Source organism: Zootoca vivipara, chromosome 12 (genome assembly GCF_965207765.1).
Source record: "Zootoca vivipara chromosome 12, rZooViv2.hap1.1, whole genome shotgun sequence".
NCBI lineage: Eukaryota > Metazoa > Chordata > Lepidosauria > Squamata > Lacertidae > Zootoca > Zootoca vivipara.
Window position 1 is genome coordinate 29,770,693 of NC_142595.1, and position 70,976 is coordinate 29,841,668.

The following is a 70,976-nucleotide window of genomic DNA, read 5'->3' on the forward strand; positions in this document are numbered from 1 at the left end:
GACAAAAATGTGTGATGGCACAGGGTTATGAGCACAAATCCCACCACAAGCAAAGGTGACGGTCAAAAGGCATGATGGTATCATATGGACACGTAGAGCTCTTAACAAACAGTAACTCCCAGATCATATCAAATACAGACCTCAGATTGTCAAGTATTCAAATGCAAGAGAATGCATCTACCGTATTTTTCACTCCATAAGACAAACTTTTCCCACCTAAAAAGGTGCGTAGGCCCACTCGCAAGAGCAGGCATGGTAGCCGCCGCCACTTGCAAGAGCAGGGGTTAGCCGTGGTTGCCCCTGCGAGAGCCGGCGGTGGGATCAGAGTCCCAATAGGGCTCCTTTCGGGGCGCTGATCCTGCCGCCGCCACTCGCAAGTTGCCCCTGTGAGAGCCGGCGGCGGGATCAGCTCCTTTGGGGCGCTGATCCCACCGCCGCTTCTCGCAAGAGCAGGCTTGGTAGGTACCCTTCCCCCCCTCTCTCACCCCTTCCTTCCTTCCTTCCTTCCTTCCTTCCTTCCTTCCTTCCTTCCTTCCTTCCTTCCTGTGACTGTCCTCGAGGTCTGCTTGCTTTACAGCGAGGCGAGAGGAGGGACAGACGGGAGCCCCTCTGCCCCTCCTCCCAGCTCACTGTAAAGCAAGCAAAGGGAGAGCCGCTTGCACACTCTGCGTGGCTCTCGCTAGAAAAGAATCCCCCCCCTTGTTTTCCTCCTCTAAAAAATTAGGTGCGTCTTATGGGCAGGTGCATCTTATGGAGCGAAAAATATGGCATTTCAGATATCATAAAAGGGAGGGCATAATAGCAGAAGTAGGAGGAACACAGAAGGAGAGAGAGATACTGAGCTGGTCATATCTCACACAAGTATTTTGAATATTATATAATGAGCTGTTTTGAAACAGGATGGTTTGAAACAGGAAGATATGTAAATACATATCTTCAATATTTGTGTTAGACCCATGGGGCATTTTTTTTTAAAAAAGAAAATGCTATGGTTGTTTTGTATGGGACTCCTGAGTCGAAGAATCCAGGAAAACAATTGTTAATTTGTTTGGGGCTCTTGAGACCAAACTCCCAAGAACATAAATATAATAATAGTACTAATTTTTCACCGCATAGTAAAATCATCATTCTGCAAGTATATAAAAACATTTTCACTGTCTCAGAAGAAAAAGAGGGAGAGATTTTTCTTTAAAAAGAAAAAAAGATCCATGAGTGGCTAGAAGAATACAGAACATCTTAAAGTGATGAAGAAATCGCATTTTGAAATCTATTTTTTATTAAGAAAAAAGTAAGATATTTATATTTTTATAACATTGGTTATACCTGGATAGCTTTCAGAGAGCAAAATGCAAACAATGTTACCATAGTATATTGTGCAGAATGGGAAATCATGCTTGTTTTAAGTTTCTCCTGAAATGTGACATAGACTGCGCATAGAAAAACCAGTGACATGGTTTCCATGACAAGCTAAGGCAAATTTCTTGCTGCTATAGTCACATACATGAATAAATTTCTATACAATTAGGGTAGTTCTGCCCCTATAATTACCAGAAGAAAAAGGACTACTTAGCAGTAGTTTATTTTAGGATAATGGTGCATTATCAACATGGAGCTGAAAGCTAAGTTTTCCTTCAGATGAAGATTTATTATTACACTATGTTGTTATCTTCTTCTTTCTTATTTATAATTTTTATTGATTTTATAACAAAATAAAGAAAAGAAAACATAACAAAAAGAAAAAAAATGATCTCCATTATCCAATTCTAATTCTTAACATTATGGACTTCCCCACATCCCCCTTCTTGAGTTCATCTTGATAACTAAATTTGCAGTATTCATATATCTTAATTTTACATCGCAATTTATCACTTAATCCTAATCTTAAACATTTATCCTTACTAATCATAAGCATTTGTCATCTTTTAATTCCCATTCCTATATTACATCATTCTCTTAACTTTTATACAATTCAAAGCCATTATTCGCTACCCAAAAATATCCATAAATCCTTTTCTATATATCTTCTTCTATAATCCCATTTTTAGCCTAATTCAACCCCCCTTCCCTTGGAATTGGGTCTCCAGAGATTTCAGCTAGCTCCTTAAAACTTTCCAGGTTCAGACCGTCTTTATCCACTCCATGATCATTTAAACAATATTCTACCTTCACCCCACTCCCACTCTGTCCCACTCCAATCAATAGCTGCCAAGTTTTCAATTTTCTCGCGAGGAAGCCTATTCAGCATAAGGAAAAATCCCTGTAAAAAAGGGATAACTTGGCAGCTATGCTCCAATCCTTGCTCTGTCCTCACCCCCTGCCGCTTTCCCATCTCCTTATCTTCTTTCTCCCTTTCCTTCTGTCCCCCACGTACATCCTTCCCCCCCTCTCTCACTGGGGTGACAACCTTTCTAATTTTCCCTTTTTTTGGGGACTTTTGAATCGAAAACAACTCCTGTTCCCCCCCTCCCACCAGTGGAACAGTGGTCTCTCTCTCTCTCTCTTGTTCTTCTTCTTCTTCCTTTTCTTCATGATCGCCATATTTTCCAAGGTTCAAAATTACAGATTCACTGTTCGTTTCTGATGGTTCAGCAGTCTTCTCCTCTAAAATCGATATTTTCCTGTTAGGGGTGGGCATCCCATCCTTCAAGCACATCTCCTCTTACATTTCCGAGATTTTTCCCAAGATTAAGTCCCAAAGAATATTTTCCTCTTCGGAATCCAGAAACTTCTCCATGATTTTGCTATTGTGCTCCTTTTCCGTAGCTACGACAGAGCCAGAAACAGTATTGTTGCTGTCTTAATTTTTTTTATTTTCCAAGCTTAAAGGATAAAGATCCATCCAAACTGGTTTCAACATCTATTTCTTTAATCATCCTCTTAATTATTATCTTCTTTCTTTGGAATCTATATCCCACAAAAACCACATCCAAAGCAGTATTGGATAACAAAAAATGTTTATCAGTAGAGGACTTAAACCTATGCTTTTCTTCTAGTGATGAATGCAACGATTGGCAATGAATCCTCTGTCTCTGAATTTCTACTCCTGGAGTTTTCACCTGTACGGGAACTGCAGATTCTACACTTCTCTCTCTTCCTGGTATTGTACCTGGCAATTGTATTTGGGAATCTTCTCATCATCTCTGCTGTAGCCTTTGACCACCACCTTCACACTCCCATGTACTTCTTTCTGATGAACTTGGCCATACAGGACATAGGGGCTGTTTCAGTCACCATCCCCAAATCCATGGCCAATTCTTTCATGAATACCAGACACATATCTTATGCTGGATGCGTTGCTCAAGTTTTTTTCTTTTTCTTTTTCTTATCATGTGATATTGCCCTTCTTACAATCATGGCATATGATCGCTATGCTGCCATCTGCAATCCCTTACAATATGAAATGGTGATGAACAGGGCAGCCTGCAAACAAATGGTTGCTGGTGTGTGGGTTGCTGGAATTTTCAATGCAGTCATGCACACTAGTGCAACTTTTGCAACCCCTTTCTGCTCAAACACTGTCAATCAGTTTTTCTGTGAGATCCCACAGTTACTTAAACTTTCCTGCTCTAATTTATACCTTACAGAAATTGGAGTCTTGCTGGTGAGCATAACATTTGTGTTTGGTTGTTTTGTCTTCATCATTGTCACTTATGTACACATCTTTACTGTGGTTCTGAAAGTTCCTTCTCTTCAGGGAAGGAAAAAGGCTTTCTCTACTTGCATACCTCACCTTGTTGTCTTCTCCCTATTTTGTGTTACAGGATGTTTTGCTTACCTTAGGCCTCCCTCAAAAACTCCATCTAATGGGGACTTTGCAATAACTGTGATGTATACCATTGTACCACCCATGTTCAACCCAATAATTTACAGCATAAGAAATAAAGAGATTAAAAATGCTGTATCAAAGCTCTTGGGTGTGAAGCACCCTTCTATGAATATCTTTTCCAGGTTTTTTTTTTCTGAAAAGGTTACATTTCCCTTGGTAGGTCTAAGCATAGGGAACTGTGGAGATATCACAACCAGTTACAGCTTCTAGATAAATTTTCATATGCAGACTCAAAATCTGCCAGGTGTCACAATGACATCTTGTGTTCCTCCACCTTAAATGTACTATTAATAATTTTGCATCTTTGATCACACGGCCTATAAATCATACATTTAGAGAGGGACTGTTTTTCATTTAGTGCATGCCTACCCTTTCTCTTGTCCCACTGCTTTCATCTGGCAATCAGCTTTTCTGTGGATTGTAATTTCTTTCTATTTGAAGCCAAAGAGTGGGTTTTCCTGGGGAAAGGAGCAGAGAAAGAAGAAAACAACCACTCACATCCTTGGTTTCTAGCCATGGGAGTAGTAAAATTCTGGATGAACCCTTCTTTAGGAATCCCTTAGGCAAAGGTAAAAACCCTAGAACTTCATCACTCTGATACCTAAACCACAAAAGTTCATACAATCATTATACAGCAGAGTTCATGGAAAGTAATGAAGTTGTATTAAAGGAGACACTCTTGCAGGACCCAAAACAATGAAGGCACAAATGCTTATAAAATACAGAGCATACTGGGACAGGGAAATTCAAGAAAGGAGCCAGAGAAATTTTATGCTGGCCTCAAGTGAATGAGGGTATAGATAAGAAGGTTAGAGGCTACCATATAAGTCAGATATATCATGCAGGATGACATTAAGAATCTATGGATATTGAACAAGCAACAGTAGGATTTGGGTCCAAGCTGGGAATAGATTTGTTTACATGCTGGGGATGGGACTACTTGCTAGTCAGAGATTCTTACTCAAATTTGCTATGAAATACATTTACTGATTCACACTTCTGTGAATGAAATGGTTAATCTGAGCCCTGAAGTCAAGTTAGCAGGCTCCCAGCTGCTATTGCCCCTTCCCTCTTCTTTCTCTATGTGCTGTTTCCTGGAACAGGCTCAAGCTGCAGCACAGCTCCCAGCTGTAAAAGAAATCAAGAGACCTAAAACTATCCAAAAAAGGATTTTACAGTACAATGGTACCTTGGTTTAAGAACAATTTGGTTTAGAAACTCCGCAAAACAGGAAACAAGTGTCCTGGTTTGAGAACTTTACCTTGGTCTAAGAATGGAATCTTAACGGTGGAAGGGCACCAGCGGTGGGAGGCCTCATTAGGGAAAGGACGTCTCAGTTTAAGAATGGTTTCTGTTTAAGAACAAACGTCCGGAACGGATTAAGTTCGTAAACCAAGGTACTACTGTATACATCTTTGCTAACCAAAATATTGCATGTTCCTTTTTGCAAGGAAATGAAGCTATTTTCTTTCCGAGACAATTTTCGAGAACACTTTTACTTCTTTAATTTTTGTACTGCCGATGGATAAAGACTTGCTTGTTGTAAGGTTTGAAACTTTGTGAGTAAATATCTTCACATATTTGCCAAGCTAAGTGTCTATGATTTCTTCTAGCTGAAGTATTTTCACAGGGAATCCAGCCATGTTTTAATGTGCTTGGAGAAATTGTAGAGAGTGATTTGCAAATTGTATTATTGAGCTAGATCGGATCCTATAGTTTGCATTGCCTGCATTGTATGAATTCTGACTGTATAGGCTGTAGCCCTGGGATGTCTTGCGTAAAATGCTTTTTCCTTTGCCTCTCTCTGTGTGCCAAAGGGTAATGTAAACAAAACAGGATGCCCAGCTAAGGTATCAAGACCAAATGATTGCCTTGTCTGATGCTAGCAGTCTGGTGCAAAGAGCAGCAAGATAGTCAAGGCTGTTGAGCCAGCATGTGTTTAGAGTCTACACCCAGAGATATGAATTCAACAGTAATTGACAATATGCATAGACAATGTGAAGGGGGGGGGGGGAAGAGATGCGCAAATCACCATTGTTCCCTATAGTCCTGTTTATGTTACCATTGCCTAAGCCAGCATATGTTTACGCACAGAACATGTACTAGTGACCCCCTTGCGTGCGTGAACCCCTTGCGTGCGCACAGTTACAGGGAGGGGGAAAGAGCCCAAAAGAAGGGTATAAGAGAGCTTTGCAATTTGTGTTGCTTTACTCATGTCGTGGAACTAGCCACCTTGAGTCTCTTATTAATAAGAAATAAAATTCTTTCTCTGGAAGAACTCAACCCCGGTGTCATTTTGACTATCTTTTGTCCTTGCCTGGGTGCAACTAAGGACTCTTATCAGCAAATAAGGCTACAAAATAAGCATTGTGCTAACTCAACCAAAAGTATCCTGAAATAGTTACACTTGAGGAAAACAATTGAGAGCTATCTTTTCACATGTACTTAAGAAGTATAGTATGATTTTTTTTTCCCCATGTTACTTCTTGTCTCCGAAGGTTCCAGTCTAGTGGCCTGGCAGAAAGTGCAATGAAAATTATAAATTATTTGCTGGAAAAAAGGGCCTTGGACTCAAAACGGATCCTTATTTGGCATTACAAAATTACAGGGCCACATAGTTAGAACACAGGGAAGCTCCCCTGATAAGCTCTTGTTTCATAGAAAACTCAGGACTAGGATACCATGTGTGTTATCAAAAATTAGTCCGAGGAGGTCCGGTTGAAACAAGAAGGTTCCAGAAAGTCTTACCGTATATGGCATTGCATGGACAGGCGGAGTCCCCCAACCCCCCCCCCGGTGACCCGCTGAGTGGGATAAAGACGCATAACAACGTGCTATGGGATTAAAATTGGCCACAACTTTATTAAGATTCAGATGTAGGGAGACCTTGGCTCAGGCATTGGGCGTTATCCCTCCCAGTCCCCCGCCAGGGTTCTGGAAGGCTTCGGGGTTATCTACATGTATAGGGGTTGGGGCTGGGGCTGGAGAACATATGTTCAAGCAGCGAGAGCCCGCCACCTGTTCGCCGCCGCTGGAAGGGGGAAGTGATGACGCCTTTTGCCATGGTCAAGGCTTCACCCAATACCCCGCTCTTGTTGCCGCAAAGGGGGTGAGGTCTCCGCGTCACACCCCTCCCTCTAGGAAAATTGCCAAAGAATTCCGCCCAAGGCCTGACACCGCCAAAGTTGTGACGAATTGCTACGGGAAAGGCGAAACCTGCCAATGCAGGAAAATTCCTTTCCGACCCTTCAAGAGCGACCCTGACGTAGCAGCGCCTGTGAACCTGTAGAGAAAAGGTTAACCTGCAAAAGAACATGAATGAAGGGTGTGGAGGGTGGGAGAAGCTCTGGAACCGACTGGTGCTTGGAGGTAAGATTCAAATTCTCTTGTGTGAGCCGGAGAGTCCCTCCCCTTACCTGGCCATCCCCTGGCACCACCTCCCCAGGCAGGATTGGACGCTGGGCTTGGGTAGGCGGAGACCCCTGGCATCCTACCTGGGAAGGTGATGCCACCCCAAACTACCAGGGAGTCACCCTCTGGGAGCAGGGGGCTGCGTGCGTCCATGCAAAAGTCGCCCCCCATTCATTTGTGGAGTGGTCATTAACATTACCATTTTTAAGAATATCACATCGTATGTTCTTTAGAAACAGCAATGTAAGCAAAGATTAATATCGGTGGTTTATTCTAGTTTGAGTATTTTCATGAGCAATGTTTGTTTAAAGGTGGAAGTTTACATACTTTGATGGATTTGTGTTAGACTCCTGGGACCAAGGCTTAACAAACACTACTGATGCTTTTTGTGGGACTCCTGAGTCCAAGCAACAAAGGAACACAATTGGTGATTTGTTTGAGGCTCTTGAGACCAAACTCCCAGGAACATAACTATATCAATAGTAATAAATTTCCACCCCAAGGTAAAATCTCCATTCTGCAAAGGTATAGAAAGATTTTAACTTTCACAGAAGAAAATGAGCAGGTGATTTATTTATTTATTTGAAAAAAAGGTCCATGAGTGGCTAGAAGAATACAGAACATGTCAAAGTGATGAAGAAATTGCACCTGGAAATCTATTTTCTATAAAGGGAAAGAGTAAGATGCTTATTTTTTTAATAACTTTAGTGATACCTGGGTAGTTTTCGGAGACTTAAATGCAGACAATACTGCTATCGTATATTGTGTAGAATGAGAAATCCTGCTTGTTATGTGGTCTCTCCTGAAACCTATATAGACTGCACATAGAATACCCATTGACCTGGTTTCCATGACAAGCTAAATCAAATCTTAACTTAATGAGACTGCACAAATGTGCCACCTCCTAGATTACAGTAGCTTTCCTCCTCCGTAGTCTTTTTTACTGTCACCTTAAGCTATATCAGGATTTGACTGAGCACATCATCCAAACCATGACTAGTGGTTAGTCTCTCTCCTCACCAGCAATGGTCTATCAACCAAGAACAAACCTTCACTGCAGCTCCTAGTGAGTGAGGAGAGAGCTTTAGCACTTTGCTAGGTTTAGCATTCTGTGATAGCAAAAAGATCTGGGAAGAAGTGAAGCAGCTGTAAGCTTCTCTCCAAGAGCCTATACATTTGTACATTCATAAGACTGAGGTCTGTGCACAGTCCACATTAAGGTTAAAAACATACAACAAAGATTAAAACAATTTAAACCTATGTGATCTCAACTAGGAAGGAGTTACAAAGCATTGGGCTCAGAATACTGAATACATGCCTCCTGGGAAGTATGAGCTATGTTTCTGAGTCATGTGGAACCACTACTCAGTCAAAGACCTCACTGATCAAACAGGGATATTAGGAATCAAGCTGTTACGGTATCCTGAACACAAGTTGTGATACAAAAAAAATTAAAAATCCTTCCAGTAGCACCTTAGAGACCAACTAGGTTTGTCATTGGTATGAGCTTTCGTGTGCATGCACACTTCTTCAGATACACTAAAACAGAAGTCACCAGACCCTTATGTATAGTCAGAGGGTGTGTGTGTGTGATGGGAATGGGTGATGGGCTGATAGGTGTGGTAAACCTGAAACCTGAAACAAGTTGTGATAGGCATTGCACTGGAAATTAACACAAAAATTGAATTTGAGTCTGCATTATATGGGCATAATATGGGCAACTGATCATCCTCCTATATTTAAGTGTATACATACCCCAGCCAGTTGGGCGGGGTATAAATAATAAATTATAATTATTATATTATTATAATTAAGTATCAAAATTGAAGTAATTACGTTTTGTAAATATGTTACGTTTTGTAAATATGTTACGTTTTGTAAATATGTAGATGATAGTGAGACGCATCTGCCCTCTGCATACAGGGCTGCCATATGCCTGGACATTACCAGGATTTCAAAGGCGGAATTGATGTCCGAGGGGAATTTCCGAAAGGTGGTGCTTTGTCTTGGATCTTAGACAAGGCAATTGAAAAAATCGTGGTTTTTTGGCTGAACAATTTTGGAGGTGTCCAGGTTTTTACTTTTTGAAATATGGCAACCCTAAGAAAGTATGGCAAGGATTGTGGTAGGACTCTGGTGTTACACCTCCAGGAGTGGCATCATTCATTTTCAAGAGATTGAGGGCAGCGCCATCTTCCAGTTTTGAAACAACAGTATTTAATTTTGAAATATTGTTGTATTATTTTTAAAGAATTAAAAACTAAATCCTCCTTTGATGAGGATTTATTATTACATTTTTTTGTTCACGTCCGTCTCTTGCCTTCTATATCTCACAAAAGCTTTTCCAAAGTATTAAATATTTCTTATCAGAAGAGGATTTAAACCAATGTTTAAATGTTTATGCCAATAAAGGTCAATAACAACAACCAATGTTGATCTTCCTGTTCTGTTTTTTCCCCCAAAGGCAGCAAGCATTATAGTAATGAATGCAAGAATAGGTAATGAATCCTCTGTCTCTGAATTTATACTCCAGGAGTTCTCAGCAATACGAGAAATGCAGATTCTACACTTCTTCCTCTTCTTGGTATTGTATCTGGCAACTGTATTTGGGAATCTTCTCATCATCTCTGCAGTAGCCTTTGACCATCGCCTTCACACTCCCATGTACTTCTTTCTGATGAACCTGGCCATACAGGACCTAGTTGCTGTTTCAGTCACTATCCCCAAATCCATAGCCAATTCTCTCATGAATACAAGACACATTTCTTATGCTGGATGTGTTGCTCAGGTCCTCTTATTTGTTTTCTTTCTATCATCTGATACCGCCCTGCTTACAGTCATGGCATATGATCGCTATGTTGCCATTTGCAATCCATTCCAATATGAAATGGTGATAAACAGGGCAGCCTGTATACAAATGGTTGCTGGTGTGTGGGTCACTGGATTTCTTAATGCAGTCATGCACACTAGTGCAACTTTTGCAACCCCTTTCTGTTCAAATATTGTCAATCAGTTTTTCTGTGAGATCCCACAGTTACTTACACTTGCCTGCTCAAGCTTATACCTAACAGAAATTGGAGTGTTGGTGGTGAGTGTAATCATGGTGACTGGCTGCTTTGTCTTCATTGTTGTCACTTATGTACACATCTTCGTTGTCGTCCTGAAAATTCCTTCTGTTCAGGGAAGGAAAAAGGCTTTCTCCACTTGCATACCCCACCTTGTTGTCTTCTCCATATTTTGTTTCACAGGATGTTTTGCTTACCTTAGGCCTCCATCTAAAACTCCATCTGATCTGGACTTTGCGTTAACTTTGATGTATACTTTTGTTCCACCCATGTTCAATCCAATAATCTACAGTATGAGAAATACAGAGATTAAAAATGCTTTATCAAAGTTGCTGGGTTTCAGGCAATCTTCTGTTAATATCTCTTTCTGGCTTATTCTGAAAAGGTGAAATCTATTGTTCTAGATCTGTGGTACTAAATGCTTAGGTTCAATAAATAATAGGATTTACAACCTGAAAATAGCCAGTCCAAATGTGTATTATGACTAGGAAGAAGTGTATTGGACTCAATGGTAACCCTCCGTATTAAAAACATGTAAAGCCGGTTAAGGGGGCACACTTCCTGGGTCATGTAGTAGAGTAATTTTTGTGTGAGGTGTCCACCTGGAGGGCATTATTCCTTAGCAGTTCAAAGCATCAAAGGGCAAAGTGTGAATAAGCGTGAAATGCTAAACTCTTTGAGGTAATCAACTTTAGGATGTCAAAGGAGAGCCCTTCTCCTGGGTTACAAAATGAGACCAGAACTTAGGTGAACTGTAAGGAAGAAGTGGGAAAGGACAACATCTTGAATATGCCTGACAAGGTAGGCTGCAGAAGACAAGGATAGCTTGTCAGGCACATAGATTAAGCTTGCATGTTATGGGTTGCTGCTGCTGTATGCTACTCCATTGAAGGCTAAAGGTTGTATATATGTATAAAATAAACCAAATATCATAAAGACATTAGAGACTCCATTGTGCCTCATTTTCTGCAAAGGAACACAGACCCTGGGTGACCGTCGTGAACCCTTTGGAGTATTGTTACCACTCATCCAGAGATTGGGGGTGGCAGACAACCTTTGTAACAGTACAGTGGTGCTTCGACTTACGAGTTTAATCTGTTCCAAAGGCTTCTTCGTAGGTCGAAAAAATTGTAAGTCGAAAAATGCCATTGGAAACATGATTTCCCATAGTAATGCATTGGAAATGGAAAAATTCGTAAGTCGAAGCAACCCTATCTAAAAAGTTGAAAAATCCCTATCTAAAACCGCCACAGTTTCCTTTCGGATGTCGAGATATTCATAAGCGTGAGGCCATTACCCCCATTCATAAGTCGAAAAATTCGGTTGTCGAGTTGTTCGTAAGTTGAGGTACCACTGTATAATAATAGGGAACTACTGAGATGTTGTGGCCAGTTACAACTTCCAGATAAATTTAGATATGCAGATTCAAAATCTATCCTGTTACATGGGCATCTTGCATCCCTCCAGCTTAGATGTACCAGTCACAATTTTGTTTGTCTGATCACATGGTATGCCTAGGTGTGCTGTTAGTTTTAGTAGATTTGTCAGGAAAGGCCACTAATCTCAACCACGTGCTATTCATTTATTTGAATGATATCACACTTAGCTTTTAAACATTTTAATGCATTAAATGCTTTGGAATCAGGGGTTGAGAAGAACTTAGCAATAATGTTGGCATATTATTATTATTATTGGGATGCGGGTGGCGCTGTGGGTTAAACCACTGAACCTAGGGTTTGCCGATCAGAAGGTTGGCAGTTCGAATCCCCGCAATGGGGTGAGCTCCCGTTGCTTGGTCCCTGCTCCTGCCAACCTAGCAGTTCGAAAGCACGTCAAAGTGCAAGTACTGTACATAAATAGGTACCGCTACAGCGGGAAGGTAAATGCCGTTTCTGTGTGCTGCTCTGGTTCACCAGAAGTGGCTTTGTCATGCTGGCCACATGACCTGGAAGCTCCCTCGGCCACTAACGCGAGATGAGTGCCACAACCCCAGAGTTGGTCACCACTGGACCTAATGGTCAGGGGGCCCTTTACCATTATTATTATTATTATTATTATTATTATTATTATTATTATTATTATTATTATTATCATCATCCTTTACCTACACAGAGCTATTATCAGAAGTAAAGGGCCAGAAAATTAACATCTTATTTAGGAACCTCAATTACATATTTGTGTTAGACTCCTGGGACCAAGTCTCAAGAAATGCAACTATTGTTTTGCGTTGAGCTCCTGAGTCCAAGCTCCCAATAACAGAATTGTTTATGTTGGGGTTCTGAGACCATACTCCAAGGAATATATATATTATAAGAATAATTTCCCACCACATAGTAAAAGCATCATTCTGCAAGAGTACACAGATATTTCCACCATCTCAGAAAGAAAAAGAGAGGGTGATCTTAATATCATCTGATATTGCTCTTCTTACAGTCATGGCATATGATCGATATGTCGCCATTTGCAATCCATTACAATACGAAATGGTGATGAATAGGACATTCTGCACCCAAATGATTGCTGGTGTGTGGGTCGCTGGCCTTCTCTATGCAGTCATGCACACTAGTGCAACGTTTGCAACTCCATTCTGCTCAAATATTGTCAACCAGTTTTTCTGTGAGGTCCCACAGTTACTTAAAATTGCATGTTCTAATTTATACCTAATTGAAATTGGAGTTTTGGTGGCGAGTACAATTCTGGTGGCTGGCTGCTTTGTCTTCATTGTCGTCACTTATGTACACATCTTCACGGCAGTTCTGAAAATTCCTTCTGTTCAGGGAAGGAAAAAGGCCTTCTCCACTTGCATTCCCCACCTTGTGGTCTTCTTCATATTTTGTTTCACAGGATGTTTTGCTTACTTCAGGCCTCCCCCTAAAACCCAATCTTTTCTGGACATTGCCTTAACTTTGATGTATACCATTATACCACCCATGTTCAATCCAATAATATACAGCATGAGAAATAAGGAGATTAAAAATGCTTTATCAAAGCTCTTGGGTTTTAAACCCTCTTCTATGAATCCCTTCTTCAGGCCTATTCTGAAAACAGGAAATATCTCACTGTGAGTAGAATCATAGAAAGCTCCTAAAATGTATCGTCCTTGTTAGTGGCAACCTGCAGATAAATTTAGACATGTAGATTCAAAATTCCGCCTGTGTTGTGATGTCTTATTGAGTTTCCCTAGCTCAGTTAAACCATTCACATTTGCTTCTCTGATCACGTAGCCCAGGGGTCCCCAGACTTACCGGCGTTTGGGCCGGTTCCCACCGCGCCGATCGCGCGGCGGGCCGGAGGACGGGGGAGCGCGCGCATGTGCGGGCCGACGAGCGGGGGAGTGCACGCCCGTGTGCATGCGCACGGCGCTTACTGGCGCGGCGGCGCGCTTCCAGGGTGGGAAAAGCGCCGAAAATCCGTTGTGCGCATGCGTATGGGCCTCCCCCGACCCGGAAGTGCACCAGAAATGACCTCTTCCGGGTCGGGAGAGGCCCATACGCATGCGCACAAAGGATTTTCGGCGCTTTTTTCCCGACCCGGAAGAGCGCTGCCGCGCTGCGTGCCATAAGAGCGGGTGACGGCGGCGGGCGGCGGGGGTCGTCGCGGGCCGGATTGGCAGGCCAATTGGGCCGCATCCGGCCCCCGGCCCGTAGTCTGGGGACCCCTGACGTAGCCTGTTGAATTGATCTTACATTAATATATTAACTGTGCCATTTATTCAACTGAACTGTGGGAAATAATTTCCTAGGCTGGACACCCACTCAAGCCAGCAGTCCTTAATCCCCTGCCAGATGGGTGGGAATAGGACATATCTCCCTCATCTTCTGTTGACCCAAAACATGGAAATGGCCATTTGAACTGAGTATTCTTTCTGACAGGTAGCATAGAAGCAAGCTTCTTGAAGCTACTGTTTCTCTGGCTAGCGAATGGGGTGAGGCTTGTCTTTCTCTTGCTGTGAGGTCCTTTCACTGAGTTGGGACAGAAGGAGGAGAACAACTATTGTTTTGACATATTGAGGGCTTGGACTGTGGAATCAAATGGAGTCATATTATGTCTCTGCTACCAGTCAGAGCACTAAGGCCCATTGGAAGTCTAAACCCCCTCCATCTAAGGATGTGCAGCATGGCAAGTGTTAGTTCAAATGCTTTTGTACATCAACCTCTGATGCTTTCATTCCTCTTCTTTCCATAATCACTTTTGTATCTTGTATGATTTTTAAATTTGTTTTGTTTTCATTGCCTTAAATAACTTATTTGGAATTAGTTATTTTGTTTTCATTTGCCCAATTCATATCCTATCCCCCGACCCTTTTGCGCTCTGAGCAATAACTTCACACTGACATGTACTTTTTGTTTAAGTGTTTGGGCAAAATTTAGGCCACAATTTTATTGATTACAGCAGTGAGTGGTATTGGCTTAGGCACTGGCAATAACTACAGTATATCTGACTCCTGCCAGCCTTGCAGGAAGTCTAAAAGGGTAAACCACCAAAAGAGGGAGCTCCGTCGATGGCGACCAACTGAAGGGTTCTCGCTGGGTCCTGGCATGGCCCTAGCCCCCAACTGGATGAAATCCAGATGCGTGGATTCCTTTACCGGAATACCTTTGTACCTGGAGGGGCAGGTGATGGCCGTACCTCCCCTCCCCTGCATCTCACTAAGCCAATACCTAACCGCCAAACCTTACAAAGTTGTGACAATTGCTAAGGGAGTAGGTGGCCAGTGCCAATCCACCAAATGGAAAAAAATCCTACCCGGCCCCTGTTCCAAAACAGGTGACCAACCAATATCTGAAGCAAGGCCAAAGCAGCAACACCAACAAATAGGGACGGGAGAGCGGGTGTTCGGCAGTGTGAAGCAAGTGCCTCAGCCACATCGCGCTGCCACCTTTAAAGCCCCCCCCCCAATTATGCCACCTGCATTGGATTGGCTCAAACCGCCTGGCGTGATTGTGGGGCCCTACTGACAAGGCCTGGGGCATGCCCCCCCACCTACAACCCAGGTGTGTGTGTGTGTGTCTCAGGGGCCTGTGTGCAACCAAGGCCCTCATTTAGGAGGATCCCATTCACATTGCCAGTCTGCTGTCTGTAACTTCAGTGTTTTGTATTCTAATGGCATGACTTTTCCAGGCATTCTTTAGAAAGGAACACACCCACCAAATTTCTGATTAGAGGGCAAAAGTTTCGCAACTTATATAGGTGACTTTAAAAGGTGGAGACCTTGTAGCGCATGCCATGCAGCAACTGTCCTGAGACCCTTACAGACTGTTCCAGAGTGCTTTATTTTTCATTTAAAGTTAAATAATTAAAATAGTTTAAATAATTACAAAGTAAATAAGATAAGAAAAATATCTAGTTATTTTCACCAGAAACAATGAGAAAGCCTGCTCAACAAAAAATAACTTTAAGAATGGAAATAATGTTCACTAGCCAAAATAATGCGAATCATAAGCCCTAATTAATCAGGCTGGGTGGGGAGATATGTATAACAGAACTGTATGTAATTTTGTTGCTTCAGCTCTTAAGTTTGACTAATGCAAATAGACAGAAAAAATGCAAGTAAATAATTTGAAAAGACTGATTTATTTTTTATTCAAACAGAAACAGGTGCGAAACAAAAATCAATTTGGTTTCATTTTAAACTCATTTTATTCATTTTCATTCAACAAATAAGACTAATTCACCTATTTTGATTTGTTCTCAAAAACAAAAGCAAACAAAACAAATGGACACCACTAGTAACGTTCTGATGTTTTTAACATAGTGATGAGCATTACTTAGGCACACTTAAGGGAAATCCTCTGGCAAGTTTTGTTGGCATGAGTAGCTTAGGATGCAGCAGATCTCTAGATCAGTAAACGGCTTCCCTGCTCAGCTGTGCTCAGCCCTTGCTATGTCTTTAATCCCAGCTGAGCCAAATACACACATGTATTTTGCTTATTCTGGGTCAGCTGGGGATCAGTTGGCTGAGATGAAGCTGCCTGAGCTAAGACTCATGTAAGTCTCAAAATGGGGTGTGATGGCAGGTCAGGACCAGAGATGGGAGAGACGCTGGATCCTAAGTCTGTTCAGCTCAGTCCTATGACCTGGAAACCAGACGTATGACTGTTTTAAAGACTTGTTTTCCTTCTGTAGGACTTACCCCCACTTCCACTTGTCCTGTGCCTAAAAGTTTAGGTCTGAGAGGTTGGCAATCTGACTTGGTCAAGGTGCCCGTTTGCGCTTCCTGCAGGGAACTGTCTCATGCACCCAAACACATCTAGACTTGGGGAATGCACTGGAAAGCAAATACTCTTACAAAAGGGTATAGTCAATCAACCAGCTTCAAGGCAACAACAAGTCTATGAGGAATAGTTAGCATTTGAGGGTGCTTTTTTGTTTTTAGTGCAGGCAAAGAAGATCTCAAAATGGAAATGATACTGGTTTACTTATAACATTCTGATTGCTATCGATAGATGAGTTCAAAATAAAATGTTTCTGTCACAAAAGTAGAACTTGGCTGCATTGAATGAGTTTCATTTGACAGGCAAGGCAACTGCTACTCTATACAAGCATAATTAACATGAAGTAAAATTGAATTAATAACCACTCAATATGGCACTACTGCTAATAACATGATCTAATCTGTTCTTCTGATTAAGTAGTCATTGCAGCTTACGAACAAATCTTTGCTTAAGAACAAAGCATTTTTTTTATTTAACATGTTTATAACTTGTAATTCCTCTAAGGATCTGCAAGTGGGGGTACAACAAATGCTTTTAAATCACAATGCACAAAATATGAAAACAAACAAAAGAAGCACATCAAAACAAAAGAAGAACTGTTTGAGAGTGGAATAGTCTCCCTTGGGAGGTTGCAGGCTCTCATTCCAGGGACGTTTTAAAGCATAGGTTGGATGGTCATCTGTCACAGATGCTTTAGCTGAGTTTCCTGCACTGCAGGGGGTTGGACTAGATGACTCTAAGGGTCCCTTCTGATGCTACAATTCTGTGATTCTACCATAGAGCATCAAATAGCAGCATGACAGCCCTTAGAAACAATCACAACACATCTCACCCCTGCTCAAAGGCCTGAATGCTGAAGTGTGTTTTTATATGGTTTATGTGTGTGGTACGGAAGTTGTACTTCTCAGGATAGAGCAGGGCTGTGCAGAATTATTAAAACAGCAGAGAGGATTATTGGCTGCTTGCTCTCCACCTTAGAACAAATCTATACCACCAGGTGCCATAGAAAAGCATAGATCCAACACACCCTGGTCACCGTTTCTTCGAGCTCCTGCCATCGGGATGGAGATATAGAATAATGCAGGCAAGAACGAGCCATCTCAAGAACAGTTTCTTCTCTCGAGCGATTTTGGCCTTAAATGGAAAGTCTGGACTTTGAAGTCATCTTATTTTACTTGTTATATTATATCATATTGCATTGTTTTAATTAGTGTTTTGTAGTAATTTTGGATTATGTGGACTATCTGAGCTTTATCTGAGTGGATGTGGTAACCAAGTAATTTCGTTGTTCCCACAAGGGGACAATGTCAAGAAATGTTATGTTATCTTAAAAATATTATCTTTATAAGCTTATTTTCTCTTATCTGCCTTTGAAAACACTACAATTTCAGAGCATGATATGCCTCAGAGGGAAGTAATCCAGAAATACAAAGCTAAACATGCAATGTAAGGCTACAATGCAATGCACACTTTCCTGGGACTAACTCCCATCCAATGTAGTAATATCCACTTCTGAGTAAACAAACGCAGGACTGGACAAAACTTATGCAAGCCATCTAGGCAACTGAAACTGTTCCCTAAAAGGAAGAATGTTTTTTTCCTAAGAATTGGGGGAAAATATTGACAAGCAGCTTCCAGAATGCCATTTTGAGCTCCCTGTTTCTTATGCTGTAGATGATCGGGTTCATTACTGGTGGCACCATGCAGTAGAACATAGAAACCAAGAGGTCAAATGCTGATGGGGACCTGGAGGTTGGTTTTAAATAAACAAAGGTGCCACTTACCAAGAACAGGGAGATAACAATAAAATGAGGCAAGCAAGTTGAGAAGACTTTTTGCTTCCCCTGACTGGATGGGATCCTCAGAACAGCTCTAAAGATCTGAACATAAGAAAAAGCTATTAGAGCAAAGTAGATGAAGGCTAAACAAGATCCAAAAGTCAGAACCCAAACTTCTTTCATATATGAGTCAAAGCAAGAGATCTTTAGCAGTTGTGGGATTTCACAGAAGAATTGATTGATAACATTAGAACAGAACTCCACAGTGAATGTAGTTCCAGTGTGCATTGCTGAATAGAAAAGTCCACTGATCCAGACACTGGTTGCCATCTGAATGCAAGCTTTCTTGTTCATGACAGTCTCATAATGCAGTGGATTGCAGATGGCAACATAGCGATCATATGCCATTATGCCAAGCAGGAGGTAGTGGGAAATCATGAAGAAAACTAGGAAGAAAACTTGACAGACACATCCAGAGTAAGAAATAGCTTGGGTCTTCATCAAGGAATTTGCAATGGACTTGGGAACTGTAACCGATATGGAGCCAAAGTCTTGGAATGACAGGTTGGCCAGAAAGAAGTACATGGGTGTATGAAGCTGGTGGCTGTAGATGATGACTGTGATGATGAGAAGGTTTTCTATCAAGGCCACCAAATACATTGTGACAAAAAGTACGTTGTGGAATATCTGCAGCTCCTGAATTTCAGAGAATCTGAGCAGAATGAATCCATTCACTCTTGACTGGTTCAACATTTTGTTGTTCAGACTTCCATTTGGCAACTGAAAAGAAAGATCCCATGCTACTTCTTTCCCTGCTCTTTGAAATGGAGTGGCGCTCTTTAGGCACCATTCTCTCTGTTCTGACAGTGGTGATGGAGAAACAAACTGTAGTAATGAGCTTTATTGATATCTCATTTTTAATTACACCCAGAAGATTAAGGTCTCGGGAGTCAAGTGCAGCCCTGTAGCCCCAAGCCAGACACATCTTTTGAGTTCTATGGTGGAGATATGTTTATAATGAGTGTTATTGGACTTGGAAGCATTGCTCTGAGGCTGACTTTGTTAATGTAATGGAACGTTGACACCCTCACCCTCACCCTCATGTGGGAGTTGATGAGGAGCAGAGGTCTTCAGTAGGGTTGTTTGTTTGTGGCCCTTGGAAGATTGATTTGAATGTTGCTATTTCAACCCCCCCCCCTTCACAAAAATCAATGCAACATGATTTACTATGTAACAGTAAATATTTCTTTTATAGAAACGTACCCACATTTTGTGCACAGTTCCTTGCTTCACTCCTCTCTTTGTCTAACAAGGTCACAAAACAAATGTTTATTTTTATTTTTATTTTTTTAAAAACTCCCCAAATAGAAATACTCATTTTTGCTTCTTTGGTTACCTGCTAAGAATTGCGAGGGGGATGAACCTTCAAGGAAACAGCTCTGCTTGTGCTCAGTATGCAATCTGGCATTTAGAAGGTTTACCAGGCTACTAGGTCTATCCTGTGGCAGAATTACTAATGTTGTGCTATGGATGTACTAAGGAGTGGTAGACTTTAGGCTCTCAGTTGTGCCCTGTGGAACTCTAAAATTTGGTGCCTCTCCCACCTCTTGTGCTCCATTCTACAACATTGCTGTGGCACTCCCTGTGGTGTGGCACCCAGTGCAAGTGAAGCAGTCACACTAAAACCACCTCTGGGCTATGGTTGCATGCTAATTCCTCTTTACTAATCGACAGAAATGTCTCTAAGTTCAGATAGGAGGGTAATGAATGTATGGAAAACAGGAAAAAAAATTGTGTGTGGCTTTGGAGACCCCCCCTTTTTGCTTGTTATTCTTCTTGGTCGGACAATGACCTGTTTCCCATTACAGACCAGCCGCCATTGGGTTTTGCCCCAAACAAATTTTCTTAAAATAATAATAAAAAGGAAACACCAATAACATGAGATGCATCTTTGACTGATTTATTTATTTATAAAATTTATGAACCATTTACTACAAAAAAATTGTCCAAGTGGTGCCCAAGTACAATTATATATAAAACACGCAGATCAAATACAAATATGCATAAGACCATATGTAATCAATATATATTAAAAGAACAAAAGAAACCCCCAATGCATTTGATACAGTGCTTACAATGAACATAATGTCCATGTTTACTTTGCCATCCTCATTTACCTGTCTACAGTGAGCTTAGAGATGACTAGCGTTACTAGCAGAAGTACAAAACATGAAGTTAACATTTTTTTTTCTTTGTGTATAAAATGGTGAAGCAATGACATATGAAAATGTATTATCTCTTGAAAAAGTACCATTTTTTTATATTCTTATAGTGATGACCTGGGTAGAATGATAGGATCATAGACTAGTTGGAAAGGACCACAGCAGTCATCCTGCCCAAGTCCCTGCAATGCAGGAATCTTTCACCCAACATGGGGCTTGAACCCACGATCCTGTGATTAAGTGTCTCAAGTTCTACTGACTGAGCTATGTGGCTCTCTTTCACAGCCTCTTCCTGCTCACTAAACCCTGTTGCCTCTTCAGCTTCTGACACATCCTCCTCCCAGTCTGCGCCTTCTTCTTCCTCTGACCATGCATCATCATCCCACCACCAATCCCCTGGCTCTGAGCCTTCCTCCCCTGGGGGTTCCTTTGTTGGTTCTCCAGCTGGTGCCTCCCACCACTGCTCTGCATCTAGCCAGTCCATGGCAGCATACTTCACATAATTAGAATACCTGTCTGTCTGCACTGTGTTTTATTTTTCTGTTGGAAACCGCCCAGAGTGGCTGGGTAAACCCAGCCAGATGGGCGGGGTATAAATAAATTATTATTATTATTATTATTATTATTATTCAGGGCCAAGATCCCAGTGGTCTTTCGTACCCTGGCTGACACCAGAGGCCATATTGGACTTGCTTTCAGCAGCATCAGTGTTATGTACTGAGCTGAATCCTAGAAAAATAGGATCCTGAATGCAGCAGTCTGATTGGTCCGCAGGAGCCACCCAATCCAGCTCCAGCTCTCGACTCCGAGTATATTTCAATCAGCATTTTTGGTTCATCGGGTCCTCCCTAACAAGAGGGCAGGTGTTGTGGTGTGATCTGGCAACCAGACCCTGTGTTGTGGGTGGGAACGTTTGGATGCCACAACACCCTATTGGAGGTCCCTTGATCCTGGGTGCAATCAGACCAATGGGATGCCAGAAAATTTGTATTGAGGGACCTCTATTTAAGGCCATGCACGTGTTCCTTAGCTTCCTCTTTGGGGCCAGTGCATTGGAACACCCGTCCACCTCTCCCTATATTTAGGGCTTGCACTTGACCTTGCTATGCCGTCATGTGTCGCCTGCCATTGGGACAGGGGCACGGCAGGAATTTTCCCCAATTGGCTGATTTGCTGGTGCCATTTGGGTTTTGCCTGCTACGTAGCAAATCGTCACAACTTGTAAGGATCTGGATAGGCTCTGGTTCAGGTGATAGGGGTGGCAGAGTGGTCTGGCCATCCCTAAGTGATGGGTATTCCATTAAAGGAATCATGGGAATCTTGGGATTCTTGGTTGGTCTTTCCTGAGAGGCCCGGAGCCAGAGTCCAGGGGGACATCTGGCTGGTGGACTGGTTGGACATCGCCTTCCACTATGCCGGGTGTTTACCCAAGGCTGACCTATGGTGTGCCCAGGGTCAGCGCTGCCTGCAAGGGTGCAAGGAGCTAGTCGTTCCAGAGCCTATGCAACCACTCACTTGATTGTAATCAATAAAGTTGTGGCCTAAATTCTGCCAAAAACCAAACCTAAAATTTGAGTCTTGTCTGAATTTATTTGGGGAAGGTTAAAGGGTCTACATAGAGGATAATGGCGGTTGCGGAAGAGCTTAAAGAAATCTGGGTGGGGGGTGGGCTGTAGTTTAGGCTGAGTCATGGGGCGTGTAGCAGTATTTGATTGACAGGCTGACCCCTATTTAAGCCCAGCTACTTTCGATTCCAGCTCACTCTCGGCAAGCCTTCGAATCTCCCGCCCGCCACTTTTTATATAGGCTTTAGCCTGACATTGCTTTGCCTTTTCAGGGGTCGTCTGTATTCAGGGGCCCAGTAGGAATTTTGCCACTTGGCTGATTGGCTGTTGCCATTTGGTTTTTGCCTACTGCTTAGCAAATCGTCACAACTTGTTAGGTTGGCAGTTAGGCTTTTGATTATTGAATCGGTTGGAAGAGGGGTGTGGCATCCAGATGCCTACCCACACACACACCTTTTGTTGCTCCACATAAAAGTATTCCGTTAAAGGAATCCCAGGGCTTACGCTCTTGTCCTTACATCCCCGCCATAGGCGGGGCTGGAGGGGCCAATTATAAGAGTACGAGCCTTGGGGAACATTCTTGGAAAAAGAGAGGAGAGAATGTCTGGCCTCAGCTACCTCCGTTAGGCTTTGGTTAATAAATTGGCTGTAGGAGGGGTATGGCATTAAATTGCCTACCCCCCTATTTTGCTCCTCATAGAAGTATTCCGTTAAAGGAATCCTGGGGCTCAGGGACTCGAGTCACATCCCCGCCATAGGTGGGGATGATGGGCCATTACAGAGCCGAGCCTGGGGGAACATTCCTGGGTTGAGGGGAGAGTGCCTGTGAACAGTACCTCCACTCCCTTGGTGTGTTTACTTGACTTACCTACGCATAGGTAAGTCAGAGCTGGTCCTGACCCAAAGGGGGTCAGATGGAAATGGTCCTGTCCCAAAATGGGTCAGATGGAATGGTCCTGACCCTTAGAGTGGACAGATGGATTAACCAAAGCCCTAAGCCAACACTCAGAATTAAATTGTATTTTAAATAAAGTTGTGGCCAAAACAATGCCAAAAACCCAAACCTAAAATAACGTGTGAGTTGTGAGTTATTTAGGGGGATTAATGGGAGCTTCATCACGCAAAGTATTTTGATTGACTTTATCTTTATTTATGTCTGTCCGTCCATGGCTCTACATAAAGTAGGGCACACCAAGACTGCAGAATGTAATTCATTAAAGAGGAGAACACCGTTTGTATCAGCATACAGAGTGCTGAGACTGTGGAAAGAAGTGGAAGTATATTATACTATCTACTGCCAGCCGGGGCATCAAGGACCATTCAGAGTCTACATCTCCTGCTAGCTCAGGGGTATATTTTGCTCTCACCCCTTCGGTATCTAAAACACTGAGTTTGGATAATAATTTGTATCTTTATGTAATGTAGAAGCATGGAAAGGTGTGAAAACAGAATCTTTGAAATTTTAACTTTGGTGAACTAAAACACAAGCCATAAGAAATGATTTGTTTGTGTGTGTTTCTTTTAAATCAGAGGCTGATTAAGATAATCTGCTTTAAAGTAGTTTCCAAATGTCCCACTTTTAAACATTCTATTGCTTCCAAATGTGCAATATTAAAGCCACAATAATGCTTAGGTCTAAAGCAGGGGTGGAGTTTTCAGCCAAGCACCATATTACATCACTGGAAACCTTCAGGGGCCATGTACCATGTCTAGAGGGGGAAACAGCAAAATTGGGTGTAGCAATGACTGTGAATTTTACCTCTGCATAATAGTCTAGTTTCTACACTCTCACACAGCCCTCTGTAAGCTCCAGCTACAAAAAAGGGACATTATCAGATCTCAAGGACTCATTCCAGCCAGTGAAAGCATTCAAAGAATGTGTGAGTCAGGGTTGGGGGGGGGGGGAGTTTGGTTGGTGAGGATGTGCAGAGAGTTTCAAGAGCCAAGTAAAGAGGCCTGAAGGGCTGCATTGGCCTCCACAACTGAGTATCTAAAGGATATCCGTATCAAATCCTCTCATCTTCATTAGGGGTATTAATGTGTGTTGTACTGTTATATCTCTCAGTTTAGAATCATAGAATCATAGAGTTGGAAGAGACCACAAGTGCCATCCAGTCCAACCCCCTGCCAAGCAGGAAACGCCATCAAAGCATTCCTGACAGATGGCTGTCAAGCCTCCGCTTAAAAACCTCCAAAGAAGGAGACTCCACCACACTCCTTGGCAGCAAATTCCACTGTTGAACAGCTCTTAGTGTCAGGAAGTTCTTCCTAATGTTTAGGTGGAATCTTCTTTCTTGTAGCTTGAATCCATTGCTCCGTGTCTGCTTCTCTGGAGCAGCAGAAAACAACCTTTCACCCCCCTCTATATGACATCCTTTTATATATTCGAACATGGCTATCGTATCACCCCTTAACCTTCTCTTCTCCAGGCTAAACATACCGAGCTCCCTAAGCCGTTCCTCATAAGGCATTGTTTCCAGGCCTTTGACCATTTTGGTTGCCCTCCTCTGGACACGTTCCAGCTTGTCAATATCCTTCTTGAACTCTGGTGCTCAGAACTGGACACAGTATTCCAGGTGAGGTCTGACCAGAGCAGAATACAGTGGTCCTATTACTTCCCTTGATCTATTGATGCAGCCCAGAATTGCATTGGCTTTTTTAGCTGCTGCATCACACTGTTGACTCATGTCAAGTTTGTGGTCTACCAAGACTCCTAGATCCTTTTCACCTGTACTGCTCTCAAGCCAGGTGTCTCCCATCCTGTATTTGTGCCTTTCATATTTTTTTTTGCCCAAGTGTAGTACTTTACATTTCTCCTTGTTAAAATTCATCTTGTTTGCTTTGGCCCTGTTGTCTAATCTGTTAAGGTCATTTTGAAGTGTGATCCTGTCCTCTGGGGTATTAGCCACCCCTCCCAATTTGGTGTCATCTGCAAACTTGCTCAGGATGCCCTCAAGCCCATCATTCAAGTCATTGATAAATATGTTGAATAAGACTGGGCCCAATACAGAACCCTGTGGCACCCAACTAGTCACTTCTCTCCAGGATGAAGAGGAGCCATTGATGAGCACCCTTTTGGTTTGGTCAGTCAGCCAGTTACAAATCCACTGAATGGTAGCATTGTCTAGAACGAATTTTACCAGCTTCTGTTTAGTTAGACTGTGTTAAGCTTATTCTAGTCATGCTCCCCTATAAAACATTTAATCCCACTTTTCCAAGGATGAAGGCACAATAGAAACCATGTTTGATTATTGTGTACCTGTTCTTCCCCAATGACCATTTGCTTATCCAGTCTCCACCTATGGCTTTACTTCCAATTCTGCTAAATATAAAGTGCACGGGAGGACCAGTGTTGGGATGTGGGGTCATTGGAAAGCAGGAGTAATGGCTACATAAGGACCATTCTGCATCCTGCTTTCTATATGTATATGGTTTTGTGAGGAGGGGGAAATAGCATCTATATAATGGTACTGACAAATTGTGAATTAAAAACAAGTGAATAAGCCAAAATTCACAGCACCTACAGTAAAGGTGTACAAGCGCACAGGTAACCTGAAATAAATTACATTTTAACTATCAATTTGCATTTCCAAGGGATTATAATTAATTCAAATAATAATGAAATAGAAAAATGTGAATATGTTGTTATTTGTCATTCAATACTAGCATTTGTGTTAAATCAGTTTTAGGTTGTCTTGATTTTAAATGGAAATTGCAGTCCTATCCACAATAATCTGCCACTGTGCCTCATTGATTTCAATATTACTACACACAATATATATATATATATATACTGTATACACACACACACACACACACACACACACACACACACGTATAGGTATATACACACAGTGGTACTAGGTTTAAGAACAGCCCTGTTTACAAACGATTCTGTTTACGAACTCCGCAAAACCGGAAATAGTGTCCCGGTGTAGCTATAGAGGCAGAGGTGGTACTTCAACAACATCTGCAGAGCTACAGATTAGTCACTGCTGGTATAATGCCTGATATACATAAATGAATTCAGCATGCAATATAAGGCTACAATCCAATGTACACTTTCCTGGGATTAATTCCCATTCAATCCAATGATACCTGCTTCTGAGAAAACAAATATACGGCAAACAAATCTTATGCAAATCATTTAGGCAACTGAAACTGTTTCCTAAAATGAAGAGGGGGTTTTCCCTAAGAACTGGGGGGAAATATTGACAAGCAGCTTCCAGAATGCCATTTTGAGCTCCCTGTTTCTTATACTATAGATGACCGGGTTCATTACTGGTGGCACCATGCAGTAGAACATAGAAACCAAGAGGTCAAATGCTGATGGGGATCCAGATGTTGGTTTTAGGTAGACAAACATGCCACTTACCATAAACAGGGAGATAACAAAAAAATGAGGCAAGCAAGTTGAAAAGACTTTTTGCTTCCCTTGACTGGATGGGATTCTCAGAACAGTTCTGAAGATCTGAACATAAGAAAAAACAATTAGAAAAAAGTAAACAAAGCCAAAACAAGACCCCAGAATCAGAACCCGGACTTCGTTGATATATGAGTCAAAGCAAGAGATCTTTAGTAGTTGTGGGATTTCACAGAAGAATTGATTGATGACATTAGAACAGAACTCCAGAGTGAATGTAGTTCCAGTGTGCATTGCTGAATAGAAAAGTCCACCGATCCAGACACTGGTTGCCATCTGAATGCAGGCTTTCTTGTTCATGACAGTCTCATAATGCAGTGGATTGCAGATGGCAACATAGCGATCATATGCCATGATGCCAAGCAGGAGGTAGTGGGAGATCAGGAAGAAAACTAGGAAGAAAACTTGACAGACACATCCAGAGTAAGAGATGGTTTGGGTCTTCATCAAGGAATTTGCAATGGACTTGGGAACTGTAACCGATATGGAACCAAAATCTTGGAATGACAGGTTGGCCAGAAAGAAGTACATGGGTGTATGAAGCTGGTGGCTATAGATGATGACTGTGATGATGAGAAGGTTTTCTATCAAGGCCACCAAATACATTGTGACAAAAAAAATAATGTGGAATATCTGCAGCTCCTGAATTTCAGAGAATCCGAGCAGAAGGAATCCATTCACTCTTGACTGGTTCAACATTGTATTGTTCAGAGTTCTATTTGGTACCTGTGAAAAGAAAGATGCCAGGCGACTTCCTTTTTCATTTGATTGTATCTATTTGTGAAATGGAGTGGTGCTCTTTGGACAAAATATCTCTCCCTTTCTGGCAGTGGTGACGGAGATAAAAACTTTATTGATATCTCATTTTAATTGCACCCAGAAGGTTCAGTTCTCAGGAGTTAAGTGCAGCTCAGCAGCACTAAGTCAGACACCTTTTGGGAGTCATATGCTTATAATGACTGATTCAATGGCTATTATTGAACTTGGAAGCATTGTTTTGAAGATGACTCTGTTTATATGATTTAATGTTGACACCCCCACCCTTTGGAGGGAGCTGAGGAGTAGGAAAGGTCTTTGGTAGGGTTTGTGGTTTGTGGGTGGTATTCCTAGTGGGGGGGGGGGACAAGGTCAAGGACCAGTCTGTATTTTGGGCATGGTGACGGACCTGGATTCGCCTAGCTTGTGGCACTGTGGTCCTAGTGTGACTTAAGAATCAACCCTCCTGGTCAACTGACTAAACTGGGCCCATTCATTCATGTATATTGTTGAGCCTTAGGATGGTATTTATTGCTTACTTGACCCAGCAGGCTTTATATCTGACAGGCCTCTGAATGTATTTGTGTGTCAAGGCTTACCAGAAATCACTCTTAAATAACTCACAACAGACACAATAATTTAGGTTTGGTTTTTGGCATTAAGTTTGGCCACAACTTTATTTAAATACAATTTTTAATCAGAGTGTTGGCTTAGGCTTTTGGTTAACCATTCGTCCCTCCTTAAGAAGGACCAATCCCATCTGTCCACTTTGGACAGGACTCAACTCATCTGCCCTCTTGGGGCAGGACTCACATCATCTGCCCCCTTGGGACAGGACTCACTTCATCTGTCCACTTGGGACAGGACTCACCACTGTCCACTTGGACAGTACCAGCTCCGACTTCCCCAAGGGTAAAGGGAAGTCAAGTGAACACCCCTGGGAGAGGAGGTAGCTGAGGCCAGACATCCTCTCCTCTCTTTTTCCAAGAATGTTCCCCAAGGCTCGTACTCTTATAATTGGCCCCTCCAGCCCCGCCTATGGTGGGGATGTAAGGATGAGAGCGTAAGCCCCGGGATTCCTTTAATGGAATACTTCTATGTGGAGCAACCAACGGTGTGGGGGGGGGGTAGGCATCTCCAACCGATTCAATAACCAAAAGCCTAACCATCAACCTAACAAGTTGTGACAATTTGCTAAGCAGTAGGCGAAAACCAAGAGGCAAAGCCAATCAGCCAATTGGGAAAATTCCTACTGGGCCCCTGAATACAGGCGACCCCTTGAAAGGCAAAGCAATGTCAGGCTAAAACCTGTAAAAGAAAGTGGGAGGTGGGAGGGAGATTGAACACCAAGGCAAAAGTGCTCAGAAAACGGAGGAACTGAGTTTAAATGGGGGGCCCCCTCCACCAATCCCATTACATGCATTTAAACACCGCTATTACTCAGCAAGAGCTGTGGCCTAGGCCCCAGCCAAACCCTTATTAGATTTCTTACCAGCCCTACCACAACCCGCTTTATATTTAATGATATAAAGCGCTTTTTGAGCTGGATAAGGACCTCAAATGAACCAGGCCTACTTTAGGCCATCTTATTCCAGATAGGCTTCAGGTCTTGTTGGGGTCTCGTCCATTCACTATGTGGTAGGGACCAGTCAGCATCGGGATTCATCCACCTATTAAGGGAGGTCTACCTCCTTTGAGGTTTTTTGGTGAGATCAAGAGTGGGCTCCTGGATTTTCTGGGATTGGCCTGACTTTCATTAGCAAGGGATCTTTCATTTGGAAAGATTCCCAATGTTGCACCTTTTCAGTGTAGCTATGTGAACTCTCTCTCCCTGTTTGCAAGTCCTGTTCATGAGTTCCCAGAAACTATAAGCAGCTAAATAGAACTCCTCCTCTCCCATAGACCATGTGCTCTAGCAGAGCACACAGCTGCATTCACAATCTAACTCACCAAATCAAGCCTCCAAACAGCCCAGAAAAGCGCCCACTATTATTTTGAATGAATAGCAATATATAAATATGCAAATAAATAAACAGCTGAGATGCTTATTCTTATTCTCCCCTTGCTATCAAAAGTTCAGCATGTGGGGCATGCCGCTTGTTATATTCGAGTCTTATACAGACAGAACACTCAAGCATTCTGTGCTGTGGTGATTGCCCTAAATTCTGTTCTTGCACATTTGGAGCAGCGGGGGAACTATGCCAGACTGCTTTTTTGTAGACTTCAGCTCAGCATTTAATACCATTCTACCGCGATGCCTGATGTCTAAACTGGGGCTCCCACCATCACTTTGTGGGTGGATATTGGACTTTCTGTCAGATTGCCCCCAGAGGGCTCGGTTGGGCCCTTACACCTCTAATATGCTTGGGACTAACACAGGAACACCACAGGGATGTGTAGTCTGCTCCTTTATACTCTCTACACGTATGATTGTGTGGCTGCTTACCCTAGTAACAGAGTTGTCAAATTTTCAGATGACACAACCGTGATCGGGCTCATCTCTGATAAGGAGGGTGAAACGGACTATAGAGATGAGGTGGAGCGGCTGACAGCGTGGTGCAGAGTTAATAATTTGCTTATAAATACAAAGAAAACAAAGGAGCTTGTGGTGGACTTCAGGAGACAGAACAATGTCCAGCCACTTTTGATTGATGGAATCTGCATGGAGAGGGTAACAACGTTCAGATTCCTGGGCATCGAGTTACAGGAGGATCTGTCCTGGGGTGTCAACACAAGGGGGCTTGTGAAGAAGGTGCAGCAGAGACTGCACTTCTTGAGAATTCTAAGGAAAAACCATCTTCCGCAAAAGCTGCTGCTTGCCTTCTATCACTGTGCCATTGAGAGTGTGCTCACTTATGTGCATGTGGTATGGAAGCTGTACTTCCCAGGATAGGATAGGGTTGTGCAGAATTATTCAAACAGCTGAGAGCATTATTGGCTGCTCACGCTCCACCTTAGAACAAATCTATATCACCAGGTGCCACAAGAAAGCACTAGACATATCAAGAGATCCATCACATCCTGGTCACCGCTTCTTTGAGCTCCTTCCATCAGGACAGAGATACAGAATAATGAAGGCAAGAACGAGCCGTCTCAAGAACAATTTCTTCCCTAGAGCAATTTCGCCTTGAATGGAAAGTCTAGACTTTGAAGTCATCTTATTTTTACTTGCCATGTCATATTGTATTGTTTAATTAATGTATTGTAGTTATTTTAAATTTATGTGAAGTGCCTTGTATGAGTGGATGGAGCAGCCGAGCAATTTCGTTGGTCCCACAGGGGGGCAATGACAATAAAGATTATCTTATCTTAAATATGGATATGGGGTCCCACCTAGGCCAGCCCCAAACATTGCACATAGGAACTAACACCCCCTCTTATATCCACTTGTAAACATTGGCTGAGAGGGAGCTGTAGATATGAAGGTGAAGATTTTCAGTGTAACTCTACTTCCCAACTATGTGCTGATAGACTGGGAGCAATATGGCAAATGAAGGGGGGGAAAGGAATCTGTCACATCCAGTACCGTACATGAGGATGCTTAGGTCTAAAGCAGGGTTGGGAAAACATTTTTCAGCCAAGCACCACATTACATCATTGGCAACCTTCAGGGGCCACATGCCACTGCTGGATGGGGCCAGACAAAACTGGGGATAGCAGTGAATGCAAATTTTACCTCTGTAAAGTAGCCTAGTTTCTACACACACTCTCACACCTCTGTATCCGCATGCAGACGAAAAAAGGAGACAGAACTCATGGGCACGTTCCAGCCAGGGAATACACTCAAAGAATGTGTGAAAGAGGGCTGGAGATGGGATTTGCTTGGTAAGGATGTGTGGCCCAGGTAGAGAGGCCTGAAGGGCTGCATTTAACCCCCACAATTGAGGATCTAAAGGATTCCAGTAAAAAATCATCCCATCTACATTAGGGGTAATAATGCAGGATACTTAGACTGTGGCAGGTTTATTCGAGTCACAAACTCCCATTCCTTTATAAAGTATATACATAAAACATTTAATCCCACTTTTCCTAGGATGGAGGCACAATAGAAAGCACTTATTCTTCCACAATGACCCCTTTCTCTCCAATGTACACATTCTTCCAACTATGTGGCTCCACTGCCACTTCTGCTAAATATAGAATTATATGCATATCTGTCATATGTGCAGGTTTATAGCATCTAGACACAAATGATTGATAAAAAATAAGTGAAAATCTATGGTACCTGCAAGAAATAGGTCAGTTGAATAAAACTATGTTTTTATAAGCTCATATCACCAAGAAGTAAAAATTAATTCAAATATTAATAAATAGAAGCTTTTGTGGAGATTAAGGTAGAATGTTTTAACATGTTCATACTAGGGAATTCAGTTCAATCATCAGTGTTCATAGGTTTTAGGTCCTCTAGGTTTCAATAGGAAATTGCAGTGCTATACACAACAATCCCCATGATTCTTCAACACCCCAATTACTATCAGCTCCAGCATGTACGGCTAGGTCATAGGGAGAATGGATGTTGTGGGAAGCCACAGATAGTCACCCCTGGACTAAAGATCTATATAGATGAAGTAAACATGCAATGTAAACCTACAATCAAAGGTACACATTTCTGAAACTAATTCCCATTCAATGCAGTGATATCCACTTCTGAGTAAAAACAACAACATAGGACTCGACATAACTTATGCAAGCCATCTAGGCAACTGAAACTGATACCTAAATTGGAGATTGGTTTTTGCCTAAAAATAGAGGGAAATATTGGCCAGAAACTTCCAGAATGCCATTTTGAGTTCCTTGTTTCTTATGCTATAGATGATCGGGTTCATTACTGGTGGTACCATGCAGTAGAATGAAGAAACCGCGAGGTCAAATGCTGATGGGGAGCGGGAGGTTGGTCTGAAATAGACAAAGTTACCACTTACAAAAAACAGGGAAATAACAATAAGATGAGGCAAACAGGTTGAGAAGACTTTTTGCTTCCCATGACTGGATGGGATTTTCAGGACTGCTCTGAAGATCTGAACATAAGAAAAGGCAATTAGAGCAAAGTAGATGAAGCCTAAACAAGCTCCAAAAGTTAGAACCCAAATCACAGTAATATCTGAGTCAGGGCAAGAGTTCTTCAGCAGTTGTGGGATTTCACAGAAAAACTGATTGATGACATTAGAACAGAACTCAATTTTGAATGTTGTTCCAGTGTACATTGTTGCATAGAAAAGTCCCCCAATCCATGCACTGGTTGCCATCTGAATGCAGGCTTTCTTGTTCATGACAGTCTCATAATGCAGCGGATTGCAGATGGCAACATAGCGATCATATGCCATAACACCAAGGAGGATATAATGAGACAATATGAAGAAAACAAGGAAGAATACTTGACAGGCACATCCAGAATAAGAGATGGTTTGGGTCTTCATCAAGGAATTTACAATGGACTTGGGAACTGTGACCGATATGGAGCTAATGTCTTGCAATGACAGGTTGGCCAGAAAGAAGTACATGGGTGTATGAAGCTGATGGCTGTAGAAGATGACTGTGATGATCATGATATTTTCTGTGAGGGCCACCAAATATATTATGATAAAAAGGTTGATGTGAAATACCTGCACCTCCCGAATATCAGGGAATCCATGTAGAAGGAATCCACTTACTCTTGACTGGTTCATCATTGTGTCTCAGACTTTGGTGCCTAGGAAAAGAGAGCTACCCACCACTTTCTTCTGTTTTGGTTGTATCGGGAAATCATTCTTTCTGTACTGAATGTGGTGAAGGCTGGAATGTATAGCAATGAGCTTTATCGATGTCTCACTTCTAATTATACCCAGAAGGTTTAATTCTCACGAGTCTTCTACATACAGCTCAGCAGATGTGGATCAGATGTGTATTTGAGGGTTGAGATGCAGCTATAATGACTATGATACAAAGTTCTGCTTTGGCTTATGAAAGGGTCTTGCACCAGAGTGGGTTGTTTATGTTCCTAAATCAGTTTTCTATATGGCATAACCCTGTGGGTTGTTGGCTGCTGCTATTTACATTAACACATCTAGGACCGCAATCCTTTACAAAAATACATGGGATGAAGACCTTTGGAACTCAATGTGACTTAATTCTAAGAAGACATGTTTAGGGTTATCCTGTAAAATCCCCTTCTTCTACTCATGAATTTCGGTTTCTTTGTTGCCTAACCCCTGCCATGAAGTTCTAAATCAAAGCAAGTATTAACAGATCAATATTAGCAGCTGAATCCCACAACACTTCCATGTTGTATATGATTGAAGGCTAGCATCCAAGGAACAATGTAGACTGATGTTTTATGCTCCATTGTGAGGGTTGTAGACCTACTTGCTGCATTAGAGCTGTGCCCATCTTTTTAATATAGCACAGAATGACGACTAAGAGAGGACTCCAATTTCTACTTGTTCAATTTGCAGTTTTTGTAACCATTTTTTGGAATTATGAAGAACTTTAATAAAAATCTCATTACACAGAAGTAATCAATCAAATTTTCCTTGGATTACTACTGATTCAGCAGATCCTATAGTTGCATTCACAATCTAACTCTCCAAATCAGGCCTCCAAACAGCCCAGAAAAGCAACCAGCCTTAATCCAAAAGCTGCAAAGTCTTCTTCCATTTAGTTCTGTAATTATTGTTGGTTTAGTTATTCTCTTTATGTATATCTTTCCATGAAAAGGCATAAAGTAAGGCATGCAAAGACTGTAGGATGTGTTTTTAATTAAAGTAGAGAGCAAGCTTTGTATCAGCATATCGAGGGCTGGGATGTTGGAACCAAATGGAAGCATATTATGGCTTCTTCTACCAGCCGGAATAGCAAGGCGTATTGGGAATCTAAACCCTCTGCCTCTGAGAATGTGTATACTTTGTCTCTTCTTTTCTACACTTTCTACATCACAGTTCATCAACTCTTTTTAAGGATCAGTCATGTGATAATCTTTTCTCAGAGACCAAGACTTGCTTAGTCATTTATCACCTGGTGTTTCTTCAGTGTCCTCATCTGGTTGCATGGTAGTGGGACCCACAGTTTTATGCTCACCCCAGGCAGCAAAATGTCTTGGGCCAGCCCTGGGTACTACCTGAAACCGACCATTGATAGTAGGGACGCGGGTGGCACTGTGGTCTAAACCACCGAGTCTTTTGGGCTTGCCGATTTTCAGGTTGGCAGCTTGAATCCATACGACGGGGTGACCTCCGAGTGCTTTGTCACAGCTTGTGTCAACCTAGCAGTTTGAAAGCATACCAGCACAAATAGATAAAAAGATACAACTGTGGCAGGAAGGTAAAATACATTTTTGTGCGCTCTGGCACTCATTATGGTGTTCTGTGTTTAATCATGGTTTAATCGTGGTGGCCACATGAAAAGCTGCCCCAGAAAAGCTGTCTACAGACAAATGCCAGCTCCCTTGACCTGAAAGTGGAGATGAGCACTGTGAGGGACAGGGGATATCGCGAAGTCCCTCCCCTCCTGAGTTCAAGCCCGTCCCCGAGCAAAGGGGAAAGCAGGGAGAGTTCCGATTCCAGTGGGGAAGCAGGAAGTCGTGTCCGAGGCTCAGGCAAGGTAGAGGAGCCAGGGTCCCAGGTGGGACAGGAAGGGGCAAGTAAGGGGGGAAGACCCATCCCCCCAACTCCAGAATTACGCAGGAAGAGGAGGGGCAAGAGGATGGGTCTGCCAAAGCTTTTGTGCTGGAGAAAGACGCGCCAAAAGCCATTAGGAGGTTCTGAAACCGACTGACAACATCGCTCCGTGTAAATAGCAATGACTTGAGCACTGTAAATACGCAGCACCAATAAAAGAATAAAATGCAGAGCTGCGTAGCGTCGTTACTCTGAAGTAGTCCACTCCGGCCACTGTGACAGCAACCTCCTAATCATTTTTGGGCTACTTTGGAGTTGCCGGGATGAGCGTGTCAGAGGCGGAGAAGTGGCGGCAGATCGCTGAGCAAGCCCAGCTAGAACTGCAACAGCTGTCGCTGCAGGCGCAGGGGGAATTGAAGGCAGCTAAAGAGGAGACTAAGAAGGTCCAGGACGACCGGCTACAACTTGCGGAACAGGTGAGAGAGCTCCAGGAAAAAGAGCAGCATTTAAGGGCGGTGGCGGTAGACCTCCAAAACAAGCTGGATGCAGAGAAAAACAAGGCGGGAGGGGCACCCCAAGTCCAAGTGCTGCCAGGAAGGAGAGCCGGGACCCTAGTAAGCAAGTTCAATGGAGACCCGAAGGAGTTTCAGGGCTTTGAGACTGAGATTGTGTATGCTCTTGAGCTGCACCACGATGAGTTCCCTGATGATGAGCACAGAGTAGCGTTTATTGTGGAGCACCTTACAGGGGCGGCCAGGGAGTGGCTAAGACCGTTAATTGCAACAAGGAATCCTTGCATGAAGAATGTCAAACTATTTCTAGAAGGTTTGAAAACGATGTATTCGTCCGATAGTCATATGGACCAGACTAAGGAGGAACTTCATAATTTACGCCAAGGAAATATGACAGTTCGCGCGTATTGGGCGAAATTCACCATGCTGGTGCACAGATTGGGGTGGGATCTGGAGTCTGCCCCAATGCAAGCGGCGTTTTACTTGGGGTTGCATGAGGAGGTGAAGGATGAGCTCTCGAGAGGTCCAAAGCCCAGTAATATGGATCAACTGAGCAAAGCGGCTCTGGCGGTGGGGGTGAGGCAGGAATCCAGATGGAGCGACAAGCAAGCAACGCGCGCAAAGCGGGCTTGGTTCCCACGGTCGCAGGAGAAGCCACTCCCTCAACAACCCTTTCAAGCCACGCCTGGGGCCAGTCAGGACCAGGAACCCATGCAGATTGATAGCGCGCGCGCGCGGGCTTTTCAAACCCCAGCGGCGCCAAGACGCAAGGAGGGAAGGGGTGGGAATTGCTTTCTCTGCAACTCCCCCCAGCATCTCGTCAGAGACTGCCCACATCGCAGGGAGTGGCAAGGAAAGGCGGGAACGGTTGTGCCCTCCCCCACTGACGCAGCACCACAGCAGGGAAACGGGAAAGCCTGGCTGCAGGAGACAAGGGGCGGCAGCCAGGCACAGTCAGCAGACAACAGCCCCAGCCCACCCACCCGCACAGAGAGGAGCAGAGCCAGCCCACCCCTCCCAGAGCAGGAGTGGTTCTAGAAGTGACGCTCACGCTCCCAAATGGCTATCCATTGACGGTCCTCGCCCTAATTGACAGTGGTGCCTCAGCCAACTTCTTCTCGAGAAACTTTGCAGAAGAGCACCAGATCCAGCTTCTGCAGCTGGATTTTCCTCTGCACGTGGCAACCATTGACGGCAGAGAGCTGCTGGGAGGGGCCATCACTCATCAAACCCCCCCCCATGAGAATGACGGTTGGAAGGCACTCAGAGACACTGGCATTCAACGTCACCACCATCTCAGACCCCCCAATCGTTTTGGGCATGAGCTGGCTGGCGCGCCACGACCCCTCCATAAGTTGGCATCAGAGATGCATCACTTTTGGATCGGACTTTTGCCTGGAACATTGCATGCAGCACCACCCAGGGGAGGGGCCTCCGATAGCCACGGTGGCCACCATGCACGTCAAAGGGGGTGAGGCGATACCCAAACCATACTGGGACCTGCAGGAGGTCTTCAGTGAAGCGGAGTCCGACCACCTGCCCCCACACAGGCCTTTTGACTGCCAGATCAACCTGGTGCCTGGGGCAACTATACCCCCAGCCAAGCTGTACGCCATGTCAGACCAGGAACTGGAGGATCTGCGCGCTTTTATCGACAAGAACCTCAAGCGGGGGTTCATCAGAGAAAGCAAGGCAGCAGGGGGCAGCCCGGTCTTCTGGGTGGACAAGAAAGACACGCAACAGCGCCGTCTTGTGGTGGATTTTAGACGGCTGAATTCGGTGACAGAGCCAGTGGCTTTCCCCATGCCCAGAGTGGATGATCTCCTGACAGCGGCACGCAGAGGCAAGATTTTCACCAAGCTAGACCTGAGGGGGGCGTACAACTTGATCAGGATCCGGGAAGGCGATGAGTGGAAAACCACGATGTTCACGCCTCTGGGCTCTTTTGAATATCTGGTGATGCCCTTCGGGTTGCAAGGGGGCTCAGCATGCTTCCAGGCCTTCATGCACCACGTCCTGGGGTCCCTACTCTTCAGGAAATGCTTGGTCTTTCTGGATGACATCCTTATTTACTCCAACGACCCAGTGCAGCACGTGAAGGACGTCAGGGAGGTGTTACAGCGCCTGAAGGAGAACCACCTGTATGTGAAGCTGGAGAAGTGCAAGTTTCACACCAAGGAGGTGGACTTCCTGGGCTACAAGCTGTCAGACAAGGGGCTGGCAATGGACAAGGACAAGGTGCAGACCATCCTGGACTGGCACAGCCCCAGGACGCGCAAAGATGCCCAACGCCTACTAGGCTTTGCCAACTTCTACAGGAAGTTCATCAAGAACTTCTCTCGAGTTACGGCTCCCATCACGGACTGCCTGAGAGGCAAGCAGAAGTTCAGGTGGACACCAGAGGCGCAAGCAGCGTTCGAAAGCCTCAAGAGGGTGTTCGCCTCAGACCAGAACCTGTTCCACGTGGTTCAGGACGCGCCCCTACGCATTGAAACAGATGCTTCTGATAAGGCTGTGGGCGCCATTTTGTTGCAACTGGACGCCAACAGAGAGTGGAGACCCTGTGCCTTCTTCTCCAGGAAGTTGACCCAGCCCGAGCGAAACTACACAGTTTTTGATCGGGAACTTCTTGCGATCCACGCGGCGTTCCAGCACTGGAGACACTTCCTGGTGGGCGCCAAGCACCCCATCCAGGTGTGCACAGACCACAAGAACCTGGAGTTCTGGAGAACTGCCAGGGTGCTCAACCAGCGGCAGATACGGTGGGCGGAGTTCTTCTCGAACTTCAACTTCTCCATACACTACATCCCAGGAGAGCAGAATGTCAGGGCGGATGCCCTCTCCCGCAAGCCAGAGTACATGGAGGAGGAGGCGCCACCAGCCCCAAGGCACATTTTCCCCCCGTCGGCATGGTCCTGCGGAGCAGCAGTGGTGAGCGAGGCAGAACTCACAGCACTGACGGCAGCGGATGAATTTGCCAACCGCATCTTCAGAGAACTGAGAGGGGGGAGGGAGCAGGCAAAAGACTTTGCAGAACGCAGAGGGCTGCTTTTCTACAAGGGTGCGCTGTACCTACCCACCACCCAGCTTCGACGTACGGTCCTCAAGCAGATGCACGACAACCCTACAGCGGGGCATTTTGGAAGGGACAAGACCACTCACCTAGTCATGAGACACTTCTGGTGGCCAGGGGTGAGGGAAGATGTTCGAGACTATGTAAGGGGCTGTACCACCTGCCAGCGGGCGAAGGTGGTCAGAGCAGCGCCACCAGGGTTGCTGGAGCCCTTAGCCACACCACACAGGCCGTGGGAAGTGGTGTCCATGGACTTCATCACAGATCTGCCTTCGTCCAGGGGTAAGACTGCAGTGTTGGTGGTGGTGGACCTCATGTCCAAAATGTGTCACTTTATACCGTGTGCCAGGGCAGTCTCGGCAGAAGAGACAGCCAAACTGTTTGTTGATCACATTTTCAGACTGCATGGATTACCTTTAAGGGTTATTTCGGATCGTGGCCGCCAATTTGTTTCCAGGTTCTGGCGGCGGCTCATGAACCTCCTGCAGGTGGAGGTCAGCTTGTCGACGGCTAGACACCCGCAGACCAACGGACAAGCGGAGAGGGTCAACGCCATTCTGCAGCAGTACCTGAGATGCTACGTCAGCCAGCGGCAAACGGACTGGGTGGATCGCTTGCCACTAGCAGAATTTGCCTACAACAATGCAGTGCACGTCTCCACAGGGGTGTCGCCCTTTAAGGCCAATTACGGGCGCGACCTCAGATCTTTCCCAGAGAGGGAGAGGGAGGAGGAGGAGGAGGGCCCACAGGCTGAGGATTGGGCAGAGGAACTGGAGACGGTGCACCAGCAGCTCAGAGAACACTTGGAGAGGGCCAAGGAAGCGTACAAAAAGGGGGCAGATCGCCACAGGCGACAAGGGGAGGTCATCAGGGTGGGGGACAAGGTGTGGTTGTCCTCGGAGGGCCTTCCCACCAGAGGGAGGTGCAAAAAGCTGGCACCCAAATGGCTGGGCCCCTTCACGGTCACGCAACAGGTCAACCCGGTGGCATACAGGCTGGCACTGCCAGAGGACATGAGGGTGCATCCAGTGTTTCATAGATCGCTGCTGTCGCCGTACAGGGAAAGCAGCAGGCTCAGAGACAGCGAACAAACCCCCGAGGGAGGGGGGGAGAGGGAAAGCAGGGAGCAACTCAATGAGGCCACGGCCATCCTGGATTCAAGGTGGGGGGTGGGGGGCCTGGAGTACCTCATGGCATGGGAGGATGCTCCACCGTCCCAGAATGAATGGGTTCCCGCCACTCAGATACAGGAGGAATTCTTGGTGGAAGAATTTCACGCCCTCTTTCCCCACAGACCCAAGCCCTGGCACATGGAAAGGGAGGGGGAGGAGGAGGAGGCACGGGAGAACAGCTCACCATGGCGCTGGGAAGCGGAGTTTGAGGAACCAGAGGATGAGGTATGGGTGTCGCCAAGATCCACCCAGTCAGAGGAAGGAGCAGATTGGCAAAACATTTTTACCCCCACCAGCTCTGACGCCACGGACTTTTTGGGATTCCCGTCCTCCCAGGCGGAAGGGGGGGGCTCGCAGGACTGGGGGGAGGTGTTCACACCAACGGGCTCGGAGAGCACCGAGTTTTTAGGCTTCCAGTCGTCACCGACACATGGGGGGGGCCTGGGGAGGGGTGAAGGAGAGCTTGGGAGGGGGGTGGATGTGAGGGACAGGGGATATCGCGAAGTCCCTCCCCTCCTGAGTTCAAGCCCGTCCCCGAGCAAAGGGGAAAGCAGGGAGAGTTCCGATTCCAGTGGGGAAGCAGGAAGTCGTGTCCGAGGCTCAGGCAAGGTAGAGGAGCCAGGGTCCCAGGTGGGACAGGAAGGGGCAAGTAAGGGGGGAAGACCCATCCCCCCAACTCCAGAATTACGCAGGAAGAGGAGGGGCAAGAGGATGGGTCTGCCAAAGCTTTTGTGCTGGAGAAAGACGCGCCAAAAGCCATTAGGAGGTTCTGAAACCGACTGACAACATCGCTCCGTGTAAATAGCAATGACTTGAGCACTGTAAATACGCAGCACCAATAAAAGAATAAAATGCAGAGCTGCGTAGCGTCGTTACTCTGAAGTAGTCCACTCCGGCCACTGTGACAAGCACCATGAGCCTTATAGTAGAATTTGACTGGACTTAACTGTATAATGGTCTTTTTACCATTACCTACCTTTACTATTGGTAGTTACAACTTCCAGATAAATTTAGATAGGCAGATTCAAATTCACCCTGTGTCACAAAGTTTTCTCGCATTCCACCAGCTCAGCTGCGCCATTCACACTTTTGCATGTCAGATCACACAACCTGTTGATCACATTAATTTACTTCGAAGTTCTGTCAGTTGAATGATTCCCAATGTGGTGTCAGGTGTCAGAGGATCCAACCCCCCACAGTAGGTTGCCACAAATGGATAAAACGAGGAAAGTTCTTACCAATGTTTTTTATTCAATATTCACAGAGAGAGGCTTAGAAATGCAGTCTCTTGGAGTAATGGTCTTGGAGTAATGGAGTGAAACCCCACCCCCTTTGTCTCTCCCACTTCCTCATGAGTCATCGCTACGGGTGCTGGAAAGGGCCTTTTACCTTTGAGCTCATTGTTCTCCTACTTTCAAGGCCTGCTGTGTTCTGGGAGGGGGGAGTCTGGAATGCTTTCTAAAGACACTGAGTCCATCAGCTGTCTCTCCCATGCTGCTGCTTCTTCTTCTCCCTCCTCTTCCTCTCCCATTATTTCCCAACTTTTCCCCCCATCTGCCTCTGAGCTGTAATCGCCCTCAAACCCCTGTTGTAATTCCGATCCATCTCCTTTGTCTTTGTAAGTGTCAGGCTGGGGATGCAGTCTCCACCATTCCTCCTCTGCCCAGTCCCTGACATCTGGCCTGGACCCACTCACCAGACCTTTCTTTCGTTCTGATCAGAGGAAGTTAAATTTGTTCAGTTCAGCTGCATTTACATCACAGTGGGAGCAGAAAAAGAACGTATTTTCCGAGGATTGGTAGGTACTAGGGTGGGGGTGCACAGTGAAAGGACCCTGAATTTAAAAGGCAAGACTTCTTTCTTACAACTTTTTGTTTTTGAACAGTTACAAATACAATGACCACTAAACATAGCATAGTAAACATTATCGTAAACATTTCAAAAGAAAACATTATTAAAAAGAGTCAAATATAAACTGCACGTTTCAAACAGCATGATCAGCAAGAAAACAAATTATTGTTATAACCTTTCTTCACAAGATTACTGGAGTGCTCCTTTCAACAAGAGACTGAGTTTTTAATGGAAGACACTGCCAATAAAGATACAGCTGACACATTGTATTTCAACTTTTAAATTTCTGCTGGAAACTGTTCTACTCCATCAGGTTAATGCTGGCAATGAAGGATATATCATTCCATAATAGCTGATTTCAGATTTTAACATCTCTCTGTGGTTTTTATTGTATGATTTTATGCATATTTTTGTGAACCACTCTGTAATTTTGAATGAATAGCAATATATAAATATGCAAATAAACAAACAGCTGAGATGCTTATTCTTATTCTCCCCTTGCTATCGAAGGTTCAGCATGTAGGGGCATGCCACTTGTTATACCTGAGTCTTATACAGACAGAACACCCAAGCATTCTGTAAATATGGGTGTGGGGTCCCTAGACCAGCCCCAAACACTGCACATATCAACTAACTTTCCTCTCTTATATCCGCTTGTAAACATTGGCTGAGAGGGAGCTCTAGATATGAAGGTTTCCTCCCTACAATCTTCATATTTACATGTGGTTGACAGGAGGGGCAATCCGGCACATATGATGTAAGTGGTGAAGATATTCAGTGCAACTCCACTTCCCAACTATGTGCTGATAGACTGGGAGCAATATGGAAAATGAGAAGAAGAAAAAAAAGGAATTTGTCACATCCAGTACATGAGGATGCTTAGGTCTAAAGCAGGGATGGGGAAACATTTTTCAGCCAAGCACCACATTACATCATTGGCAACCTCCAGGGGCCACATGCCACTGCTGGATGGGGCCAGACAAAACCGGGTATAGCAATGAATGCAAATTTTACCTCTGTAAAGTAGCCTAGTTTCTATCACACTCTCACACCCCTGTGTATCCCCCATCCAGACAAAAAAGGAGACATTATTAGAGCTCAAGGGCACATTCCAGCCAGGGAAAACATTAAAAAAATATGTGAAAGAGGGCTGGAGAGGGGATTTGGCTGGTGAGGATGTGTGGCCAATGGACAGTCTCAAGAGCAAGGTAGAGAGGCCTGAAGGGCTGCATTTGACCCCCACAATTGAGGATCTAAAGGATTCCAGTAAAAAATCCTCCCATCTACATTAGGGGTATTAATGCAGGATACTTAGACTGTGGCAGGTTTATTCCAGTCACAAGCTCCCATTCCTTTATAAAGTATATATAAAAAACATTTAATCCCACTTTTCCTAGGATGGGGGCACAATAAAAAGCACTTGTTCTTCCACAATTACCCCTTTCTCTCCAGTGCACACATTACTCCAACAATGTGGCTAAATATAGAATTAATGCCACATGCAGTGGAATCATAACAAAGGGGAAGTTGTGGCTGCATCAAAGCCATCTGCCACCTTATCTGTCATATATGCAGCTTTATAGCATCTAGACACAAATGCTTGATTAAAAACAAGTGAAAAACTATGGGACGTGCAAGATATGGGTATATAGGTAAGGCCAGTTGAATAAAACTATGGTTTTATAAGCTTATATCGCCAAGAAGTAAAAATTAATTCAAATATTAATAAATAGAAGCTTCTTATTAAGATAGAAGGTTTTAACATGTTCATACTAGGTAATTCAGTTCAATCATCAGTGCTACATAGGTTAGAGATCCTCCAGGTTTCAATAGGAAATTGCAGTGCTATGCACAACAATCTCCACGATTCTTCAACACCCCAGTTACTATCAGCTCCAGCAAGTATGGCTAGGACATAGGGAGAATGGATGTTGTGAGAAGCCACAGATATTCACCCCCGGACTAAAGATCTATATAGATGAAGTAAACATGCAATGTAAACCTACAATCCAAGGTATACATTTCTGAAACTAATTCCCATTCAATGCAGTGATATCCACTTCTGAGTAAGAACAACAACAACCTAGGACTAGACATAACTTTTGCAAGCCATCTAGGCAACTGAAGCTGATACCTGAATTGGAGATTGTTTTTTGCCTAAGAATAGAGGGAAATATTGGCCAGAAACTTCCAGAATGCCATTTTGAGTTCCTTGTTTCTTATGCTATAAATGATTGGATTCATTACTGGGGGTACCATGCAGTAGAATGAAGACACCAAGAGGTCAAATGCTGATGGGGAGCTAGAGGTTGGTCTGAAATAGACAAAGTCACCACTTACCAAAAACAGGGAGATAACAATAAGATGAGGCAAACAAGTAGAGAAGACTTTTTGCTTCCCATGACTGGATGGGATTTTCAGGACTGCTCTGAAGATCTGAACATAAGAAAAAGCAATAAGAGCAAAGTAGGTGAAAGCTAAACAAGCTCCAAAAGTCAGAGCCCAAATCACAGTGATATCCGAGTCAGGGCAAGAGTTCTTCAGCAGTTGTGGGATTTCACAGAAAAACTGATTGATTACATTAGAACAGAACTCAGCTTTGAATGTTGTTCCAGTGTACATTGTTGCATAGAAAAGTCCCCCAATCCATGCACTGGTTGCCATCTGAATGCAAGCTTTCTTGTTCATGACAGTCTCATAATGCAGTGGATTGCAGATGGCAACATAGCGATCATATGCCATGACACCAAGGAGGAGATAATGAGACAACATGAAGAAAACAAGGAAGAATACTTGACAGGCACATCCAGAGTAAGAGATGGTTTGGGTCTTCATCAAGGAATTTGCAATGGACTTGGGAACTGTGACCGATATGGAGCTAATGTCTTGCAATGACAGGTTGGCCAGAAAGAAGTACATGGGTGTATGAAGCTGATGGCTGTAGAAGATGACTGTGATGATCATGATATTTTCTGTGAGGGCCACCAAATATATTATGACAAAAAGGTTGATGTGAAATACCTGCACCTCCCGAATATCAGGGAATCCATGTAGAAGGAATCCACTTACTCTTGACTGGTTCATCATTGTGTCTCAGACTTTGGTGCCCAGGAAAAGAAAGCTACCCACCCCTTTCTTCTCTTTCGGTTGTATCGGGAAATCCTTCTCTCTGTACTGAATGTGGTGAAGGGTGGAAGGTATAGCAATGAGCTTTATCGATGTCTCACTTCTAATTATACCCAGAAGGTTTAATTCTCACGAGTCTTCTACATACAGCTCAGCAGATGTGGATCAGATGTGTACATATTTGAGGGTTAAGATGCAGCTATAATGACTATGATACAAAGTTCTGCTTTGGCTTATGAAAGGGGCTTGCACCAGAGTGGGTTGTTTATGTTCCTAAATCAGTTTTCTATATGGCATAACCCTGTGGGTTGTTGGCTGCTGCTATTTAAATTAACACATCCAGGACTGCAAATACATGGGATGAAGTCCTTTGGAACTCAGTGTGACTATGATTTAAGACTAGCATCCAAGGAACAATGTAGATTGATGTTTTATACTCCATTTGGAGGGCTGTAGACCTACTTGCTATCATGGCCACTGGTCCCATCACCTCCTGGCAAATAGAAGGGGAAGAAATGGAGGCAGTGAGAGATTTTACTTTCTTGGGCTCCTTGATCACTGCATTTCAGTTCACATGGTCTGTTTATCGAATATATGTATTTATTTACTTTGAATTTCTGTCAGTTAAATGATTTCCAAGATGGCATACAACAGGGTGAACACGTGTATAGCCCAGTCAGCAAGCTTTTCTTTTGTTCTGATATCAACAATGGAAGCTAAATTGTGTTCAGTTAGGTTACATTTACCTTGCCGGGGGGGGGGAGGGAGAACCTATTTTCTAAGGATAGCTGCTGGATTGGGGCACACACAAAAAAAACCCTGGGTTTAAAATGCATTCTTTGTGCATGCTTATTTCCTCCTGAGACCAAGCCTGCACACAGAAACTGAGCAGAATTTAACCCTTGCTAGCCACATAGGCTAAAAGATGAAATTAAAAGACGCCTGCTTCTTGGGAGAAAAGCAATGACAAACCTAGACAGCATCTTAAAAAGCAGAGACATCACCTTGCCTACAAACGTCCGTATAGTTAAAGCTATGGTTTTCCCAGTAGTGATGTATGGAAGTGAGAGCTGGACCATAAAGAAGGCTGATCGCCGAAGAATTGATGCTTTTGAATTATGGTGCTGGAGGAGACTCTTGAGAGTCCCATGGACTGCAAGAAGATCAAACCTATCCATTCTGAAGGAAATCAGCCCTGAGTGCTCACTGGAAGGACAGGTCCTGAAGCTGAGGCTCCAATACTTTGGCCACCTCATGAGAAGAGAAGAATCCTTGGAAAAGACCTTGATGTTGGGAAAGATGGAGGGCACTAGGAGAAGGGGACGACAGAGGACGAGATGGTTGGACAGTGTTCTCGAAGCTACGAACATGAGTTTGACCAAACTGCGGGAGGCAGTGGAAGACAGGAGTGCCTGGCATGCTATGGTCCATGGGGTCACGAAGAGTCGGACACGACTAAACGACTAAACAACAACAACAAGCCACATAGGGAAAAGTTTGTCCATTCAAAGAAAGCCTTTTAAAATCTCACAATACCGCTTGTGATATTAATTTTAAAAGAAGAGCAGAACAAACCACCTCTAATCATGTGGTGTCATAACGACATTGATAATTGAAAGATGGGCATCTCAGCCTTTCCCAAAGGCCTGAACAATGAAGTGGGTTTTTTAAATATATATTTGTATTGAGTTTCAGAACAGACACAAAAATATACAGAACAAAATGATAGTGCATTCAAAATGTTTATTAAAAAGCATCAATCGCAACCCTCCCAGCATCTACTGACCCTCACCAGTCCTTCCCCAGAGAGAGAAAATTCATCAGCATATAGAAACATATTGATATGTTTCTATTGATATGTTTCTATCAATATGTTCTTGGTTATAGCAGGAACTGACAGATTAAAGAAAAGGAATTAAATGCATACATCAGAAGCAAAGAGATTTGTATTGGCTTGGAACAGATCTATTACCACCTTGCATATCACTGAAAAGTTTTTACCTAAATTTGAAAAGACAGCAATGTTGAAGCATGACACAGCTAAGAGAGTCATTACAGAAATGTGGAGCCACTGCAGAGAAGGCTCTGCCCATGTAGACTGCAGAGAAGGCTCTGCCCATGTAGACTCATTAGATGTCTTAATCCGTTCCAGGGTGGTTCGCACCTCGAAAAGCCTGTAACTAGAGTGCCACTTCTGCACACGCACGTGGCATGATAGAGCGCTTCTGCACGTGTGAAGCGCACAGAACGCTTCTGTGCATGCATGAAGTATGCAGAAGTACACTTCTGGGTTTGCCATGTTCACAAGCCGAAAAAACGCAACATGAACCTAATGCAACATGAGGTAGGAGACTTCCTGCTACGAGCAGTGCTGGGATGGGAAATCATAACAAAGGGGAAATAGTGGCCACATCAAAGCCATCGTCCACCCTACCTCTCATATATGTATGCAGGTTTATAGCATCTGGGCAAAATTATTGATTAAAAACAAGTGAAAATATATGGCACCTGCAAGGACAGGTATATTGGTAAGGTCAGTTGAATACAATTTTGTTTTTATCAGCCTGTATCTCCACAGCAAGAAGTAAAAATTAATTCAAATATTAATGAATATAATTTTTTATAAAGTTTAATGTTAAGGATTCTCACATGTTCATTTTGCGCATTCAGTACTAATATCAGTGTTAAATAAGTTTTTGGTCCTCCATTTCAATGGGAAATGGCATTTCTATACACAATAATCTTCAATAATCTCCTGTAACCCAATTACCATCAGCTCTAGCATGTATGGCTAGTAGATAGGGAGAATGGATGTTGTAGTCCAACAGCACTCGGAAAGCGACAGATACTCACCCCTGGCCTAAAGATATATACAGATGACCTAATGTGTGATATTAGGCTACAATCCATTGTACACTTTCCTGAGACTAGAATTCCTGTTCAATGTAGTGATTTCCACTTCTAAGTAAACAAACATAGGATTGAACAAAATTTATGCACACCATCCAGGCAACTGAAACTGTTTCCTAAAATGGAGAATGGATTTTGTCTAAGAATTGGGGGAAAATATTTACCAGCAACTTCCAGAATGCCATTTTAAGCTCCTTGTTTCTTATGCTATAGATGATTGGATTCATTACTGGTGGCACCATGCAGTAGAACATAGAAACCAAGAGGTCAAATGCTGATGGGGACCTGGAAGTTGGTCTTAAGTAGACAAAGGTGCCACTTACCAAAAACAGGGTGATAACAATAAGATGAGGCAAACAAGTAGAGAAGACTTTTTGCTTCCCGTGTCTGGATGGGATTTTCAGGACTGCTCTGAAGATCTGAACATAAGAAAAAGCAATAAGAGCAAAGTAGATGAAGGCTAAACAAGCTCCAAAAGTCAGAACCCAAATCACAGTAGTATCCGAGTCAGGGCAAGAGTTCTTCAGCAATTGTGGGATTTCACAGAAAAACTGATTGATGACATTAGAACAGAACTCAGCTTTGAATGTTGTTCCAGTGTACATTGTTGTATAGAAAAGTCCCCCAATCCATGCACTGGTTGCCATCTGAATGCAGGCTTTCTTGTTCATGACAGTCTCATAATGCAGCGGATTGCAGATGGCAACATAGCGATCATATGCCATGACACCAAGGAAGGCGTAATGGGACATCATGAAGAAAACAAGGAAGAATATTTGGCAGACACATTCAGAGTAAGAGATGGTTTGGGTCTTCATCAAGGAATTTGCAATGGACTTGGGAACTGTAACCGATATGGAGCTAATGTCTTGCAATGACAGGTTGGCCAGAAAGAAGTACATGGGTGTATGAAGCTGATGGCTGTAGAAGATGACTGTGATGATGATAAGGTTTTCTATGAGGGCCACCAAATATATTATGACAAAAAAGTTGATGTGAAATATCTGCACCTCCTGAATATCAGGGAATCCATGTAGAAGGAATCCACTTACTCTTGACTGGTTCATCATTGCGTCTTTCATACCTTTGTTTGGTGCCCAGGAAAGAAAGCTGCCATACTCCTTCTTTCTCATTCTTTCTCATTCAGTTGAACCAGGAAATCTTTCTTGGCAAACATGCTTTGATTATTTGTGATGACTTGCCCGAAAAAGCTGGTGCCTCCTCCGTTGCTACATCATCCACCTTGCCAAGAAACCTACCCTGGTGGTGTGTTCTCTCTGCACTCCTATCTTTTGGAAAGAGAAGCCAAAATGAAAGAATCCTTTGATGGTGGCTCTCTGACTGCCCTCCCTGTCTTCGAGACTCATTCCAACCAATGCAATCTCTATCACTGAAGGGCAGATATTGGAAACTAAGCTATTCTGCAAAGGGATGAAATGGTTAGCAATGAGCTTTATCAATGTCTCATTACTAATTATACCCAGAAGGTTTAATTCTCACAAGCCTCCTACAGCTCAGCAGCTGTGAATCAGATGTGTATTTTGAGGGTTGAGTTGCAGCTATGTTTATATCATCCAAAGTTCTGCTTAGGCGCTTGCACCAGAGTGGGGGTTTTTAAGTTCCTAAATCACTTTTCTCTAAGTGTGTGTGGTGGGGTGAGTTGCTGGCAGCAGCTGCTTAAATTAACACATCTAAGACTGAAATCTTTTACACCAGTGGTTTTCATCCAGTGTGCCGTGGCACCCTTAGATGCCTTGAATGGTGGTCAGGGGTGATGTGGGCAACCATGGCCTCCATCCCCCTTTTCTTCCCTCCCCCCTCTGTTGCCCACTCATGTTTCTGCCTCCGTTAGGCTTGCATGGCTCTTTGTTGCAGTGGCTCTGGCTATAAGCTCCCCAGGCAAATGGTGCCTCTGGGGTTGGCCAGAAACTGAGGTGGTCTTAGAGAAACAAGGAATTGGTTGAGGTAGACTAGCCAGCAAGTCTGCCACCCCTTGCTCTTGGGAATGGATGGGCAAGTGAAATGCCGGGCAGGCAGCAATTACACTGGTCTTTCTTGTGCTTCTTGTGTACAATGCCTGCCTGGGAGTTCAGTATCCACCATGCAAGCCTGGTGGCAACCCCAGCTACCTCCCCAAGTGAGCGTGCTCTGGTCAACGAAGAGTCAGACATGACTAAACGACTAAACAACAGCAACAGCAGCAGCAGCAGCAGCAGCATAACCCATTTGCTTAAAAAAGGCCATAACTAAAATGCCAAAACCATATAAAAACAAAGATACATAAGACCATTCTTGTTGCTTTTTTAGTATAATATCCATAAACCAATTTCTTAAAAAAGAAATTTTGTTTTTGATGCAGTGGTTTAGATAAACACAGTGTCAATCTTTATCTTTATCATTTAAGCAGAAGTTGGATGGACATCTGTCATGAATGCATTGAAGCGGGTTGGAGTAGATAACCCTTAGGGTCCCTTTCAACTATGTTTCTATGATTTACCTGCACTGGCCAAGGACAGGCTGTTGGGGTGTTGGGTGCATGTGTTGTGGAAGCTCAGGCAAGCAGTAAAACTCACCACAGAAAACAGTCATTTAGCAGAGTGGTCTTCACTAGGCAAACACCAACATGCACTACTATACATACAGTATTTACAGGTGCTACAAGTTGTCTTCTCTCTCTGAGCCCAGAGAGGGTTCTTTGTTTCAAAGTCTTTGCTGTGTTAAAGTCCACAGCCATGTCCTTAGTTCAGTTGCTCACAAAGTCCAGCAACTGATAAGAGTTCTGAAGTCTGGCAATTTTCCAACTTCATTGTGTCTGGACTTCAGTGTGGGGGAAACTGAAACTTCCTTTAAAATCTGTCTCAACCTTGCCAAAAGAGGTAGTACTTGAAAGGGATATCTCATGCCTATACATTTACCCCACACTTTTCTTTTTCAGCAAACTGCTGATCACCTTGTGGAATGTTTGCTCAAATCAGCATATGTGGTGGAGGTGTGGGAGAGTGGTTCAGTTCTGGAAGTATTTGTTGAAATAAAATCAGTCCCTGGAAAAAACACCTCCAGACCTGTCCAGACCTGGCACTGCTTCTTAACCTTTGACAGGAAATAACACTAGCTCAGAGACCCCTCAGAGGTTGTCTAGGAGCCAGGCTCATAATAACAATATACAAGAAAGGGGTTGCTTTTTAGATAAACTGGTGAAATAAATTAGGGCAAGTAGCACTTGAGGGGAAAAAGAGAGCAATAAAATAAAATTGGCACAAAGATTGAAGCATAATGATTCAATTGCAACTGATTGGTATGGTTTTATTAAGTACATGGCTAAAAATTTAAACAGAGGACTCCCTTCACACTATAAAACCTTTTGGTTAGCATAATCTGTATATTGCCCTATGTGAAAATGTTTTCTGGAACTTATATTGTATTTGGATGTTATTTCTGATACATTGCCTAAACTTTATCATCTTGGTTAGGGTGGGATATTGTATGTTTGTGTGATGTTGTAATATGCTGTGAGGATTTAATTAAAAATTATTGTTTTAAAATGAGAGTGTTCTAAACCAGGTTACATGACCTAGCTGAGTAGGCTTAGGATACAGCCTAAGCACACACACACCCTGCACCTGCTTCTGCCATGCCCCCTGACTGCCCTCAATTTGGACTTACCTTTCAAACAGTTTTCTATGCCGGCTGCTAGGCCATGAGACAGAGAGAAATAGGCTTAAAATACAGCCTAGCCCACTTCTCCCAGTCCTACCCCAAGCATGTCTGTGGAACAGCCCTTTTTTTGAAATTTATGCCACCCACAGCTCAACCAGCTTCCGCTGAGTTGTCTGAGCATTTTATACTGGTGTGTCTTCAACAGAGGTGGGGTCAGGAACTAAATGTTGAAAAACAGTTGACCAAACCATAGATACACTAAATCCCAAGCTGCTTATCCCTGAAGATCTTGCTGTAGGATTGCCCCTCTTAAGTTATTTTCTTACTTCTATATTTTATTTGTTTTAATGCACTTTGAGGAATCTTCATGGGTGCAGAAAACATAATAAAAATGGATTTATTAAAAAAGGGGAAAAAATTAACCTCCACGTGACATTAGGGTGATCAGAGTATGAATCTTGGGGAAGAACATGAGATCCACCTTAGATTTAAAGTCAAGTATAGCTTATTCCCTTTCTCTATAAAATAATACGACAAGTACAAACCAAACTATTGCTTAAAGAAAACAACAAAGAAAGCATTTTTTAAAAGATTACCTCAGACATAAAAGTTTGGCCAGGGCAACCTTGAGGTCCTTATTTCTGATGCTGTAAATTACTGGATTCAGCATGGGAGGAACCATGGAATATATTATAGTAAATACCAAATCCAGTTGTGGGGCAGTGTTAGAGGTGGGCCTGAGGTAGGCAAAGCAAACTGTAAGTAAAAATGTGGAGAAGACAATGAGGTGGGGTAGACAAGTTGAGAAGGCCTTTCTTCTTCCCTGGGCTGAAGGGATTTTCAGAACAGCACTGAAGATGTGTACATAAGTAACAATGATGAAAATGAAACAGCCAACCCCAATTGTAAAACTAAACATAAGAATTCCAATTTCAATCAGGTACAAGTCAGAACACGCAAGCTTAAGTAACTGTGGGATTTCACAGAAGAACTGACTGACAACATTGGAGCAGAAGGGTATTGAAAAAGTGCCGCTAGTGTTTAAAACTGCATGCAGAAGGCCACCAACCCACACACCAGCAACCATTTGGGTGCAAGCTCTCCTGTTCATTACCATTTCGTATTGCAGGGGATCACAAATGGCAATGTACCGATCGTATGCCATGACTGTAAGGAGGAAAACATCGCATCCAACAAAGAAGAGAAACGAAAGGACTTGAACAACACATCCATAATATGAAATGTGCCTTGTGTTCATGAGGGAATTGACCATGGATTTGGGAATAATGACTGAAACAGAGCCAAGGTCCTGCATTGCCAAATTCACCAGAAAGAAGTACATTGGGGTGTGCAGGTGGTGGTCAAAAGCTACTGCCAAGATTATGAGAAGATTCCCTGTCACAGTTGCTAAGAACATTCCAAGGAAGAGAAAGAAGTGTAGAATCTGCAGTTCCCGAACTTCTGAGAATTCGAAGAGAAGAAACTCAGACACTGATGTTTGATTATCCATTTTTTACTTAATGATAAGTAGCATGGCAACCCTGGAAGAAAACAACAACTGTATTTAATTCAGTCTGAAACGGTATAATGAATAAATATCAAATCCTCTATGAAGAAACAATTAGAATCCATCACACTAAATTTACCATAGAGGATCTTTGCAGAAGCTAACGAAAAGCTTGGCCTGTTGCTCAACATCCAAAAAAACCCCAAAGTGCTGCACCAACAAGCACAAAACAACCCCTCTGCAACGCCACAAATCCAACTCAATGGTGTAACGTTGGAAAGGGTCAATCACTTCTCCTACCTGGGCAGTTATCTTTCCATAAGGATCGACATTGGTGCTAAAATACAGCATCGCCTGAGCTCAGTGAATGCAGCTTTCTCCTGATTGAAGTGCATGTTTACAAAGCTATTGTACTACTATCCTAACTGTATGCTTGTGAAAGATGGAACACTTATAAACGCCATCTCCAACTCCCTGAAAGATTCCATCAACGGTGTCTCTGAAAATTTAGTGTAGCTTCCCAACATGCACTGTAGCACTATGGTTCAGTAGAATGTTCGTTTCATTTGGGCTGTTTAGGAGAGAGTCCCTCAGTTGGTCACAAAGGTTCGGGATAACATTTAAAAAACACACACATGTAGTTCTCCTTAAGTTTGGATTGTAGTCACCAACAGTTATAGTAATGTCTTTTAATTAATGCAGATTAATGTGTTTCCACTTGGATGACATATGACTACCCCTCTGGAAATGATCTGAATACTGCATGTTGTAGGAAATAGAATCAATCAGTGTAAGAGCCAATATCTCATATTTGGTTCTTAGATTAAAGTACTATTTACATTGCCAAAAGAAAGTATCAAATCATCAGTGCCTCTAAGAGTAGCTCACATGCTTTGATTTAAGTGGGGACAATCATTTCAAGAAGAAAAATGTTGATGACTAGTTAGTTAGTTAGTTAGGTAACTAAAAAAGACATAAATGTCCAGTCATTCAAGGTAAAATGCTATTAATAACTTACTATTTTTCTTCTTTCCATTTCTCTCTCTCCAAATGATTATGTGTCTTCCTCTCTGTTGTCTTTGGATGACCATCTATCTGTTTGGGCAGAGCTGAAATTTTATTCATGTTCTCTCACCCCCTTCCATAGCCTGCCACCCTTCATGGCAGTGAAAAGTCTGTTTTCATTGGCAGTACAATATTGCCACTATATTATTAGGTTTGTTGTGTTCACTGGCACATGCTCTCAAGAGTTTAACACTACTGGGCAAAGAACTCCCCCAAGAAAAATAGATTTTCGGCTATTTCTGAAAATATAATTAAAAGATAATGAATGTCTTTGAAAGTACATTTATTTATTTATCAATTACATTTACATTTATTATACACCCATAAGTTATAACTGGTGTTCTCTGAGCAATGAACAATTTAAATGATTTAAAATCACACAATCCAGTAACGGAATATTAAGTCCCTCTCCGATAGTTTTTAAACGATTAAGATTTAGCAGGTTTTAGTTTTTGAATTTCTTCTTTTAGATTAAGCATTGTATGTTATTAATTGCTGCAACAGCAAACCAGGATACAGCTCTATACACATTTGGGCCCCATTTGCACTATCCATTTAAAACAGTATCATACCACTAAACAATAATCACACAGCTACAATTCCCAGATTTCCCTGCGGAGAGGTATTGTTAAACCACTATCAGAGTTTAAATTCTGTGGAGGTAATAGTGGTATCCTAATGACCCTTAGGACCCCTGACAAACTACAGCTCCCCAGAATATTTTGGGGAATCTATGACTATTAAAAGTGGTATAAATGTAAAGGGACCTCTGATTGTTGGGTCCAGTCGTGGACGACTCGGGGGTTGTGGCCATAATCTCGCTTTACTGACCAAGGGAGCCGGCGTACAGCTTCCGGATCATGTGGCTAGCATGACTAAGCCACTTCTGGTGAACCAGAGCAACACACAGAAATGTCATTTTCCTTCCTGCCGGAGAGGTACCTATTTATCTACTTGCACTTTGAAGTGCTTTCAAACTGCTAGGTTGGCAGGAGCAGGGATCGGGCAATGGGAGCTCTCCCTGTCACGGGGATTTGAACCGCCTTCTGATTGGCAAGCCCTAGGCTCAGTGGTTTAGACCACAGTGCCCCCTGTGTCCCTAAAGTGGTATAATACTGCTTTAATTGCATGGTGGAAATCAGGTATTCTAAGTAGACAGAAAAAGTATTTTATGCTTTAAATTTTCAAAGGCGTTATGATTCTGCAGTTGTTTGATTTTATCCCATTTTCTCTCCAGATAGATGAATGCCAATAGCAGCAGCAGCAACAAAAGTGCAAAAAACACGCACATTGAAATTGTATATATTTTCTAAAGTGCACTATTCAAATAGACATTTTATATGCAATTTCCTGAAATGATGTATTTTGTTCTCATTTATATGTCTGTATATGCAATTTACACCAAATAATAATTAAAAACCTTTCTTAATTCTGTTGAACAAGGCCTGATTTGGGCTGTCTTTGGCCCATAAATTTTCTTTAGACTTTTCTAGGCTTAAGATTTGTGGGCTAACTGAATATGCCTACTAAGAAACGTCCGAAATAAAAGGTGGGAACTTGATATTTTTTTCTTCTGTGAGGGTGTTTAAGAAAAATAGGGAGAATTGATGACAGTGATTAACTGCCAAGCCCATGAGTGTGCAGACATGTCCAGACTGATCTTGATGAACTTTCATCCACTTCAGCCTTGGTTGCCAACAAAAAGCAGCCATCAAAAGAGTGAAGACTTTGTGAGTTGGGGAAGGTTGGGGTGGGGCTGTGGCACCTCCTTCAGCTGTGTTTTTTTATATATATAATCTTTTATTGATTCTGCATAGTAAAAAGAACATACATAAACAAACATAACATATTTTCCACCTACTTCTGTCCACCCTCCAAGAGCCCTCTCCTCCCACAAGAGGATCCCCCGAAGAACGGGCAGTCGACAGTGGTTCATTTTATGATTGAATTTCTCCCCACTCCTGTCTCCCACCCCAGGAACCCCCCCCCTGCCACCAAGAGGCTCCAGGTTTGCAGGAGAGACGCAAGTGGGTATCCACCCAACCATCTATCCAATCTTAATACGCACTCAAAAAAGAAAAGCAAGGGGAAAAAAGAAGAAAAAGAAGAAAAAGGAAAAAGAAAAAGAGAAAAAAATATATTATTAACTAATCATTTTTCATAAACATTGTTTTTATGTGGGCTTCCCCGATCTCCCCTCTATTTGATTTTCATTTTTGAATCATATTTAACAGTTTTCTTATCATATTCCTCATTCTATTTTAAATTTTTCCAATCTTATATTAATATACTATCCATATTCTTTAATAATTTCTCTTTTATTCCCATTTCTCACCCCTCCCTCCCCCGTCCCCCAGAACCCCTCCTGCCACGAAGAGTCCCAGAGGACGGAAAGAGGCATGGAAGTGATTCTTTTTCCAATTGGATATTCCGCAACTATTCTGCTTTCTGCCAACTGGATGCAATATGCCAATTCCAACTATTATGACCTTGATTTTTATTTCAATCTGGCTGCAACAAATCCAATTTAAACAGTCCAATCTCTACTTTCCCTCAGTTCAGCCTTTTATTCACTTAAAAGTCTCTAAAAGTCCATTCCACTATTTCTTTTATATCCTCCCCATCCGTTTGCTGTTCTGTCCAGGTTGCCGCTTTCGGGAGAGGGGGAGGGGCTTCTCTCTTTAATTTCCTCTGTTTGCAGGGATTTTCCAACCTTAATACAGTTCTCCCCCTTTGCCCTGCCTCTGGGGGAGAATTTTCTTTTCTTCAATCCTTGGAATTGTTTAAGCTACAAATTTCCTTTCCCTGGCATCGGGTAATGCTCCTTTTACTGCTTCCTCTTTCATCAGTGGGGGGAAATCGGCTTCCATTTTTAAGTCTCACCCCCATTCCAAATTTAAAGTCAATTAAAAAATTTTAAGTCCTTTTACTCATGGTTTCCAATCTTTTCAGTCCTTCTTTAGAGAGTATCCAGCGCTCTCCGCCTCCGGTTCGGAGCTTCTCTCCACGAGGGCAACGATCGTGCTCAAAATGGCCCCCACGACTTCAACCCTTCCTGCACAGGCACTCTTATTAGAGCCTACCGGAGAGCTGGGGAGTCGGAATGGGGCACCGCTGAGCATTTGCCCCAGTGACGCTCGACACTGGGTTCTATGGGGTGCAGCGTTGCTCCCGCTGCTCCCCCCCCTCGCAAAGACGGGCTGCCTCGGAGTTCGAAGCAAACCCCACCGGACGGCGCTGGCGCAAGACCGGAAGCCTCCTGGAAATGGATTTTGGTAAATCGCTGCTACAGATTACATCAGCAGAGTTGTAAAAAAATAATCCTATCTTGAGCACTGAATTGGAACAAACAGCAGTCAGGTTTTCCGTGGATTTCTGTTCACTCTGATTTAGCGCAGAAGAGCAGGAGGAAAGAGGCAGAGTAAAGGCAAAACTGCTTGGACCCAGAAAGCTGCTCAGACCTGTGAGTTCTAAGCAGGGGACAAGTAGAAGTGTGGTGAAGCCCTTAAATTGGGTATTACTCTTTTTAAAGTTTGCTCCAACTGCTAAATTCTCTCTGTGAAAGAATGTACAAATATAGCAATCCTATACACATGAAATTCATTTGAAAGCAGCTGGTGTATGTTAAACCAGTGTAATTTTACACTAGAGCCAAACACCATTCAGCAGCAAGGCTGGGCTGCTACTCTGCCTAAGCCTGACAGAAGGAAAGCAAACCTTTCAAATAGTCTTCTATGCAGTGTGCTAGACCATATAAATGAGCCAAATGAGCTTAGGATTCAATCTAGCCCCACTCCTCCACTATTACCCCAAAAGGTCCATTGTAGATTTAATCCCAAGCATCACTTATTTCTTTTCTCTATAAAATAATATGACAAGAAAGTACAACCTAAACCATTGCTTAAAGAAAACAACAGAGAAAGTGTTTTTTAAAAGATTACCTCAGACCTAAAGGTTTTGCCAGGGCAACCTTGAGGTCCTTATTTCTGATGCTGTAAATTACTGGATTCAGCATGGGTGGAACCATGGAATATAGTATAGTAAACACCAAATCCAGTTGCGGGGCAGTGTTAGAGGTGGGTGTGAGATAAGCAAAGCCTGCTGTAAGGAACAATGTGGATAAGACAATGAGGTGGGGTAGACAAGTTGAGAAGGCCTTTCTTCTTCCCTTGGCTGAAGGGATTTTCAGAACAGCACTGAAGATGTGTACATAAGTAACAATGATGAAGATGAAACATACAACTCCAATTGTAGTAGTAAACATAAGAATTCCAATTTCAATTAGGTACAAGTCAGAACACGCAAGTTTAAGTAATTGTGGGATTTCACAGAAGAACTGATTGACAACATTGGAACAGAATGGCATTGAAAATGTTCCACCGGTGTGTATCGCTGCATTTAGAAGGCCACCAACCCAGACACCAGCAACCATTTGGGTGCAAGCTCTCCTGTTCATTACCATTTCATATAGCAGAGGATCACAAATGGCAAAGTACCGATCATATGCCATGACTGTAAGGAGGAAAACATCACATCCAGCAAAGAAGATAAACGAAAGGACTTGAACAACACATCCATAATATGAAATGTGCCTTGTGTTCATGAGGGAATTGACCATGGATTTGGGAATAATGACTGAAACAGAGCCAAGGTCCAGCATTGCCAAATTCACCAGAAAGAAGTACATTGGGGTGTGCAGGCGGTGGTCAAAAGCTACTGCCAAAATTATGAGAAGATTCCCTGTCACAGTTGCCAAGAACATTCCAAGGAAGAGAAAGAAGTGTAGAATCTGCAGTTCCCAAACATCTGAGAACTCCAAGAGAAGAAACTCAGACACTGATGTTTGATTATCCATTTTTTACTTAATGATAAGTAGCATTGCAACCCTGGAAGAAAACAACAACTGTATTTAATTCAGCCTGAAACGGTTTAATGAATAAATATTAAACCCTCTATGAAGAAACAATTAGAATCCATCACACTAAATTTACAACACTATCATTGTTGTTGTTGTTTAGTCGTTTAGTCATGTCCGACTCTTCGTGACCCCATGGACCATAGCACGCCAGGCACTCCTGTCTTCCACTGCCTCCCGCAGTTTGGTCAAACTCATGTTCGTAGCTTCGAGAACACTGTCCAACCATCATGCTCAACACTATCATGCTCAACGCTAAATAATCTAGCTTCTCTTTGTAGTTATTGAGGGAGCATGTGAAGTGAGCCTTGGCCATTGAGGGATGGGCTTCATGAAAGACAAGTTTATTGGTTAGAGATAGCAGTAGGTTTTCGCAAAGGAATTGGATGTATCCTGAATCACCCATACCACAGGAAATTATTCTTTCAGGGTTTGTGTTGTATTTTAGGATAACCCTATGAAGTGTATCATTTCTCGACAATCCCTCCAGAATGCCATTTTAGGGAGTTCTATGGCTGGTTGACACCTATCCGTACATTCAGAAAGAATACATTTCCCTTGAATCTCTTTAACAGGATACCCTGAAAATTTGACCAATGTATTGGAAGTGGTATTTCAAATCACCACTCAGTCTGCACAATGCCTTTTTCTGCCACCTGAGTCGGCCCCACCATGTTCTGCCTTTCAGCAACAATGGGCCTCTGTGCATTACATTGTATTATAGTGTTAGTGTAGCTTCCCAACATGCAGTGTAGCACTATGGCTCAGTAAAATGTTCACTTTATTTGGGCTGTTTAGGAGATGCTGTTTCATTATCTAAAGGGTACCAGATATTCTTAGCCCACAATACAGCCTGAAATAAAATCACTGTTTGCTGGTGTATTTTGCTATGTATTCCAAAAGATCGAATGATGATCATTTCCCCTAGAAGCACTGTAGGTCTCAGGTTGTTCTTGTTTCCCTTTCACACAATAAAGGGAATGTTGGGATCACTTAAAGACTATTGCTATGTCTCTCTTCCCAGTCTTACCTCAGATGTAGAGGAGGATGTAGTCAAAGAGTACCAAAAGGAGAAGCAGCTTCCCTCCCCATTCATGCAAAATGGAATGGAGAATTCTGAGAGCTTCGACTTTGTAATCAGTTAATTTTTCTAATTAATGTTCTATAAAGAGTCCCTCACTTGGTCTCAAACTTTCAGGATAACATAAAATAAACAAATACGTAGTTTCTTAAGGTTGGATTGTAGTAAAAAAATGAGTATAGTAAAGTCTTTTAATTAATGCAGATTAATATGTGTCCACTTGGATGACATATGACTACCCCTCTGGAAATGATCTGAATACTGCATATTGTAGGAAATAGGATTAATCAGTATAAGAGCCAATATCTCATATTTGGTACTTAAATTAAAGTACTATTTACATTGCCAAAAGAAAGAATCCAATTATCAGTGCCTCTCACATGCCTTGATTTAAGTGGGACAATCATTTCAAGAGGGGAAATGTAGGGATTTGATGACTAGTTAGTTAGTTAAAGAAAGAAAGGAAGGAAGGAAGAAAGAAAGACATAAATGTCCAGTCATTCAAAGTAAAATGATATTAATAACTTACTATTTTTCTTACTTCCATTTTTTCTCTCCAAATAATGAAATGTCTTCCTCTCTGTTGTCTTTAGATGACGATCTAGCCATACGGGCACTGCTGAAATTTTATTTATGTTTTCTCACCCCACTCCATTGCCTCCCACCCTTCATGACAGTGAAAAGTCTGTTTTCATTGGCAGTACAATATTGCCACTATATTGTTAAGTTTGTTGTGTTCCCTGGTACATGGGAGTTCAACACAACTGGGCAAAGAACTCCCCCAAGGAATATAGATTTTCTGCTATTTCTGAAAATATAATTAAAAGATAATGAATGTCTTTGAAAGTACATTTATTTATTTATCAATTCATTACATTTATTATCCACCCATAAGTTATAACTGGGGTTCTCTGAGCAATGAACAATTTAAATGATTTAAAATCACACAATCCAGTAACACAATATTAAGTCCCTCTCTGATAGTTTTTAGAATGATGATTTAGCAGGTTTTAGTTTTTGAATTTGTGCTTTTAGATTAAGCATTGTCTGTTATTAAATGCTGCAACAGCAAACCAGGATACAGTTCTATACACATTTAGGTTCCATTTGCACTATCCATTTAAAACAGTATCATACCACTAAACAATAATCACACAGCTACAATTCCTAGATTTCCCTGCGAAGGGGTATTGTTAAACGACTATCAGAGTTTAAATTCTGTGGAGGTAATAGTGGTATCCTAATGACCCTTAGGACCCCTGACAAACTACACCTCCCCAGATTATTTTGGGGAATCTATGACTATTAAAAGTGGTATGAACGTAAAGGGACCTCTGATTGTTGGGTCCAGTCGTAGACGACTCGGGGGTTGCGGCCATAATCTCACTTTACTGGCCAAGGGTGCTGGCGTATAGCTTCCGGATCATGTGGCTAGCATGACTGAACCACTTCTGGTGAACCAGAGCAGCGCACAGAAATGCCATTAACATTCCCACTGGAGCGGTACCTATTTATCTACTTGCACTTTTAAGTGTGTTCGAACTGTTAGGTTGGCAGGAGCAGGGATCGAGCAACGGGAGGTCTCCCTGTCGTGGGGATTCGAACCGCCGACCACAGTGCCACCCATGTCCCAAAGGTGGTATAATACTGCTTTAATTGCATGCTGCAGATGGGGTCTTGCTTGGAGTAAGACCAACTGAGTTCAACCGGTCTTCTAAGTAGACAGAAAAAGTTTTTAATGCTTTACATTTTCAAAGGCATTATGATTCTGCAGTAGTTTGATTTTATTCTGTTTTCTCTCCAGACAGATGGATGCCAATAGCAGCAGCAGCAACAAAAGTGCAAAAAAGATGCACATTGAAATTGTTAATATTTTCTAAAGCGCACTACTCAAATAGACATTTTATATGCACTTTCCTGAAATGATGTATTTTGTTCTCATTTATATGTTTGTATATGCAATTTACACAAAATAATAATTAAAAAAACTTACTTAATTCTGTTGTACATAGCCTTATTTGAGGTGTCTTTGGCCCATAAATTTCCTTTACACTTGGGAACCACATTCTGTAGTCTATAGATTTGTAAGCTAACTGATTATGCCTACTCAGACACGGCTGGAAAAAAGGTGGGAACTTGATAATTTTTTCTTCTGTGAGGGTCTTTAAGAAAATAGGGAGAATTGATGACAGTGATTAACTGCCAAGCCCATAAGTGTGCAGACATGTGCAGAGTGATCTTGGAAAACTTTCATCCACTCCAGCCCTGGTTGCCATCAAAAGGTAGCCATCAAAAGGCAGCCATCAAAAGGGTGAAGACTTTGTGAGTTGGGGAGGGTTGATGTGGGACTGTGACCCCTCCTTCAGCTGTGTTTTAATGGGCAGAGACAACAGGATTTAAAGGGTGTAGTATTTCAGTTTAAATGACAAGGCTCGGAGATGTATAATTTTTCCCTGAGTTAGTGGCAACAAGGTGGAAGCAGGGGACCCGAAGAGCATCATGTGGGTTGACTGTGAAAGGCTGTAACAAAAAAGAAAGAGAACATGGCTGATTTCGCAGACGCAAGCCTGCTGTGCCTATGGGAGAAACAAGTAGTCCTCTTGGATTGTAATGCATTGAACGTCTTCATCTAGGCTCAAGTTGTAGACATGTGTAAATAAACCATATATCCTAAAGACACCTGAGTCTCCACCTTGCCTCATTGTCCAAAAAGAAACACAGACCCTGGGTAAGAACCCAGAACTCCTGGCACCCAATCTGTTTGGGGATATTGGGGTGGTGTGTACCAGTGACATGAAAAATAAAGGGGCGGGGGCAGAATGTGTCCAGACTTTGTGCATCATACACAACCATTTCACAATCTTTTTTCATACATACATATGGTTTGCTTAGAGATTGGGCACCATGGTTTCAAACATAATTGGACACAAAAGCAGTTGCTATAAATGATGTGAAACCATTTGCTGAAATCTCCAGACCATAGCTGCCAAGTCTCCCATTTTTCGCAGGAAACCCCCGTATTTTAAACAGTTTCCCGCTGGCAGATTGAAATAAATCCCATCAGGACTTCCAGATTTGGCGTCATTGCCGGCGGACGGGGAGGAATTTCACTCCCGTCTTTTTTAGGTTTGGGGGGCTCCGCAGAGTGCGCGAACCCCTGAAAAATCTTCAGATCGAGCATTCCGAAGACGTGGAGACTTGGCGGATGCCGTTTTTTGCCTCCCCCCCCCCGGAAGCCCTAATAAGGGCACTGAGAGTGGGAGAAGTTGTGAGGCTCGGACACAGCAAGTCAATCGCTTTCCTCAGAGAGAGAAGCTCCTGGAGCCGGCGGCAGATTGAGTGCCCAGTTCTCTTCAGAAAATTGATAAAATCTGGACACTTCGGTCACAGTGAGTAAAAGACTCAAATTTACGAATATTTGGAGCTAATTTGGACCATCGGGAGAGCTTTAAAATACGGAGGTCGAGCTCTCCCCCTGCGGTAAAGAATAAAGCAAAGAGCTGCTTCCGCAGTTAAATTAGAAGCATGCATATACAGTACAGTACTTCTAAATTTTGTTCTTTGAACAGAGTGCAGGCTCTGAGGAAGAAATCCTGCAGACTTTGTAAATACTGAAAGAAAAAGCACTTCTTCCTCCCCCCCCCCCGGGAGTGGGGACCCGTTCAGCTCAGCAGAGCTAGATGACATCACAATGGAATAGGGGTTGTGAACTTTTGTTTCCTCTGAGCTGCCTTTGAAGTAATTGCTTCACTTCTGAGCTGGAGGAAAGGATCAATTTGGAGGGAATTGCAACATTCTACTCTCTTTTATATAACAAAGCATAAATTACCTTGTATAAAAAGGCTGGAAACATTTTGGATACAATATAGAACTGTGTATTTCTCCATGATTGTAGCTAAATCTGGCTGGGAAAGGAACTGAGATGAGCCTGACCTTGAGACTTAGAGACTGAGAAATATTTTGCTTATAAGAAAAGTATGTCAGGCACTGATACAGCAGCTGCTGCTGCTGCAGCAAGACCAAGGAGGAAAGGGTCTGTATCCTCATCATTTGAAGACCAAGTGCTGCAGATGCTTGCTGGTCTTAAGGAAGGCCAGGATCGGAATTCAGAAGAATTAAAACGGAATACTGAGGAGCTAAAACAGATTAAAGGTGAACTTGGTTTCTTAAATAAAGAAATTCAACAGGTGAAGACACAATTGGCGGGAGTGGATGAAAGAGCCACACAATTAGAGACAGGGAAAGTCCCAGACCAGGAAAAGCAGACATATCAGGTGCAGGTGGTGATCACATTTCTTCAAATGAAAGAGAGAGAGAAACGAATCTAAGGATCTGTGGTTTTCCACTGATTGAAAAGAATAATCTGAAGGCAACAATAATTCAAGAATTCGAGTCAACCTGGGATCTGACAGAAGAAGGACGCCCAAATGTCAAAGCATTCAGGTTTGGTACAAGAACAAAAAACGAAACAAAGTTTGTGAGTGATTGTATGGTGACATTCCAAACCAGGGAACAAAGAGTTAGAATCCTCGGATTGCATTATCAGAAAACTTTGAAGGTTCAAGATACCCAGATCGTCCTTTTTAAAGACATTCCGAAATTCTTTTTGAATTTAAGAAATAATTATACAGATCTGACCACTGCCTTGAGGAGAAAAGGAATCTTCTTCAGGTGGGATTTCCCTGAAGGAATACACTTCCAATACCAAACTAAAAAGATTAAGATCTGATTTCCACAGAAAAACACGAAAGAATTCCAAAGAGTAGGAAGCGCTGCTCCAGACCTGCCATTTGAACATCCTTTGTTGCCAGGTTTGGATTTGGACTTAGATCTTGGAGCAGGGGCTGGAGCAGCAAAATAAGTACAAACATATCTCTGAGAATTTTATCCTGGAATATTAATGGTTTGAACTCCCGTGGCAAAAGAAACCACGTTCACCATGTGTTAGCAAAACAAAATTTGGATATAATTTTTCTCCAAGAGACTCATGTCACGAGATTGCATAGAAGAATTCTTCAAAATAAAAAATTGGGAGAAGAATTTATATCATCTGATGAAGTAAAGAAAAAAGAGGAGTGGTAATTTATGCAAAAGAAAAATTGAACCCAAGATTGATGTTTAAAGACGAAGAGGGGAGATATGTTGCTGTTGAAATAACGATGCAAGGCGAAAGAATATTAATTCTGGGAATTTATGCACCAAATGATGGAAAGGCTGACTTCTTTAAAAGATTCCATGAGGTCTTGTTGGACCATTTGGACTCTAAAATATGTCTGATGGGGGATTTGAATTGGGTTGTTTCAACATTAATGGACAGATCACAAAGGCAGAAATTAACAAATGAAGGAAGACTCCCAAAGTCTTTTTTTTATATGATTGATAATTTCGATATGATTGATACTTGGAGGTTGAAAAATCCGTTGGAGAAAGACCAAATTTTTTTTTCAGATGCAAACCAATCCTGGAGTCTTCTTGATTATATTTGGATCACGAGAGAGTTAGCCCCGAGAATAAACAATGTGGAAATATGTCCAAAGACTTGCTCAGATCATAATGCTGTATTATTGGATTTAAAGTTATCCCTGCAGGGTGCTTTCAGATGGAGAATGTACTATTAAGAAATGAGAAGATTGTGGAGAAGGCTCAGAAAACCCTGAAGGACTATTTTGAAATAAATTTGAACTCGACAATTGAGAAAAGGACAATTTGGGATGCAAGCAAGGCAGTTATGAGAGGCTTCTTGATCCAACAAAATGCAATAAGGAAAAAAGCACAAAATTTAAGAAAAGAGAGTATTTTAAATCAAATAAAAGAAAGAGAAAAGAAATTGAGATGTAATCCTAAGAATAAACAGTTACAAAAGGAAATTAAAGTATTACAGGTACAGTTCTCTCAATTGGTCAATAAGGAGATTGAATGGAAGATCAAATGGATGAGGCAAAGAACATTTGAATCAGCAAACAAATGTGGAAAATTGCTTGCATGGCAATTTAGAAAGAGACAGAAACAGAATACAATAACGAATTTAGTCCAAGAAGGAAAGAATGTAGAGCACCCAGCAGAGATCAGAAAATGTTTTCAAAAATATTATAAGCAGTTGCATAAAAAAGAAAAAGAAGATAAGGATAAAATTGAGCAGTTTCTGGACAAGAATGGTTTGCATAAAATCCCTGAAGATAAAAAAATCACTACTCGGCCAACAAATTTCAAGACAAGAAGTGGAATATGCAATTATGCAAATGCAATTGGGCAAAGCACCAGGACCTGATGGATTAAGAGCTAAATATTATAGAACTTTAAAAGACTGGCTGATTCAGCCTTTGACTGATTTATGCAATCAAATATTAGGAGGAGGAGGGGCACCGGAGACCTGGAGAGAGGCCTATATTACCCTGATAACAAAACCAGATACATATAGGGCTCAAGTGAAAAATTATCGTCCAATTTCCTTGCTGAATGTGGATTATAAAAATTTTGCAAGTGTTCAAAAGTTTTGAAAGAACATCTACACCATGATCAAGCAGGTTTCCTACCTGGAAGACATATGAAGGATAACATTAGAAATGTTGTTTACATTTTGGAGATGTTAGAACAGAAGAAAAATACAAAAGACATATTAATGTTCATAGATGCTGAGAAAGCTTTTGATAATGCTTCTTGGATGTTCTTAAAGAAGAATTTAGAGAAGATGGAGATCGGCCAGAGTTTTCTGAAAGGCGTAAATGTGATTTATTCTGAGCAGAGAGCAAAGATAATTATTAATAATGTGGTATCAGAGGAAATAAGAATTGAAAAAGGAACAAGCCAAGGGTGCCCCTTATCTCCTGTATTATTTATATCTGTCCTGGAGGTTCTGCTCTCTATGATTAGGAAAGAAGATGAGATAAAATGTGTGAGAGTAGGTAGAAAACAATTTAAACTTAAGGCCTTTGCAGATGACTTGGTATTGACTCTACAAGATCCAGAATCCAGTGCAATTAAAGCACTGAATGTGATACAGGAGTTTGGAAGCGTAGCAGGTTTCAAATTTAATAAGAGTAAAACCAAAGTCTTAGATAAAAATTTAAATGCAAATGAAAGAAAAGAGTTACAAGAAGCCACTGGTTTGTCGTTTGTTAAAAAGGTGAAATACCTTCGTGTAAATATGACAGCAAAAAAATTATTTAAAGACAATTATGATGAATTATGGAATGAAATTAAGAGAGATCTAGAAATATGATCAAATTTGAAATTGTCTTTTTTGGGCCGTATAGCAGTTGTCAATATGAATGTATTGCCAAAGATGTTATTTTTGTTTCAATCATTGTCAATAATTGACAACATGGGTTGTTTTAAAGAATGGCAAAAAAACGCTGTCGAAATTTATATGGCAGGGGGAAAAACCCAGAATTAAATATAAGATTTTAACTGATAACAAAGATAGAGGGGGATTCTCCCTGCCAGATTTGAAGATTTATTATGAAGCAGCTGTATTTTGCTGGATGAGAGAATGGTTTTTATTGGAAAATTCTGATACTTTGGATTTGGAAGGTTATGATAATGCTTTTGGTTGGCATGCATATTTGTGGTATGAAAAGGTTAAGGTTCATAAAGGCTTAAAGAATCATATAATTAGGAAATCATTGTATGATGTGTGGAGTAAATATAAAGATTTGTTAGAAAGAAAAACACCTAAATGGATTTCACCATTAGTAGCTAAAGAGATTGAATATGGAAACCAGTTAGTTAAAATATAGAGATATTTTGACAGAAGATGGAGACCAATTTAAGCTAAAAACATATGACCAGTTGAGGAAAAAACTCGATGATTGGCTCCAATATCAACAGATTAATGAAGTGTTTAAATTGGATAGGAAAATTGGTTTTCAGGCAGAAAAGTCCAAGTTGGAAACAGAACTGTTAGAACCAAAAACAAAAATACTTTCCCGAATGTATAAGTCATTGCTTGAGTGGCATACGAAAGATGAACAAACAAAAAATGTTATGGTACTTTGGGCAAGGGATGTAGGACATAATATTATGATGGAAGATTGGGAAAGGTTGTGGAGACAGAACATGAAATTTACTACGTGTAATCTTTTAAGAGAAAATTTAATGAAGATGATGTATAGATGGTATCTTACACCAGTAAAACTAGCTAAGATTTATCATAATCAGGATAATATATGTTGGAAATGTAAGAAAGATGAAGGATCCTTTTACCATATGTGGTGGACTTGCCCACTAGTAAGGGATTTCTGGGGAAAGATTTATATTGAGCTAAAGAGTGTGTTGAAAAACACATTTATTAAGAAACCAGAATCGTTTCTACTGGGTATAGTTGGAAAAGAGATTCCCAAGAAAGATGTAACCTTCTTTTTGTATGCTACGTCGGCGGCAAGAGTTTTACTAGCTAAGAACTGGAAGACTCAAGAATTACCAACAGTGGAAGACTGGCAAATGAAAATGGTGGAGTACATGGAACTTGCTGAGATGAGCGGGAGACTACGCGACCGGGGAGAAGAAGCAATAGAAGAAGATAGGAAAGATTTAGAAAATTTATTTTAAAAAATATGGTAAAATTGTATATTGAGATTAGATTTAGAAGTTCATAGAAACTGCGGGTATGAGAGTTATATAAAATAATTTGGTGAAAGGAGAGATCTGTAGTAGGAAGGAGTTTTAAATAATGAATTGGAAATTGCTAAAGATGAATGAGAAATGAACCACAGATAGGGGGAACTTGAGGAAGTCCCCTTTTACTATGTTAATGGAAAAGGATTTATGGTATTTGGATTTTTGTGTTTGTTATTATTTTCTCTTTTTGTTTTCGTCATATGTATTTGTTGTGTTTAAATTGTTGTGTTTATTTGTAAAATGAATAAAAATTATTTTAAAAAAATAAAGGAAAGAAAAGAAATCCCGTCAATCCCCCGGATTTTTTAAATGCCAGGGAGGCTCCATTTTGGGTCCTGGCGTCGCCCGATTTCCGGTGCCCAGACATGGGTAGCGTGGCACCGGAAGTCACTTCTACGCATAGAAGTGACTTCCGGTGCCACACCCTCCATGCCTGGGCACCGAAAATCAGATAGAGTGGCACTGAAAGTTGCTTCTGCGCATGTCCGGACATGCATAGAAGCGACTTCCCGTGCCGCACCACTGCTGATCCTGCATTTTTCAGCAGGGTACTTGGCAGCTATGCTCCAGACTGATGGGAAATGTTTGGCTGTACTTATTGAGAGAGAGTTGCTGGTGTATGTTAAGCCACTGGTCCTGTTAGCTAGGGATCATGGGAGTTGTAGGCCAGAACATCTGGAGGGCCGCAGTTTCGGGATGCCTGCACTAGAGCCAAACACCATTCAGCAGCAAGGCTGGGCTACTACTCTGCCTCAGCCTGACAGAAGGAAAGCAAACCTTTCAAATAGTCTTCTATGCAGTGTGCTAAGGTAAAGGTAAAGGGGCCCCTGACCATCAGGTCCAGTCGTGTCCAACTCTGGGGTTGCGGCGCTCATCTCGCTCTATAGGCCGAGGGAGCCGGCGTTTGTCCGCAGACAGCTTCCAGGTCATGTGGCCAGCATGACAAAGCTGCTTCTGGCAAACCAGAGCAGCACACGGAAACGCCGTTTACCTTCCCGCCGGAGCGGTCCCTATTTATCTACTTGCACTTTGATGTGCTTTCGAACTGCTAGGCTGGCAGGAGCTGGGACCGAGCAACGGGAGCTCACCCCGTTGCAGGGATTCGAACCGCTTACCTTCTGATAAGCAAGCCCTATACTCTGTGGATTAACCCACAGCGCCACCTGGGTCCCCCAATGCAGTGTGCTAGACCATGTAAATGAGCCAAATGAGTTTAGGATTCAATCTAGCCCCACTCCTCCACTATTACACTAACAGGTCCATTGTAGATTTAATCCCAAGCATCACTTATTTCTTTTCTCTATAAAATAATATGACAAGAAAGTACAAACCAAACCATTGCTTAAAGAAAACAACAGAGAAAGCATTTTTTAAAAGAATACCTCAGACCTAATAGTTTTGCCAGGGCAACCTTGAGGTCCTTATTTCTGATGCTGTAAATTACTGGATTCAGCATGGGTGGAACCATGGAATATAGTATAGTAAACACCAAATCCAGTTGCGGGGCAGTGCTAGATGTGGGTTTGAGATAAGCTAAGCCTGCTGTAAGGAGAAATGTGGATAAGACAATGAGGTGGGGTAGACAAGTTGAGAAGGCCTTTCTTCTTCCCTCGGCTGATGGGATTTTCAGAACAGCACTGAATATGTGTACATAAGTAACAATGATGAAGATGAAACAGCCAACCCCAATTGTAAAACTAAACATAACAATTCCAATTTCAATAAGGTACAAGTCAGAACACGCACGCTTAAGTAACTGTGGGATTTCACAGAAGAACTGATTGACAACATTGGAACAGAAGGGCATTGAAAATGTTCCACCGGTGTTTAAAGCTGCATTTAGAAGGCCACCAACCCACACACCAGCGACCATTTGGGTGCAAGCTCTCCTGTTCATTACCATTTCATATTGCAGGGGATCACAAATGGCAACGTACCGATCGTATGCCATGACTGTAAGGAGGAAAACATCACATCCAACAAAGAAGATGAACGAAAGGACTTGAACAACACATCCATAATATGAAATGTGCCTTGTGTTCATGAGGGAATTGACCATGGATTTGGGAATAATGACTGAAACAGAGCCAAGGTCCTGCATTGCCAAATTCACCAGAAAGAAGTACATTGGGGTGTGCAGGTGGTGGTCAAAAGCTACTGCCAAGATTATGAGAAGATTCCCTGTCACAGTTGCCAAGAACATTCCAAGGAAGAGAAAGAAGTGTAGAACCTGCAGTTCCCGAACATCTGAGAACTCCAAGAGAAGAAACTCAGACACTGATGTTTGATTATCCATTTTTAATTACTGATAAGTAGAATGGCAACCCTGGAAGAAAACAAATACAGAGTCTGAAACGGTTTAATGAATAAATATCAAATCCTCTATGAAGACACAATTAGAATCCGTCACGCTCAATTTATAACACTATCATGTGCTCAACACTTAATCATCTAGCTTTTCTTTCTATTTTGAGGGACCATGTGAAGTGAGCCTTGGCCATTGAGGGATGCGCTTCATGAAGGACAAGTTTATTGATTACTGACAGCAGTAGGTTTTCGCAAAGGAATTGGTTGTATATCCTGAATCACCCAACCCACAGGAAATTATCCCTTCAGGGTTGATGTTGGGTTTTAGGAT

At 42.6% G+C, this 70,976-nt stretch overlaps 10 protein-coding genes across 10 annotated transcripts; 2 read left to right on the forward strand and 8 right to left on the reverse strand.

Annotated features, from left to right (window-relative positions):
- Window positions 1–2,995: 2,995 nt before the first annotated feature.
- On the forward strand, window positions 2,996–4,036 carry LOC118078467 (olfactory receptor 14A16-like). Its single transcript, XM_035102345.3, has one exon. The coding sequence runs from the start codon at window positions 2,996–2,998 to the stop codon at window positions 4,034–4,036; it is 1,041 nt and encodes a 346-aa protein (XP_034958236.3).
- Window positions 4,037–9,713: 5,677 nt separating this feature from the next.
- LOC118079104 (olfactory receptor 14A16-like) lies at window positions 9,714–10,691 on the forward strand. Its single transcript, XM_035103138.3, has one exon. The coding sequence runs from the start codon at window positions 9,720–9,722 to the stop codon at window positions 10,689–10,691; it is 972 nt and encodes a 323-aa protein (XP_034959029.3). The 5' UTR covers window positions 9,714–9,719.
- Window positions 10,692–18,094: 7,403 nt separating this feature from the next.
- LOC118078470 (olfactory receptor 14A16-like) lies at window positions 18,095–19,048 on the reverse strand. Its single transcript, XM_035102348.3, has one exon. It carries the CDS (start codon window positions 19,046–19,048, stop codon window positions 18,095–18,097), a length of 954 nt encoding a protein of 317 aa, XP_034958239.3.
- A 7,202-nt stretch (window positions 19,049–26,250) lies between these two features.
- LOC118078471 (olfactory receptor 14A16-like) lies at window positions 26,251–29,161 on the reverse strand. The gene is made up of 3 exons (XM_035102349.3): window positions 29,148–29,161; window positions 27,630–27,645; window positions 26,251–27,231 (listed from the first exon to the last, which is right to left on the reverse strand). The coding sequence occupies exons 1-3, from the start codon at window positions 29,159–29,161 to the stop codon at window positions 26,251–26,253; spliced, it is 1,011 nt and encodes a 336-aa protein (XP_034958240.3).
- A 2,839-nt stretch (window positions 29,162–32,000) lies between these two features.
- On the reverse strand, window positions 32,001–32,930 carry LOC132592929 (olfactory receptor 14A16-like). Its single transcript, XM_060281173.2, has one exon. It carries the CDS (start codon window positions 32,928–32,930, stop codon window positions 32,001–32,003), a length of 930 nt encoding a protein of 309 aa, XP_060137156.2.
- A 10,688-nt stretch (window positions 32,931–43,618) lies between these two features.
- LOC118078472 (olfactory receptor 14A16-like) lies at window positions 43,619–44,548 on the reverse strand. Its single transcript, XM_060281174.2, has one exon. It carries the CDS (start codon window positions 44,546–44,548, stop codon window positions 43,619–43,621), a length of 930 nt encoding a protein of 309 aa, XP_060137157.2.
- A 3,065-nt stretch (window positions 44,549–47,613) lies between these two features.
- Window positions 47,614–48,567, reverse strand: LOC118078473 (olfactory receptor 14I1-like). Its single transcript, XM_035102351.3, has one exon. The coding sequence runs from the start codon at window positions 48,565–48,567 to the stop codon at window positions 47,614–47,616; it is 954 nt and encodes a 317-aa protein (XP_034958242.3).
- A 3,179-nt stretch (window positions 48,568–51,746) lies between these two features.
- On the reverse strand, window positions 51,747–52,664 carry LOC118078475 (olfactory receptor 14C36-like). The gene has a single exon (XM_035102354.3). The coding sequence runs from the start codon at window positions 52,662–52,664 to the stop codon at window positions 51,747–51,749; it is 918 nt and encodes a 305-aa protein (XP_034958245.3).
- A 4,999-nt stretch (window positions 52,665–57,663) lies between these two features.
- Window positions 57,664–58,581, reverse strand: LOC118077470 (olfactory receptor 14J1-like). The gene has a single exon (XM_035101081.3). It carries the CDS (start codon window positions 58,579–58,581, stop codon window positions 57,664–57,666), a length of 918 nt encoding a protein of 305 aa, XP_034956972.3.
- An 11,099-nt stretch (window positions 58,582–69,680) lies between these two features.
- On the reverse strand, window positions 69,681–70,634 carry LOC118077428 (olfactory receptor 14C36-like). The gene has a single exon (XM_035101046.3). It carries the CDS (start codon window positions 70,632–70,634, stop codon window positions 69,681–69,683), a length of 954 nt encoding a protein of 317 aa, XP_034956937.3.
- Between the last annotated feature and the right edge of the window lie 342 nt (window positions 70,635–70,976).

Excerpts from the sequence above, each read along its gene's own strand:
- LOC118078467 (XM_035102345.3), top strand. The coding sequence starts at position 2,996 with ATGAATGCAACGATTGGCAATGAATCCTCTGTCTCTGAATTTCTACTC.
- LOC118079104 (XM_035103138.3), top strand. The coding sequence starts at position 9,720 with ATGAATGCAAGAATAGGTAATGAATCCTCTGTCTCTGAATTTATACTC.
- LOC118078470 (XM_035102348.3), bottom strand. The coding sequence starts at position 19,048 with ATGTTGAACCAGTCAAGAGTGAATGGATTCATTCTGCTCAGATTCTCT.
- LOC132592929 (XM_060281173.2), bottom strand. The coding sequence starts at position 32,930 with ATGATGAACCAGTCAAGAGTAAGTGGATTCCTTCTACATGGATTCCCT.
- LOC118078472 (XM_060281174.2), bottom strand. The coding sequence starts at position 44,548 with ATGATGAACCAGTCAAGAGTAAGTGGATTCCTTCTACATGGATTCCCT.
- LOC118078473 (XM_035102351.3), bottom strand. The coding sequence starts at position 48,567 with ATGATGAACCAGTCAAGAGTAAGTGGATTCCTTCTACATGGATTCCCT.
- LOC118078475 (XM_035102354.3), bottom strand. The coding sequence starts at position 52,664 with ATGGATAATCAAACATCAGTGTCTGAGTTTCTTCTCTTCGAATTCTCA.
- LOC118077470 (XM_035101081.3), bottom strand. The coding sequence starts at position 58,581 with ATGGATAATCAAACATCAGTGTCTGAGTTTCTTCTCTTGGAGTTCTCA.
- LOC118077428 (XM_035101046.3), bottom strand. The coding sequence starts at position 70,634 with ATGGATAATCAAACATCAGTGTCTGAGTTTCTTCTCTTGGAGTTCTCA.